Source organism: Urocitellus parryii, chromosome 11, assembly GCF_045843805.1.
Source record: "Urocitellus parryii isolate mUroPar1 chromosome 11, mUroPar1.hap1, whole genome shotgun sequence".
In the NCBI taxonomy this organism is placed as follows: Eukaryota; Metazoa; Chordata; class Mammalia; order Rodentia; family Sciuridae; genus Urocitellus; species Urocitellus parryii.
The window spans coordinates 91,632,298-91,704,386 of NC_135541.1; the positions used below are offsets into that span (position 1 = coordinate 91,632,298).

Genomic DNA, 72,089 nt, shown 5'->3' on the forward strand with positions numbered 1-72,089 from the left:
AAATAACTGAGCTGCCACAAAGCACTTGTATGTTCAAACAGGAAACTTTATTGCCCAAACTCCACCTGCACTCCATGCACACTCCCCGGAAACTCTCTCCCACTCCACCGGTCTGAGCACACTCACTCCCCAGAACTCTATGGGAACTCCAAAGTAGAGGACACGCCTAAGGCAACAAGAGCCGCCAGCCCTACTTCCTGACAGTAAAGGTCTAAGATACAGTTGAATACACAGCTTAACATAACCATCATCATCTCAACAGCTCCCTGGCATTACCTTTCAAACACTCCCTTCTGGCAAAATACCATGCAGTCATACCGACTGGGCTGTGGCCCTCAACAAGTATTCGACCATCTCAGGGAAGCTTCTGAGGGTAAGTGACTTTTAGATGAGAGTGGGGTTGGTGAGCAGTTTCCAGCCTATGCTGTATGTGCAGAGGCTCAGAGGAAGAGAACACATTGTAGAGGGAGCTGAAATTACTTCTGTCTGGCTGCAGCTTACACTGGGGGTGTGGTGATGGTTATACTTGGGAGCCACTGATGTTTTAAGGCAGAAGAAGGGCATCTTAGAAAGACCTCCAGCTGTAGTAAAATTGGAAGATGGGAGATAGTCTGTTACTCTTTTTTAGACTTATAGTTGAAAATTTTTGCTTATTAAATACCTGCTATGAATCAGGTTCAAAACAGACATCATACTCAAAGTGTACTCAAGAGGGAAGTTTAATGAAAGGAGCCTACAGAGTTGGAGGCAGGATCAAGAACTCACAGTTTAATGGGGAGTTGAAAGGAGGCAGAGAGAGATATCCTGATCTGTCTCAATTCCTATTTTCTCATCTTCTGCTCGATTCTCCCATGATCCCACCCAACCAAAGCCAGAAGGCAAAGGAGCTTGGAATATGCAGTTCATACAGGACAGCCTTAGGAGGCAGAGATTTTAAGGAAAGGTAGTGGTGAAATTATACAAAGCTACCAGTACACACTCGATACAGCCAGCATTTACTGTAGGAATCCACAACCACTGTAGATATTTCAAAACACAAGGGAATTTCATCTGGCATTTCAGTGCTTCTGGGGTCCTTAGAAGGGATGAAGGAGTAGAAATCCCCAGAAAAGTGAGTCCAAAGTCACATCAGTTATGATGAACATAACTAGTCTGGTCCTATTTCACTTCTTTTTAAAATTTTTTTTATTTGTTCTTTTTAGTTATACATGACAGTAGAGTGTATTTTGACATATAATATATGCATGGAGTATAACTTCCTATTCTTGTGGTTGTGGTGTTACACTGGTTGTATATTCATATATGAACATAGGAAAGTTATGTCTGATTCATTTCACTGTCTTTCCTATTCTCATTGCCCCTCTCTTCCCTTCATTCCCCTTTGTCTAATTCAAAGAACTTCTATTTTCCCTTCATGCCACTCCTTATTGTGTGTTAGCATCTGCATATCAGTACACTTGGCTTTTGATTTGGGGGGATTGACTTGTTTCACTTAGCATGATTGTGTACAGTTCCATGCATTTATTGGCAAATGCTACAATTTTATTCTTCTATTTGGCTGAGTAATAGTCCATTATTTATGTATACCACATTTTCTTTATCCATTTTTGAAAGAAACGTAATTTGGTTCATTAGTTTAGCTATGGTGAATAGAGCTGTTGTAAACATTGATGTGGCTGTGTCACTATAGTACACTGATTTTAAGTTTCTTGGGAATGTGCCGAGAAGTGGGATAACTAGGTCAAATGGTGGTTTCATTCAATGTTTTCTAAGTAATCTCCCTACTGCTTTCCTTAGTACTTGCACCAATTTGTAGTCCTATCAGCAATGTATGAAGGTACATTTTCACGCACATCTTCACCAACATTTACCGTTATTTGTATTCTTGATAATTGGCATTCTGACTGGAGTTAGATTACTTTGATACTTGCTATGGTTCACACTTTCACTAAAACCAAACTGTACCTCAGTGTAGTTTTAATTTGCATTTCTCTAATTGATAGAGATGTTGAACATTTTTTCATATACTTATTAACCAATTGTATTTCTTCTGTGATGTGTACATTCAGTTCCTTTGCCCATTTATTGATTGGGTTATTTATTTGATTTTGGTGTAAGTTTGTTTTTTATTTTTATTTATTTTTTGGTACCAGGATTGAACTCAGGGCATTCGACCAAAGCCACATCCCCACCAATATTTTGTATTTTATTTAGAGACAGGGTCTCACTGAGTTGCTAAGCACCTCACAATTGCTGAAGCTGGCTTTGAAGTCACAATTCTCTTGTCTCAGCCTCCCAAACTGCTGGGATTATTGGCATGCAGCACCATGCCCAGCTGGTGTTAAGTTTCTTGAGTTCTTTATATATCCTGGAGATTACTGCTCTATCTGAGATGCAGGTAGCAAAGATTTTTTCCCCCATTCTTGTAGGCTCTCTCTTCACATTCTTGCTTCCTTTTGTGTGACTCCTTTACTTCCAAATATGGAAGCTTACATTTCTAGGTCCACATGTAGATAGGACCATGTGACTAATTCTAGCCAATTATACCTGAGAGGAAGTAATGTGTCACTTCCAGGATGACACCATCACAAGCTGTGAGAACTCTCTAGACTTTCTCTTCCATGCCACAAAAGTCATGGAAGAAACCTGGGGTAATCTACTAGCTACAAAGTTGAAGCATCCTAGATTCTAAGAACATGGAGAGCAACTGTCCACATCTGCAGTAAATATTTTGGTGTGAGAAAAAATATTTTACTGCATTAGGCATCTCCTGCGTGTCCACTCTACCCTGGCTAAGGCAGTATAGGAATTACCACCATTCCCAGGTGGGGGGTGTCTCTCAACTGGAGGTGCTAGTTGCCTCTACCCTGGCTGCTGGGGTATATGAGCTCCACCTGACACCCAGGTGGGAGGGGTCTTCCGCCTGGAGGAAGGAGTCTCCTCTAACCTGGCTGCAGCTGTTAAGGAGCTCTACATGATACAGACGTTGGAGAGGTCTCCAGCCTAGAAGGGTGACTTCCCCCTACCCTGGCTGCAGGGGTTTACCAGCTTTCCCAGAGAACCAGATGGGAGGGGTATCCTGCTTGGAGGGGCGAGTCCCCTCTATTCTGGCTGCTGTGGTATAGGAGCTCCCCCCTCCAACCAAGATGGGAGGTGTCTCCTGCTGGAAGGGGTGAGTACCCTCTACTCTAGCTCTGTAGATACACAAGCTTCCCCACACACCCAGAGGGCAGTGGTCTCTTGCCTTGAGGGGCGAGAACATTCTACAATGGCTGCAGCAGGATAAGAGATCCCCCTGACAACCAGATGAAAGGGTTCTCCTGCCTAGAGGGGCGAGTCCCAGCTACCCTGGCTGCAGATGTATACCTGCCCCTGCCCAACACCCAGGTGGGAGGGGTCTCCCACTTGGAGGGCGAGTTCCCTCTACCCTGGCTAAGGCGGAATACAAGCTCGCCCTGGCACCAAGATGGGAGGGGTCTCTCACCTGGAGGAGTGTGTCCACTCTACCCTGGCTGCAGGGGTATAGGAGCTCCCCCTGACACCCAGGTGGGAGGGGTCTCCTCCTGGAACAATGAGTAGCCCCTCTACCCTGACTGTGGCCTTATACAAGCTCTCCCAGACACTCTGGTGGGAGGGGTCTGCCACCTGGAGGGACAAGTCTTCACTATCTTGGCTAAGGTGGTATACAAGCGCCCCCCTACACACAAGTGAAAGTGGTCTTCCGCATGGACAGGTGAGTCCCCTCTATCCTAGCTTTTACGTTATACAAGCTCCCCTGACACCCAGATGGAAGCGGTCTCCTGCCTGGAGGGGGAGAGTTCCCTCTACCCCGCCTGCAGTGGTATAGGAGCTCCCCAGCCACCCAGGTGGAAGGGGTCTCCCTCCTGAAGGGGAAAGTGCCCTCTACCATGGCTACGGTGGTATAAGATCTCCCCCTGATACCCAGGTGGGAGTGGTCTCCTGCCTTGAGGGGCAAGTCCCCACTACTCTGGCTGCAGGGGTATAAAAGCTTCACCCCCCCACACACAGGTGGCAGGGATCTCCCACCTGAAGGGGAGAGTCCCCTCTACGCTGGTTGCTGCGTATAGGAGTTCCCCTGACAACAGGTGTCAAGGGTCTCCAGCCTGGAGGGTAGAGTCCCCTGTACCCTGCCTGTGGCTGTATAGGTGCTCCCCCGGACACTCAGGTGGAAGGAGTCTCACGCCTGGAAGGGCGAGTCACCTCTACCCTGGCTGAGGCAGTATTAGAGCTTCCCTGACACCCACGTGGGAGGGGTCTTCCGCCTGAAGGGGCGAGTCCACTCTACTCCTGCTGTGGCAGTATACAAGCTACCCTGACACACAGGTAGAAGGGGTCTCTGGCCTTGACATGGGAGTCCCCTGTATCCTGGCTGTGGCGGTATACACAGGTAGAAGGGGTCTCCCACCTGGAAGGGCGAGAGTCCACTCTACTTTGGCTGGTGCCATATAAGAGATTCCAGGACACCCAGGTGGGAGAAGTCTCCAGCCTGGCAGGGCGAGTGTACTCTACCTTGGCTGCAGTGGTATATGAGCTCCCCTCTACACCCAAGTTGGAGGGGTCTTTGCCTGGAGTGGCAAATCCCCTCCAAACTGGCTGCAACTCAGGTGGGAGAGGTCTCCCTCCTGGGGGCACGAATCCCCAGTACCTTGGTTGGGACGGTGTATTAGCTCCTCTGACACCCAGTTGGGAGGAGTCTCCTGCCTGGAGAGGCAAGTCCCCTCTACTCTCCTTGAGGAGGTATATGAGTTCCCCCAGAAACCCAGGTGAAAGGGGTCTCCCGCCTAGAGTGGTGAGTACCTGTTACCCTGGCTGCAGCTCTATAGGAGCCCCCATACAAACCCAGGTGTGAGGGGTCTCTTGCCTAGGGGGGTGAGCCCTGCTACTCTGGCTGCACCTAGATAGGAGCTCCCCCTGACACCCAGGTGAAAGAGGTATCCCGCCTGGAGGGGCGAGTGCCTGCTACCCTGGCTGCAGCTGTACACAAGCCCCCTGCCACCACCACTGGGCACTCAGGTGGAAGGGTTTTCATGACTGTAGTGGTGAGTCCCCTCTAAATGGGCTGAGGCAGAATACAGGCTAGCCTGGACACCAAGGTGGGAGGGGTCTCTCCCCTGAAGGAGCAAGTCCTCTCTACCCAGGCTGCAGAGTTATAAGAGCTCCCACAGACAACCTAGCTACCTCTTTGCTTCATAATCACCTAGGGATCCAGGCTAATAGAGGCACTGTCCTCCAATATGTGATATCCTATGTTTCCCTTGATGTCAAAATCTGACCAGAAGATGCCAGAAATGAAGAGGATCAAATAAGGGCAGTCTCTATGGACCAGGCCTCATCACGTCTGTTCACATTGCACATTAATTTAAATGATATTTAAATAAAAGAGGAGTGTGCATCTTCTAGGAAGTGTTGTTGAAAGGAGGGAGCATACTTCCAAACATCTTCTTACTGACTAAAATTGAGAAATGGTGGCTGGAGCACAAGCAGCTATCTTCAACCATCTGGTCAAAACCACACATTAAAGATGATGGCATAACAGCACATGAGTTCCTGAGGGTCAAGGAGCTCCCATGGCAGAGCTCCAGACTGTTTACCTGCTGTCTTTAAGGAAACAATGAGCTGCTGTCATATTTAAGCCACTGTCATTTTGAGTTTTATTTACAGTTGAATCAACTTAACTAACAAGGTATTCTCTAATTGTTTGGTATGCTATTTTCTCTTCTGCCCACATCCACCCCCTTTATATTGGTGCCTTCTGCTATTTCCTTCTCATAGTCCAGAGTACTTTCAGAACTCTCAAATCCTTAGCAGCCAATAGTTTTAGCACATATTTTACATCTCTATTATTTCACCTGAGAAAGAAAAAAATTAGGATTGGTTCATAAATTCAGATTATTTCAAGAAATATTTTTTGACACCCACTAATGTCAGGTCCCAAACTGGATACAAAACATATAAACATAATTAGCAAAACTACCCCTGCATTTAAAGAACTTGCATTATGAGTACATTACCCCTTCCAATTCCACTCCACCATCCTGTTTGAAGAAATTGAAGAGCTAAAAATGACATATCTCAGATTCACTTCCCACTTGAGTTCCAGTTACAAATAAGGTCTGCCAAAGAGATATTCTTAGAAAAAAAATGTACAAGTAAATGAAGGTTACCTTCCTGCATTTGCAGGTCACTTGTGAAGTGTGATGACGTGTATGTGACATTCACACTCCCCTTGTGATCTTCAGGGTGTGAGAGTCAGTGCTGAAAGCAGCAATAGCAGTGTCTAATCCTAGGTACATTCCAGTCAGAATAAGCCAGGCTTATTAGTAACAAATGATGTAGGGGGCCTGGGGTTGTGGCTCAGTGGTAGAGCACTCCTCTAGCACTTGCAAACCATGGGTTCAATCCTCAGCACCATGTAAAAATAAATAAATAAAATAAAGGTACCCGGTTTAACTACAATTAAATATTAAAAATAAAATATTACAAAAAATAACAAATGATTCCCAAAACCTCAAACCTAATGCATCTTTTGACTCTAGGTTAATTTGTGCTGTGAGGGAGCACACAACTGTAGGATGTCATAACAAACAGGATCTGGTTTTTAAGGGTGGCAGGGTCAGGAAGTGGGGACTGGCTTTCACTCCTTGGCCACTGAAAGATACACAGTCCTTTGTGCACCTGTATCCAAAGACTCTACAGCCCTTTCTGGAACACTGGCCAATTTTACCTCCACAATTTAGAAAACCCAGAACCCATGATATTCTAGAGAAATGAGTGAACTTCATCAAAGCTAACTCAGGGAGCTTCGGACATTTCTCAGTGGTGGAGCACTTGCTAGCATGTGGAAGGGCCTGAGTTCCATCCAAGGCATCACAGAGATAAGTAAACATATAAATAAATACAAAAATGATGTGACCACATTGGGAAGGTTTAATTGGAAGAGAGCTGTCTCTCTGTTAGAAATATTAAAAAAAAAAAAAAAAGAACCAGAATCTACATAAAAAGTAAAGAATGCATTCTTTAATTGGTCTGGAGAGCTGGGTCAAATTGATGTCCTCAAAAATTCTCTTCCAAAAACAACTGGAAAAGCTGGCTTGGTGGTGCTCAGCTGTAGTTCCAGCAGCTCAGGGGGTGAGGCAGGAGGATGGTGAGTTCAAAGACAGCCTCAACAACTTAGTGAGGTTGTAAGCAAGTTTGTGAGACCCTGTTTCAAAATCGTACCTGGTGATGGGGCTCACTGGTGTGGCACCCTTGGGTTCACTGCCTGGTCCCCAAAACAATAACAAACAAGTATGAAAAGCCAGTTGCAGTGGCACATGCCTGGGATCCCAGGTACTCTAGAAGCTTTATGATTTTATTCCTTCTCCCAAATTTATTAACTGGGGCATGACCCATCTTTATTTTTTCCAGTCCCTTGAGATGCAATATTTAGCCATTTATTCGAGATCGATTTTCCTAATGAAGCTATTTCTTGCTGAGGACTTCCCAGTTAGAATTGCTTTTGCTGTATCCCCAGGTTTGAATATCTTGTGTGGCCCTTTTCATTGGTCTGCAGGCATTTTACACTTTCTTTTTTATTTTTATTTATTTTTCTTATTTCTTACATACATGACAATGTTTAGATTTCTTCAATGAACTATTGGTTGTTGGGGAACACGCTGAAGAATTCCCATGCTTTGGAACTGTCCAGGTGTTCCCCCTGCTATGGATTCCATTCTTATTAAATGTATGGAGATTTATTTTGAGAATAAATGGAGAATGTGCTGTGTGCTGTTGAGAAGGATATTTGCTCTAGTAGTTGGGTGGGATGGTCTGTAAATGTCTAAACTTTCACTTTTCCTTATCATTTATAATCCCTATTGTCTTACTAGTGTTTGCATACTGTGAAGCGTCCTTAGGGCTAGCTCTCCTTGTAATAGTGTCTAACACATATGGACTAGACTATGTTCAGAACCTAAATATACTTCAATGTTAAAAATTATTATACCTACAATTCTACTCTCCCCCCTTATATGATTCTCAAAACCCTCAATAATTGAATCAACCCCTCTATCCATAGTCTGATAATCAGCTTAATTGTGCTCCTTACATTAAATCAAGCAGCAAACACAGATCTAATTTTCTCACTAACTTTCTTCTCAGATCCCCTATCTTCCCTTTACTGATTTAACACCATGACTCCTTCCCCTTATAATTCTAGCAAGCCAAAACCACTTAGCCCGAGAGCCACTGATCTTAAAAAAAAACTTTATATTCTTATACTAATTTCCTTTCAATCATTTTTTTAAAGACACACACACACACACACACACACAGAGAGAGAGAGAGAGAGAGAGAGAGAGAGAGAGAGAGAGAGAGATTTTTAAAATATTTATTTTTTAGTTTTCTGCAGACACAACATCTTTATTTGTAAGTGGTGCGAGGATGGAACCCAGCATTGCACGTGCATGCCAGGCGAGCACGCTACCGTTTGAGCCACATCCCCAGCCCAATCACTTTTAATTATAACTTTTTCAGCCACCAAACTAATCATATTGTATATTCTATTCAAAGCCACCCTAATTCCCACATTAATTATTATTACTCGATGAGGAAAGCAAAGTGAGCGTCTAAATGCAGTACTGTACTTCCCATTTTATGCTCTGGTAGGCTCCCTTCCTCTTCTAGTAGCATTAGTCCATTCAAAAATCCACTGGGTCCATAAACTTTATTATCTGTATATACCAGTCATCTGTACTGTCTTCTTCCTGAACTAGTGATATCTTGTGACTGGCACGTATTATAGCCTTTATAGTAAAAATACACTTATATGGTCTCCACCTTTGACTCCCTAAAGCCCATATTGAAGCCTCTGTTGCTGGCTCCATGATCCTGGCAGCTATTCTACTCAAACTTGGCAGATCCGGAATAATCCAAATTTCAGCTCTACTCCACCCTATTGCAAGTAATATGGCATATCCCTTTATTATGTTATCGCTATGGGATATAATTATAACAAGCTCAATCTGCTTACAACAACAACAAAAAAAAAACCCTAAAATCATCATCACCTACTCATCAGTAAGTCATTAGCATTAGTTATTGTAGCAATTGTAATTCAAACACCCTGAAGGTTTATAGGAACCACAGCACTAATAATTGACCATGGATTAACATCCTCCATACTATTTTGTCTCCCAAACACTAATTATGAGCGAATTCATAGCGGAACTATAAAGGTTTCCCAAAGCTTACAATCCATTCTTCCCCTTACGGCAACATGATGAGTTCTGGCTAGTCTAACTAATCTAGCTCTTCCCCCACAATTAACTTGATTGGAGAACTATTTATTATCACATCATCATTCACCTGATCAAATATTACAATTACTTTTACTGGCCTTAATATATTAATCACTGCCCTTTACTCACTATATATATGAATCATAACACAACGGGGAAAATTTACATACCACACGTCTAACATTAATCCTTCTTTCACGTGAGAAAACACACTCATGTTACTTCACCTCTTCCCACTTATCATTCTATCAGCAAATCCTACTCTCATCCTGGGACTTTTATACTGTAAATATAGTTAAAATAAAACTTTAGCTTGTGAATCTAACAATAGAGAATCATAATCCCTTATTTTCCAATAAATTATGCAAGAACTGCTAATTCATGCTCTCCGTGATTACACCCATTACTTTCTTAACTTTTATAGGATAGAAGTAATCAGTTGGTCTTAGGAGCAAAAAATTGCTCCAAATAAAAGTAATTAATATATTTTCTTCACTCATCCTTATGTCACTTGTTACACTAACTTTCCCCATTCTCTTTACTATAACTGACTCCTATAAACACAGCAACTACCCAAACTATGTAAAAACATCTATTATCTGTGCATATTCATTTTGTATAATTCCAACACTAATACTTATCAATTCAAATTATAAACTTGTTATTTCAAACTGACACTGAATGACAATTCAAACTTTTACTCTCTGCTTAAGCTTCAAATTAGATTACTTCTCTATGCTATTCATGCCCATAGCACTATTTGTTAAATGATCAATCATAGAATTCTCAATATGATATATACACTCAGACTTCTTTATCAACTGCTTCTTCAAATATCTACTAATATTCCTCATTACCATGATAATCTTAGTCACATCCAACAACCTATTCCAACTGTTCATTGGCTGAGAGGGAGTAGGCATTATATCATTCTTACATATTGGTTGATGATATGATCTCACAGATGCTAATACAGCAGCTCTCCAAGCTATTGTATACAACCGAATTGGTGACATTGGATTTGTTTCAGCCATAGCATGATTTCTACTACACTCAAACTCATGATAATTAAATATCTATTCATAATAGATGTATCTCTACTTCTCCTCCTAGGCTTACTCTTAACAGCAACAGGAAAATCCGCCCAATTTGCCCAACACCCCTGATTGCCCTCTGCCATGGAAGGCCCTACTCCCTAATCAGCTCTAATCCACTCCAGCACTAGAGTAGTAGCAGGAGTATTTCTTCTTATTTGTTTTTATCCCCTAATAGAACATAGTAAGACTATCCAAACACTTACTCTCTGCCTGGGAGCCATTACCACCTTATTCACTGCCATCTGTGCCCTCACCCAAAATAATATTAAGAAAATTATCGAATTTTCTACCTCAAGCCAACTAGGATTAATAATAGTCACTATTGGAATTAACCAACCCCACTTAGCATTTCTCCACATCTGCACCCATGCATTCTTCAAAGCCATACTATTTATATGTTCTGGGACAATCAATTCATAACCTAAATGATGAACAAGATATTCAAAAAATAGGAGGCCTATTCAAAGCCCTTCCATTCACCCCATCCTCACTTATTATTGGAATCCTAGCACTAACAGGGACCCCTTATCAGACTGGATTTTATTTCAAAGCCCTAATTATTGAGTCTGCAAACACATAGTATACCACCAATGCCTGAGCCCTTACTATCACACTTCTTGCCACTTCCCTAACTGCTGTATATAGTACACAAATTATCTTCTATGCTCTTAAAGGACAGCCTTGATTTTCAACACTAAACTCTAGCAATGAAAACAACCCCCAGCTACTTAATTCAATTAAACACTTTCTAATCAGCAGTATCTTTGCAGGATTTATCCTTTCCTACAACATCCCGCCTATAAATGTTCCAGTACTAACCATGCCTATGTATCTAAAAATCTCAGCACTACTAATCACCATTCTAGAATTTATAATTGCTATGGAACTAAATTTAATAACCCTCTGTCTTAAAACTAAAATGTACTCAAGCACATCAAAGTTTTCCAAACTATTAGGCTATTTCCCTACTATTATTCACTGCTCAGTTCCCTACCTTAACCTCGTTATGAGTCAAAAACTCTCATCAACCCTGCTAGACCTAGTCTAATTAGAAAAATCCATGCTCAAACTAATGGCCAACCTTCATTCAATGGCCTCTGTTAAAACCTCAAACCAAAAGGGTCTCATCAAATTTTATTTCCTATCCTTCCTAATCTCAACACTACTAGCAATTATCACTGTACTCTATTTCCATGTGTAATTTCAATTGCAATAAAAATACTAACAAATAATGATCAACCTGCTACAACTATCAATCAACTCCCATAATTATACATAGCTGCCACCCCCATTAAATCCTCAGGAATGAACCCTAAGTCATCCCCCCTCAAATATCATTCAATTCTCAGAATTCTTAAATTCAATTACAATCTCTACCTCATCATACAATACCATAAACATAACAATCAAAAACTCCATTAAAAAATCGTAACAACAGTACACCCCAAATTACTACACTTCCATTGCTATAGCTGTAGTATAACCAAATACCACTAACATATCTCCTAAATAAATTAAAAATACTATCAAACCTAAAAAAAGACCCTCCTAAATATAATACAACCTCACACCCAATTCCTCCACTAACAATTAACACTAATCTACCATTAATAGGAGACGGCTTTGAGGAAAATCCTAGAAAACCTAAAACAAAAATTATGCTTAATAAATACATAACATATGTCATTATTTTTACATGGAATGTAACCATGAACAATGACATGAAAAATCATCATTGTTATTCAACTATAAAAACATTAATGATAAATTTCCTCAAAACTCATCCCTTAATTAAAATCGTCAACCACTCCTTTATAGACTTACCTGCACCCTCTAATATTTCCACATGATGAAACTTCGGTTCCCTTTTAGGTCTCTGCCTAGCTATCCAAATTCTTACAGGGCTATTTCTAGCAATACACTACACATCAGACATGGTAACAGCCTTCTCATCTGTCACTCACATTTGTGGAGACATTAATTATGGTTGACTCATTCATTATATACATGTGAACGGCGCCTCAATATTCCTTATCTGTCTCTTCCTTCACATAGGTCGAGGGTTGTATTATGTGTCTACACCTACTTTGAAACATGAAACATGAGTTATTCTTCTCTTCGCTGTAATAGCCACAACATTTATAGGCTGTGTTCTTCCCTGAGGCCAAATATCACTCTGAGAGGCAACCGTAATTACAAATCTTCTATCTGCTATCCCCACATTGGAACCACCCTCATCGAATGAATTTGAGGAGGGTTCTCAGTTGAAATAGCTACTTTAACACGATTCTTTGCATTTCATTTTGTACTATCATTTATTATCGAAGCACTAGTAATAATCACCTTCTTTTCCTCCAGGAGACACGGTCAAACAATCCCTCTGGCCTTATCTCTGACTCAGATAAAATCCCTTTTCACCCATACTGTACTATCAAAGACATCCTTGGGGGCCTTCTCCTTATCCTAGTCCTAATAGTCCTTGTCTTATTCTCACCAGACATCCTAGGAGACCCCAATTATTACACATCTGCTAACCCTTTAAACAACCCCTCACATTAAACCAGAATGATACTTTCTATTTGCCTATGCCATCCTCTGTTCTATTCCTAATAAACTAGGAGGCATATTGGCTTTAGTTTTTTCTATCCTAATTCTTATACTCTTTCCTATACTCCATATATCTAAACGAAGTAGCATGATGTTCCTACCATTGAGTCAGTGAATATTCTGAATTCTGGTAGCTGACCTATTTACACTAACCCATTCATTATTATTGGTCAACTAGCATCAGTCTTCTACTTCACCATCATCCTCCTTATCCTACCAACTGCCAGCTTAATTGAAAATAAACTCCTCAAGTGAAGTGCCCTAATAATATAAATATTACCTTGGTCTTGTAAACAAAAAATGAAGTAATAAACTTCTTAGAGCAAACAACTTCAACTCTCAAAGCTGATATTTCTTACTTAAACTATTCCTAGTAATTAGATGTAGCTGCAAGAAAATTTCAGTCAACAAAATGTGTGCAACTTCCAAGCCTGGATCATGAAGAACTCCTGGGTGTTATCCTGTCAATCTTCTTCCCATCTGATGGCTGCATATTAGTGTCAAGAATGACCTTTGAAGCCAGGTGTTGTAGATGGAAAAGGCTCTATCAGCCTGGTTCCCTATTAGAAGTCTATAAAATTTGTGGTGGGGGGGGTAATGAGAAAGAGAGAGAGAGAGAGAGAGAGATTTGATTTAAAAAACACATAGGACCTCAAAATAATTACATTCCTAGCCAAGAAAAAGTTTTTTTTTTTTTTTTGTTTAATTCCCTTCCTAGGTTGGAGTTGTCAATCAGTGACAGAGTGCTTGCCTAGCATGTGTGAAGCACTGGGTTCAATTCTTAGCACTGTATATAAATAAATGAATAAAATAAAGGTCCATCAACATCTAAAAAATATTTTTAAAAAGTTCACTTCTGAAGAAATGTGGTGGTAAACACACATTTTTCTTTGTTATTGTGGTTGAATAGATGTTATTGATCCCTGATAATCATCTTTAATACTAGTTTACCTGATTGAAGAATAAAGGCTTTCAAATATAGAACCTTTCTGAATTATCTTTTAATGCTAAAACTTGATCTCTTTCATCACTATTTCTTTTTGTTTGACCTATGTTCAAATTTCTATGGAAAGATGAAAAATTGCCTTTGTAGCTTTTAAAAACAAATATTAGATTGTAGAATTTTCTATCAGAAACTATAATGTTTAGCCAGATGTGGCAGTGCACACCTGTAATCCCAGCAACTTAGAAGGCTAAGGCAGGAGGATCACAAGTTAGAGGCCAGCCTGGAAAACCTAGTAAGGCCCTAATCAACTTAGGAGATCAAATAAAAAATAAAAAACGGTTGGGGATGTAGCTCCATGGTCAAGTGCCTCTGGGTTCAATTCCTAGAATAAAAAGCAAAACAAGATACCATGAATTTGTTGGGATGAACTCAACGACTGTGTATAAGTAGAAAGCTCAAATGAAAAAACAAAGAGAGAAAAAAACCGAGAATGCTTTTTCAAGAACTTTTTTTCTAGTTAGGACATAACTTGAGTGGATCAAGAGTGATCTTCAGCTGAGCAACTGTGAGAACTCTAAGTTCTCTCTAGGGGATAACCTGAAGGGGATCTCCAAATTCTTACTTGGTCCTTCCTTTCCTAGCCTTCTTGATAGTCTACTGTTAGGGAAGCCAGATAAATGATCAGGAATAGTGGCTTTGTCACTGTTATAGTTAAAGCTTTGTCCCAGGGTTTCATAAACTGACTTCCAGACCACTCACGAATAATCAAATCAACCCTTTATTGAAGCACACCGGTGGTGGCTGACCAGAACATAAAGCTGTTCCCCTGATCAGCCCTGAACAATTACAAGGGCTCTCCTTATAAGCCTGAAAATTGCAAAAGGGATGTTCAGGGGGTCTAGCCAATGCAACTAAGCCAGGTTACAGAAGCAGGACAGTGCAGTCAAGCGGAGGGAAGCCTAACCAATCACAGTTATCCCAGTCACCCAAGTTACAGAAACAGAGCCCCTTTACCTTAGTGACAGAAACAATGCCCCATTAGGTAGTTCTGTGTTCTTAAAGATTTCTATAGCAAAAGGAAAAGAACATTTTGCCCCAGTTATTACTCTTCTACTTGGCATGGTTGTTTTATAGGATGAAGTCATAAAACAAAATGGAGTCACATTTGCTCCTACTATCACATCACCTCTTTATAATTATTCCGGTCCTATCAGGCTGAACTGGATTTCTCTTTTTCCAGAGAACACTAAACACTAATTTCATAAACAAAGACATCATGGAAGTTGTAGAAAATGAGACTTTTTCTCTAAAGGCATTGAAAACACTGATGTTCCCTATTAAAGCAGAAAAAAAAAACTTTTCAAATACAAACCAACTTTGAATTTCAAGTCATAACAAACTGTATTCATTTTTTGTTTAAGATCCAGTCAATTTTTACAAATCAGTAAATCTAGGACTGCATTAAAAGAAAGCAATATAAAAAGCACCCTTTAAAATCAGAGCCTATTTTATGAATCAATTTTTCTAATTAAATTGGCACAAACCCATAATTTTTAAATTTTTTTTTGCTAAACACATTGAAAGCATTTTGAAAGTTAGCATCATTTTTTCCTCATACACCAGAAGTACAGAACTCCTAGATACATTTTGTACCTGCTATATATTTTTTATAAAACATGTGAATTTATAATTAAAATACAAATAACTTCTATAGCAATCATAAGTCAAAGACCATGTTTTTTTTTCTCTTTTTTTTATTATTGGTCTTTCAAAATATTACATAGTTCTTAATACATCATATTACACGGTTTGGTTCAAGTGAGTTATGAACTCCCAATTTTACCCCGTATACAGATTGCTGAATCACATCAGTTACCCTTCCATTGATTGACATATTGCCTTTCTAGTGTCTGATGTATTCTGCTGTCTGTCCTATTTTCTATTATCCCCCCTCCCCTCCCCTCCCCTCCCCTTTTCTCTCTCTACCCCTTCTACTGTAAATCATTTCTTCCATTTGTATTATCTTGTCTTACCCCTCCTTTCCTCTTATATGTCATTTTGTATAACCCTGGGGATCGCCTTCCATTTCCATGCGATTCCCCTTCTCACTCCCTTTCCCTCCCACCTCTCATCCCTGTTTAATGTAAATCTTCTTCTCAAGCTCTTCGTCCCTACCCTGTCCTTGTTTACTCCCCTTATATCAAAGGAGTCATTTGGTATTTGTTTTTTAAAGATTGACTAGCTTCACTTAGCATAATCTGATCTAATGCCATCCATTTCCCTCCAAATTCTATGATTTTGTCATTTTTTAATGCAGAGTAATACTCCATAGTGTATAAATGCCACATTTTTTTATCCATTCATCTATTGAAGGGCATCTAGGCTGATTCCACAGTCTTGCTATCGTGAATTGAGCTGCTATGAACATCGATGTAGCAGTGTCCCTGTAGCATGCTCTTATTAGGTCTTTAGGGAATAGACCGAGAAGGGGAATAGCTGGGTCAAATGGTGGTTCCATTCCCAGCTTTCCAAGAAATCTCCATACTGCTTTCCAAATTGGCTGCACCAATTTGCAGTCCCACCAGCAATGAACAAGAGTGCCCTTTTCCCCGCATCCTCTCCAGCACTTATTGTTGTTTGACTTCCTAATGGCTGCCAATCTTACTGGAGTGAGATGGTATCTTAGGGTGGTTTTGATTTGCATTTCTCTGACTGCTAGCGATGGTGAGCATTTTTTCATGTATTTATTGATTGATTGTATGTCCTCCTCTGAGAAGTGAAAGACCATGTTTTGTATAATACCACTGGAACTCTAAGTTAAGGTTACACATAATTGGAATTCTGCAATGAATCATCTATAACTTAACAACAATGGATTTGATTTAGGAGTTTCTAGTTTTACTCCCAGTTCTGCTCCTAATAGCTTGTTTTTGTGCAAGTGACAACTTCCCTGAGCTCATTCAGTTCTGCAAATTGGGGGAAATTGTCTAGACCAGCATTGGCCAATAGAATTTTCTACAATGAAGGGATTGTTCTCTGCTTATGTGGTAGTCACTAGCCACATATGATGACAGACATTTGAAATGAGGCTGGTGTTACAAAGGATAAATTTTAAATTTTATTTAATTCTAATTAATTAAATAGCCTCATGTAGCTAATGACTGCTTATTGGACAACAGAGGGCTACATGCACTCTCACACCATCACTCAGAAAGCTTTTGAGTGCCTACAATCCCCCAAGCAACAGGTGAACAGGTGAGGTGAAGGCAAGGACACTGGTCATTATAATGTCTTTGCCCTCAAGGAGGGAGAAAAACTAAATGTTTTTGCTAATACATATTCAAAACAACTATGTACTCATAAAGGGAGAGAAATAACTGGAATCATCTCTAAGGTCCTCTTGGCTCTAAAATTGCATGAATTAAACTTAGCAAGTATTTACTGTTATCTGTGGTGCTCTTTATTGGCTTTCTTTCTTAATACAGAGATAGTAGGAACCAAGCTCTTTATTGGCTCTATTTATTAATATGGAGATAGTAGGAAACAAGTACTATGTGCATGCTCATTTCATCCATTGATTATGTGGCTGATTAATTAATTAATTCATTCAATATTTAGTGAGGTATTGTTTTGTTTTGTTTTAATACCAGGACTTTGCTAGGCACACACAGAAAAAAAAATAAGAATAAATCTGATGATGTCTTAAGGTGATCTAAAAAGTTCATAGTGAAACAAAACTTTATTTTTCAGGAAATGGTTACTACCAGGTGCTGTGTTCACTTGGGACATATTTAGAATTGATGGTGTTTCAAATGTTATTTGAACAAGCTAGGGCCAAATCAGGATAGTTGCTTCATCCTAATAATAAAGAAAGTAGAATAGTTCTGCATATCTGTCTGTTAGGCAGTAGCTAGTGATGAGTAGTGAAATGCATGGCAATGTCACAAGTGTTCTTTAAACTACTTCCAAAGTAGATGAGAAAGCAAATCATGGTAGTTCATTTGTAGAAAATAAATAGAAGCAAAGATGCTAATGTGAACACATATCAAGAGAAAAGGATTAATGGGACTAACTCTTGACAGAGCCCATTAAGACTGGTGTGAGGCTAGAATTTATGGCTACAGGGGTTTCCATCGGTGTGGTAAAGAAGGCTCCTATAGTAGCTCAGGTGCACTAAAGTAACTTCTAACTGGCTATTGACTCCAGTACCCACATTAACATGGGATTGACTTGTAGATGACCGCCCCCCACCCCCGAAAAGGATGGTCACCATGACAGCTCCAGAGAGGACAGTTAAGATCAAAACTCCACTGCCTGAGGTGAAGGAGGGGTTGAACACCTGAGTGGCAAAGAGTGCAGAAGGCAGTCCCCAGTTCTCCTGGTAAACAGCACACAGTAATGAACCTGGAGACAGCATTGTCTCCTTTGTCATTCTCTGCTGGGAGACAGCCCATCCTCTCTCTTGACAGTGCTTTCTGCTTAAGCTTAATAAGATTTTACTTTACTTTCACCTCACTTTCTCTTTACATTTATTAATAATCAAGTTCTCTTGCATGGCTTTCATTGTCTGACTTTAAATTTTCTTTCATCAGAATGCAAGAACAGAGGTTTGGAGTTTTAGCTCCCTGCTTTCCTGTGAAATGTCCATTAAAAATTATGCACAAGGGCTGCAGTTGTGGCTCAATGGTAGAGTGCTAGCCTAGCACATGTGAGGCACTTGGTTCAATCCTCAGTAACACAAAAAAGTAAAAAAATAGAGAAAAGTATTCTGTACAGCTACAACTAAAAATGTTTTTAAAAATCTATGCACAAAATCCAGGCGCAGTGCTGGGTTTGTAATTCAGTGGTAGAGTGCTCGCCTCACACTTGGGAGGCCTTGGGTTCCATCCTCAGCTTCACATAAAAATAAATAAACAAATAAAGGTATTATGTCCATCTACAACTAAAAACAAAACAACAACAACAGCAACAACAACAACAACAACAACAAAAAAAACAGCTGTGCTTGGTGGTACACACCTGTAATCCCAGCAGCTTGGGAGGCAGAGACAGGAGGATCAAAGCGAGCCTCAGCAACAGAGAGATGTTAATCAACTCCATGAAACTTCTGTCTTTACATAAAAAATATACAAAATAGGACTGGGGATGTGGCTCAGTGGTCGATGGTAGATCATAGTCATATTCTGGTTTTAAATGCTAGAGAGGGGCATCTAAGTTTTGTTTTGTAGTTTGTAAGACATTTGAGAAGGGAATGAAAAATCATAGTTGTTTGTTAAAAGATTGATTTGAGAGAACTATTTGCCTTGAGATAAGGAGAGGCTAAATACAGGGAGAAATTTTAGGAGTAGTTATCACAGCAGGGCAGGTAATCTCTCATGTTCGGGGATTGGAGAGGAGGGCACTCGAGAGGTTATTGCAAAGCTTGAACCAATAGAACCTGGCAACTGAGTGCATATGGTGATGAAATAAGGGAAGAATTTTAAAAAATGACTTTGGTATTAAAAGTCTCCCTGATAAATAGGATGGTGGTACTTCAAGAAAATTTAAGAAATGTAGGAGGGAAATCAGATTTAGGTTGACATTAGAAAATATACTCTTGTAAGGAAGCAACATATTCAAACTACATTTTAGAAAAAAAATACATAATTTTTAGGCATCTATATCCATCTATTCATCTCTCTCTCTCTCTCTCTCTCTCTCTCTCTATATATATATATATATATATATATATATATATATATATATATATATATATATATCTGATGCCAATGATGAAAATGAGAAAGGCACTGGAGACATCTTGAATTTTTGCACTGAGGTAATGAGTGTCCAGGTTACTTGTATTTAATACTATTTCCTTTATTACTTAACTGTATTTATTCTCTCAGACTGAGGGTTGTAAAAATGCTTCTTGTAACTTTAAGCTGACCTTCATGGTTAGCCAAGTGTCTGAGGTCTATAGATTTTCTTACTGCATTCAAAATCTTTAGCCAAGGGAATTCTTAAAATAGCACAAAAGATCTTTATTGTACCAACAACAAAAAGTGTCCATCCTTGGAAAGACTTGATTTAAGCTTTTAGGGCACATGCTCTTTGAACACTTAAAATGAAGAACTTTCTAGATTAAATCTGATATGCTTAATAAATTTAAAATAAATAGCCCATAGACAATTGCTGTCATGAAATGAAATACAATTTCTCAGTTGGCAATCTCTCTGAGAAAGAGTATTTAGATTTCCAAATTGGTTAAGATATAATAATAATAATAATAATAATAATAATAATAATAATAATAATTGCTTAACCAATTGCTTCACAAGGTACTAAATAGAGAGGAAAGATCTGTTATCACAAGTGAGTCATTTTTTTATTTTTATTTTTTATTTTTTGAGTTATTTTATAACACAAAATGTCCTAAACAATACTTTATTCCATATCTATGGCTTTGCATTTTCAATCTGAAATCACAGTAGGAATATGAGGTAGGCTCAACTAGAATGGTATTTATAGTGCAATAGTTAACTTCACTGATTTTTAATTCTCCCTTGAATCTTAAGAACTGTCTTTATGAGAAGCTCTTCTTTTGTCTGGCTGTTGGGAGGGACAGGAGGGCTGAGGCTCAAGGTATGTTCATACACCAAGCACAATTTCCTTTCATTGGCATATTTTGAAATTGTAAGAAAAGGTGGGAGGTTGTTTTGTGGGAACAGAAGAATGCTACATGCTTGGCAAGTCAGTTTGGCCAAAGGAGAGTACAGCAGAATCCTGATGGTTTTAATACAAAGTAAAAACACCAGAACAATGCAGATAATCACAGCAAAAAAGATAGGAAAAAAAAAAAAACATTTTTTCCCTAATTACATGTAGAAAAAGAAACTGAGATAAATGCATAAGCAACTGGCTTAAATCAAATTTTATAAAAAAATCCATATTTTTGCTTCAATTTTTGGCTTATTTTTAGTGCAGAATTGATAGTTAACACTTAGCTAATCAATCACCTTCATTTGTAGAACCCTTTTTGTGGGTGAAGTTTATTGGCTTTGCACTAATGTGATAAGTCTGGGCTGGAGCAAAAATTATGTTGCTTCCTCCAGATCAAAGCTGTTAGTAAAGAGGGACATGGTGCTTATGTGGTGTAGAAACACAAAGATAGTGGGAAAGGATTCCACCTTCTTTGCTTAGATTGTGGCATTTAGTTTTAAAGATACATATGTGCTTTAATATATACTGCAATTGTTATCCTGCAAAGTTGTATATAAACTAAATTTTTGCTTGTTAATCAAATTTGAATGGCTCCATCATAGTTTCAGACTTCCTTTGTCTTTATTGCTGATTTTTATTTTATTTGTTTTTATACTGGGGATTGATCTCAGGGACAGTTGACCACTGAGCCACATCCCCAGCTCTTTTTTTGTATTTTATTTAGGGACAGGGTCTCACTGAGTTGCTCAGCACATTGCTTTTCCTGAGGCTGGCTTTGAACTTGAGGTGCTTCTGCCTCAGCCTCCTAAACTGCTGTGATTACAGGCATGTGCCACCACACCCAGCTGCTGATTTAGTTTTAATTGGCAGAAGTTTCTAAGACTTTCATTTCAAGTTTCTCTACTATTTTTAACTTCTGCTTTGTAAATCCTAATACACATTCATTTGTTATGATTTTCAAATGTCCTTTATAATGTGAAAAATGGCCCTTTCTTCTACCTCCTTAATTTAAACTTTGAAAGTCTAGATTTCTGTAACAATAACAATATCAGGAGGCTGGATATAGCTCAGTTCATAGGGTGCTTGCCTCACATGCAAGAGGCCCTGGGTTCAATTCAAGCACCACCGGAAAATAAATAAATAAATAAACAAAACCCAAAATATCAGCAAGCACTAATAGAATACTTATTATTATTAAGTATTATTACATAATAAGCACTTCCTGTATTCATTGATTCAAACCTCATATTTAATGAAATAGGTGACATTTTCTTAGATTTCACAGATGAAGAAATTGAGGCACAGGGATATTAAACAACTCTCCTAAGATTACCCAATCAGTAAGAAATATATAGGGTTTGCTAAATTAGATTCACAACTCTAATTGAGTGAAACAGGAACATTTGTTTAGAATCCATTAATACATTTGTTCATATATATATATATATATATATATATATATATATATATTGCATTCCTATGCATTGAGAACACTTCTTCTATGCACCGAAGAAACAGCAGTGGACAAGGCACACAAAATTCCTGTGCTCATGAACTTCCTCAGGCTCTAAATGGACATATAACAAGCAAGTGAATATGTAATATCAAGTAGTAATAGGACAATGGAAAAGAGTAAACAGGGGAAGGAGATGGTGGAAGTGGGTGGTGGCCATGGGAAGAAGCAAGATGCTATTTTGGGAGGATTATCAGGGATTGAACCCAGGGTTGCTTAACCACTGAGCTACATCCCCAGCCCCTTTTGTCTTTTATTTTTTATTATGAGACAAGTCTTGCTAAGTTGCAGAGGCTGACTTTGAACTTTAGATTCTCATGCCTCAGCTTCGCAAACTTCGAGGATTACAAATGGGCACCTCTGTGCCTGGCTAAGGTGCTATTTTTTGATAGATTGTCCAGAAAGCCTTCTCTAGGATTTCTGAATGATGTGAGTGACAAAGCCATGAGCACACGTGGTAGAAGAGTATACCAGGCAGAAGAAGAGCAGATACAAAGGCCCAGAGACAGGAAGGAGCTATTGCCTTCAAGGAACAATCACAAAAGTAGAGAAGAGTAAAGAATCAGGAGAGTGGTATAAAGTTAAGTCAGAGAGGTATCCAGGAAGGAAGAGGCCATGAAAAAAATGTTTGAATTTTACTGAGTGTGAAAGGAGAATGTATGAGGATTCTGCACAAGTGTGTGGCATTATCTGATTTGTGTTTTTTTTTTCATTTATAAATACACTATTTTATTTGCCATTTTCTGGAGAAACTTAGGCATTAAATGGTAAGCTGATAAAATATGGATACTGAAAAAAGTAAAAAAGTATAAATATCACCTTAGAATAAATTTTAATGAATTAAGTCTTAATATCTTTAAGTTAAAAAAATAAAAAAAACAATCCACAAGCCTACCTATTATGTCAATGTCAAAATCAAAAAATGCTAAGTACCCAGCAGCTATCCAGGGCCAACAGGGACACCTTCCCTTGGAGTTCTGCTGGGGGAGGACCAGTTCAGCCAGTGAATAAATCTGCCCTATAGAAAAGTTTTTATAAATTGTTTAAGCTGAACTTTTAACAACATATAAGAGGCCTTACAAAAGGAGGAGGTAAATCCTAGATGCTGGAAAACTTGGTTAATCAGGTTATTGGCAAAGAAGAAAAAAAAGAGGACCTAGGCAAGAAGTTTCTGGAAGCATTGACATTGGACAGCATCAGAGCCTCTGACCTCACAGAGGCTACTCCAGTTGTCAGTCTGCACAGCTCCACTGGGAAACAGAGTTCAAGAGGCAGAGCTTGCTCACTGGGGCCAGGCCCCCAGCCCCCAATCAAGAGTCTTAGAGCCTGCAGGGGGCAGCCTCTACAGTAACCCCAGCAGCATGGATGGTACGCTGGCTGGGTCATGTAAGTTGTGTCAAGTCTCAAATGCTCCAGGAGTATTAGAAAGAAGAACTGCATAGTTTTACAGAGAAAACAGAGCCAGAGTGGAAGAGACACATGATGCACTAAAAATATCCCGACTCTTCAATGTGACTCGGAGTGTCAGCTCCAGAAGCTAGGGCACAGGCCTCCACCTAGCCTCCATCCCAGGTGTGACAAAGGCACTGGTTGGCACCAGCTCCCCCATGAGCCCTCAGGTGGAACCCATGAGGCAAAACTTCTACTTCCCTTTTAACTATTTGACAGATCCATCTAAAACATAGCAACACTTTTAGGCATTTCTAAAGAGTATAAACATTGGGTAATCTATCCACACTTAAAAAAAAAAAAAAGGATACAAAAATTTCTTGCCTGGAAAATACAAATCAAGAAGCCTTGACTGTCCTGGCTGTGCAGGCTGGAATAAGAGCCTGGCTCTGAAGGAGGCCGGTCCTCAGGGTAGGTGCCCAGAAAGTAGTGATGATGTGGAGTCCACCATTGTCAGGGGTCTTCGCCGAGTTTGAGAAACTGTCAAATGATCACACTGAAGGCAGAGCATCCTCCCTGACCTGAGGATGATGTTCAGGTGCTTAAGCAGTGATCACCCAGGCATCTGGACCTGAGCCACAGTGTGCTGGACAATCCACATGGCTGCTGCTCCTTCCTCCTGGTGAGGCCTGAACTGCTATCACAGACTGTGAATATAGCACCAAGGGCCCTGCCCTTTAGATGGTCTTAAGGACTGTGCAGGCTAGTTGGGAGCACCCTGCCTCAGTCCCATGCAGCATTGGGAAAGAACAGAGCAGGCTCCCAGAGAGCCCCCTTGGCTCCTGTGCCTCCTGTCTATGGGGATGCCTGGCCTTTGACAGCTGGGCTGTCTCTCACCAGCCATCTCTGAGGCAAAAAAGGATGCAGACCCGGATCTCTAGAGAAATGATCAAAAGCAGTTGTCTTCTCACAGACATACTTCCTGGACATGGCAGTTCACTGAATCTTGGATAAAAATATATCATTTCTTCGGCTGTCAGTGCCGCATCTCACATCCTTGAGCCCCGTTCTTGCAAAATCTTGGCCTCCTCACTGGGCTCACTGGTTGTGCCATATGAGGTGTTGGGCAGCTCCTTGGAAACCACACGGAGGAGCTCGGCCTGGTCTTCTTTCCTATAGTTGTAAGAGGAGCCGATACTGACCAGCTACTCAAATTTCCAGCCATCAGGCCTGGTGAACACCATCTGTGTGAACCCCTCCTCCTGACACTGAACACAGGGTATACATGCTTCACAGGCAACTGTGATGTTTTGCTGTCTCGTTCTGTAATTTTGTCCTTTACAAGTTTTATGAGTGAGGTGATGTTGCAAAATTCTGCTTCTTCCCACACTCCTTCCTCAGCGAGGTCTTTGTTAAGGACCAGCTTCCCATATCTCAAGTGGTTCAACACAGCTCCAAGGTCCCTGGGATCCTGTCAAATAAATAGGCACCACTTTCACCCCAGGGCCAGAGTCCAGGGAGAAAAAGTAGGTCTGCAGCCAAGTCAGGGACCTGGGGGACCTCCTCCTCTACTACTGGAGGCCGGAGGCACGGGCAAAGGGCGCCCCTGGCACAGCGACAGGGGTCCCTGTGACAGCAGTGGGCGCCAGGGTGCAGTGCTGTCCTGTGGCCCAGGTGCGGGGCTGCACAGCCCTCACCTTGTCTGAGTCCAGGTCTGAGTCAGCCTACCACAAGAGGCACAGGAAGGACTTCAGTCCTGGAACAGTGTCTGCTGGGGGGTGGGGAAGTAAGTGACACTAACATTGAGCCCATTGAGCAGGACCCCCTGGGACACCCTGCCAGTGCGCTGAGCCAGGGCGCCCACTGAGCCCTGCTCTTCAGCTGCAGCATAGGCCACCTCCCAGTCTGGCCCCATGGCCTCCTAGGGCTGCTGGCAGAAGCTCTGAGAGATTTTCCACCAGGATCTCAGCAAGCCCTGCTACAGCGCTGATTTGTGTTTTCGAAAAGGTAACTGGCTCTGGATGTTGTGTGAAGAACTTCCTAGAGGGGGCCCCTTAGAAGATTGTCACTGGGTGATAGATGATAGTGGCCTACACTCATCTACTCAGATGGGGAAGACATGTTATGCTTTAGATTCCTTGTAAGCAGCCAAGTAGAGACTTTGAGAAGGTGATCAAAATAGAAATCTAGAACTTTGCTGGATTGTTAGAGAAGGAGATATAATTTTGGAAGTTATCAATGTATAGATGTATTAGAAACCTGGGATTGATTATGATCTGGAAGTGAATGTAAATAGAAAAGAGAGCCCTAGAACTCAATGAAGGGTTCTTAGTATTCTGTGAATAATCTCAAAGATCCCTCTTTCCATCAACAATAACAGTCATTGATGATCATTGTCTAGATTCATTAATTCATTAGTGTTTAAAATGGTGGTAATCTAATTCTATCATTCTTTCTTCAATTTATTAACTAGAATCTTCTATAAGAAGAAAACTCCTGTGGGTGCCCTGGTGCTTACCTTTAATTCCAGGGACATGGGAGGCTGAGGCAGGAGGCATGAGAGTTCAAGGCCAGTGTCAGCAATCTAGCAAGACCTTCAGCAACTTAGTGAGATTCTGTCTCAGAAAAAAAAAAAGGGGGTTTGGGATGTGGCTTAGCAGTAAAGTGCCCGAGTTCAAAGTCCAGTTGAGAGAGAGAGAACTCAAAAGACTAATCCAGTAAAAACTTGCTTTTGGTTAGGGAATGGTCCAACCAGGCTGCTGCTGATGTCTTTAGGATCCTGGACTCTCTCCATAAGCACTTACCTACTTCTCCTTTGCAGTTCTATATTCCTCTGGGTCTTTAAATCTTATGTATGGTGAATGGAAAAAGAGAATGGAGGATTACATGTGGCAGAACTCTGCAGGCTAGACCCGGAAGCTACTTTTTGCTGCCTATATTCCCTTGGCTATAACAGTCATCTGGCTGCAGCTAACTTCAAGTGAGATCAGGAAATGAAGGTCAGTTATATGAGGAAAGTGGAAATACTTTTGCAAATAGTTACAATTTAGGATTATAACCTGTGATAGAAGCCGTAAATTAAAATAATATGTTCAGATGAGAATAACAGGGTGGGTGAAGGGAGCGATTTTAGGAAAATTTTTTTGTTATGAGGTAAACAAAAAAAAAAAAAAAAACTCTTGGTCTTAATGCATACCTGGGATCATGCTTAAGAGGCCTAAAAACTAAGAAATCAAGAAGCAGTAGGAGAGGTGAATGAGGTGGCTCAGGCCTATAATCCTAGCAGTGGGGGAAGCTGAGGCAGGAGGATCGCAAGTTCAAGGCCAGCCTCAGCATCTTAGTGAGATCCTGTCTCAAAATAAAAAAAAATAAATAAAAAGAACTGAGGATGTAGCTCAGTGTTAGAGTGCCCCTGGTTTCAATCCCCAGTACTTGGAGGGGGGGACTTTTTAAAAAGTACTCTAAAAGGAAGTTCCCTTTCTAACCCATTGCCCCACTATTTTGGAGAATTGGGGGAGCAGTAGGTAATTAGGTGATAATAGGGGTTTTCCTTCAAGAAGCAAGAATGATCTTTAAGGACAATCAATCCTTGAGTAATATTATTGTCAGAAAAAAATGGAATGATATTAATAATTCTAAATTGAATGTCATATTCGATACATTCTCCCAATTTTTATTTTACTTAAATTGTATCTTTTGATGCTGGGGACTAATTCTAGGGCCTTATACATTCTAATCATGCACTCTAACGACATGTTACTCTGGAAACACCCACTTCCAAAATGTAATTGTTAGATGTCTTATAAACTTAATAAACTACACAATAAATTTACCTGTGTGGACTGTAATATACCCTTCAGGCCTTTGTTCTCAAAAGTTCACACATAAATGCACAGGTAAAGTTTTTGGGCCCTGTTATCTTAAACACCTTAAATGGCTTTTCTCCCACATACCCCACCCCTTATCTCCCCTTTTCATTTTCTCTTTGAGACAGGGCCCCACTAAGTTGCTGAGGTTGGTCTCCAACTTGAGAGGCTGCCTCAGCCTCTCTATTCACTGGGATTACAGGCATGTGGCACCACAGGCCAGTTTGGATTGGCACTTACCTATGTTGTAGTCAATTGATCTTCCTAATCAGGGCAACATACTCATTCCCATGCTAAAGATCTGCTGAGGAGATACAGGAACCTTTTGTTATTTTTTTCCCTTCCTGCCTGGGATAAAATCAGGGGTAGAGAACCAGAATTTCACTTTTGCTTGTAGTCTGGACAAAACTGTGTTTATTATCTCCCCCAGCCAGCTAGGGTTTGGAAGAGCATTTGCATCAGATGCCAAGGCTGACCCATGAATAAGCAGCAGAAGCCACTTTTAGTCTTAGCCCTTGAGTTGTATAGAAACTATAGAAGTGACTCAAAGAACTCTTTGTAGACCTGCCTATTGTTTCTTCATCAGAATTTCCTCCCTGTTCTCTTTCTGGACATTGCTTGACAAGGAGAGGCTGGGCCCTCCAGGGCTCTGTGAGCATGGGGAGAATCTGGCTGCTCCCTGAGACCTTGAAGTCCAGCCACACCATTCACCAAGGTTGGGTCCTCATCTTGGCTTAATGACTACAGTGTTCGTGATGTAGAAAACACTCTTTTAGATAAGACCAATAAATGTCCTGCTGCCTAGTGACAGATGTTTGGCTTGGCATGTTACACTTGCATTTGTCCAAGCCAACCATGTGATCCAGAGGGAGAAAAATAAGATTAAATGCTAAAATATTGGACCAGTTCCCCAGCAGCTGACAGGTGAATAAGAGAAGAGGCCCTGATGTTCATATAGTGACTATATTGTTAAGAGAGGAACATTTTGAAATCCTTGCAGGTTGATATCAAGAAGTTAAAATGCTTAAAACCAAATGTTTCATGTTATCTTATTTTATTAGTGAGCAGCTGGTAGTACTTTGAAAATTTCCAAATCTAGCATCATCTCAGTTGTGATGGTACTTTGGGGTTCTAGTGTACATTTTTGTGTGTGTGCTAGACTGAACCAAGAACTATTTATTCTTTTTCTTTTTTAAAATTGATTTTCTTTAATTTTCATCAAGGTAAAAATAAAATACTATGGAGAGTTTTTATAGAAAAACAAGTGTTTTGTCTTTTTTTAGTCCCACTTGCCACAGGCAAATATTCTCCACTTTTTGGCAGGTTAAAAAGACTAAAAGTTTTAATACTGATTTTTATCCCTGTATTCCTTTCAACTGATCCCTGAAAAGTTACATCTGCAAGTAATCTGGTGCATATCTTTCAAGAATTCATTTCTCAGCTCATCACAAACATACATATGGTCATGCATTGCCTATGGTTGTGCTATGTCCCGAAAAATGTATCTTTAGGCAATTTGTCATTGTATGAACACCACAGTATGTACTTATACAAACTGGAACAATTACCATGTCAATAACCACTAGATATCACGTTATAGGACAACCATTCTGTTTGTGGACTGCTGTGTTATTCAGCACATGACTGTACATATGTAGAAACAGCAGCCACTTTTTAATTGCCAGTACTGCGAAAATATTTATTTTTTATTTTTAGTATTCTGGTAATGACCTCCAGACATTCAATTATATGCTTTTGCTGATATTTCTTTATTTCTCAATTTAAAAGTTACTGTTTTCTGAGTACAGTGGTTCATACCTGTAATCCCATCTATTCAGGAGGTTGAGGCAGGAGGATTGCATGTTTGGGACCAGACTGGCTAATGTAGGGAGACTGAGTCTCAAAATAAAAATAGAAAAGGGCTAGGGGTATAGCTCAGTGGTAAAGTACTTGCCTAGCATGCAGGAGGCCCTGGGTTCTATCCCTAGGAACACAAAACAAAACCATGAAAGATACTATCTATTCACTTTCTGTATTCCATGTGAATATCTTTGGAAGAAAGTTCCAGACAGGGCAACAGCAAAAGTCTCAAAGCAGGAGTGTGAGATGGTGGAGGGCCACATGGATCAATTTAGGGATTTTTTTTAAACTCTAAGTTCAATGGGAAACCACTGCCAGGTTTTGAGCAGAGAAGTGACATGGTCTGACATGTGTGTTTAGAAGGCTGTGTGTGTCTTCCCTGTTGATAGGTGCAGGAAGACATTAGTGGAAGCAGGGGACTAACGATGCAGCTCTTCAATAACCCAGAAAGATGAGATTTCTTCTGAGTAGGCAGTGCTCTTAAAGTTAGTGAAGTAGCCCATTCTGGATATACTTTTTTTGTAAGGTATATTTTTGCATATTTAATTGCTATTTTGAAATTTTAATGTATTTTTTTTTGCTAATCACTTGTTTAAAAACTGAAACACATGTAAATAAAAAGCAAGTTTTGAAAATACTTAATGTTAGAGTGTGTGCATTTCAATTCAGAATAGTTGCCTGGATAGCAAGACTTGGAAATACAAAGGGAAAGGTTCTGCTCAAGCAGAGGAGGTAGGTGCTGATGCCTTTAGCCACTTCTGTAACAGGCCATAGTGTGAGAATGCTAGGCTTCAAATGGAGATTACAGTGGAAGTCCAGGCCTTACCAACTACCTAGGCTTCAATTATACAGGCACATGTTGACAGTCTCCAACTGTGAACTCAGGGTGGCCTGAAGTAGCAGGACTGGGCTTTTTTCCTGTTCAGCCCACATGACCCCAAGGATTCACCCCCAAACCAACCCTTTTGCTATATATCCCAGACCTGAAAGTATTTGTCTTGAAGAGAAAAAGTGCTGGTCCAAAGTCCTCTAAGCCAGTGCTACTCCTCACTCCTCATTAGGACATCCGTAGCTTAGCTTCAGTACCATGGCTTCAGGAAAACTTGTTGTGAGGCCATCTATGACCATGTAGTTGAATCTGGACAGCCTCATCCATTCTCCACCAGGTGCCTGAAGACTTACAATCGGTCTGAGCCACTGGACCCTATGAATAGCTTGTTTTGTCTCTTATTCCTTCACTGCCCATTGCATTACTATTATTTTTCTCATGCTGTTGGAATTCACAAAATTCCTTGCTTTTCCCATCTGCATGAACATTATCCAGCTCTGTATCTCTGACTTAAAAACTCAGCTGCCTATTTGACAGTCCAAAATCAAGCATAGGTGTCCTTACTGCCCTCATCTCCCTACACCCAGCCACCTCCTACCACATACCAGCCACCCTCCTCCATATATTTTTCTCTGCACCATAGCCCCAGCCCACATGCTGCTTCTACTGGGGGTAAGATAAGGTAAGACACTCAGGCCACTAGATGGAAAGCAGACTAGGACAACCACTGAGAGCAGACAGGGTGTTGGCCATGGTGACCACCCTGAGTGCACCTTATGGGCTAAAGGTCATGAGATGGCAGGAAGCTTGAATGAGGATGTGCACATCTGCAGGGATAGCTTGGAGGTCTACAGGTGGAGAGGAAACAGCATCTAGGGCTTGAGTTCAAGGTCCATATCTGGGTGGGGTGCTACCTTGAGGAGATCCAGGATTGTGGTGATGGCTTGAGGAGATCCAGGATTGTGTCTGAGAACTGACACCATCTGTCATCAGAGAATAAGCTGGCAAATATGAAAATATCCCACAAGGCAGAAAAGCAAGAAGAGCCTGCTAAGAACTGACACAGCTAAGATCCTGAAATACCCATTAAATTTGTAACTTGAGGTTCACTGGTGGCCTATAAAGAACACTCTCATGGAATGACAGGGTGGGCTGAACACAAGGTAGAAAGTGAGGAAAAACAGCTTCTCAAGAGAGGAGCAGTGGATTAGAGGAAGGCCAGCGAGATATTCACAGCTCCTGCTCTGGGTCCACACAGATCTGGGCTTGATTCCATTTCTGCCCGTTTGCAGCTGTGTGACCTTGGTTATATTTGTACTTCTGGGCTTCAATTTCCTTCTAGGCTAGACTGTAGGAATAGCCAGGGCTGAAAAGACTGCCCATGTGGAGCACTGTCATAACCTCCTGTGCTCCATGAGATGGAAGTTCACGGGAATAATCTGCCCAGTGGAGCAGGAAAGTCAAGGGCACAGGAGCTGAGAAATCCCTACCTCTAGTCCCAATACAAGTGGGTGGATGGTGGTGGTGTTTTTGGAAGCAAGGAGAAAGTGCAGCCAACAAGCAGACAACTGAGAGTGGAAGGCCTAGAGATGAGTGGCTGCAATAATGGTGGACTGCCATCCCAGCAACATCCCTCTTACTCTGCTGCAGGAGGACCCAACCCAGCTGGACCCACCCTCTAGATGTGTCAAGGCACATGCATAAAGGCACGTGTTCCTTGGGGAAAAGGCTATGGAATGCCCTGCATGCAGCTGGCTCTCTGCTGCCATCACACAGCAAACACCCAATCTACTCACCCCTCTCTTCCACCACAGAAAGAAACTGAGCTACATGTAGAGATCACAGAACAGGGAAGATCTTAAGATCTTCCTTCTGGTTACAAGGCTGCTTTATAACAGGCCTTTCCTTGCCTTCAACTGTGATTCCCACATCACTTGGTACATTAGATATAAAAGCTGCACTGTCTCCAAGGGGAATGATTCTTAACTTATTCTGCACAGCAGAAAGAAAAGGTCCAGCCCTTAGCAAGACACTCAAGTAGCCTGAAACCTATGAGCATGAGAGGCTCCCAGAATTCCTCAGCAGACATTTCAAATCCTCCTTTGCTACTCAGCCTGAAAGGATACTCTCTACATGGCTCCTTGAAGAGTTGTCAATTCCAGAGGCTCTGTGGTGTCACACTGCCAGCCTCTGCTTTTTCCACTAGCTCATCCACTTTGGTCAGGTCATTATGCCCCTTACCCTAGGGAATTCTGCCAGCAGTTTTCTCCTTCCATATGGATTTTCCCAATTTAGAGAAGTAACACAAGAGCTGCCCTTCTAAAAGTTGCTTTTTCAGTTTCAGGAACAGAATTAACACACCCAATTATGTTTGCAGATGCTTAAAATAAACTATTTTTCAATATGTACACACAAAGGCTAAATGCAAACCAGAGTAATGCACAGGTGATCTCTAAGGCTGTACAGAGAAAACACTGACTAGATTATCACACACAGAAGCCTGTCCTGCACACAGCTAGTTAAATCAGGATGCACAACCACAGCCAGCTCAAGGCAGGACAGCTCTTCCAAGGTGTCTGCAGTGAGTTATGCTGAGATTTCCAAAAACACCACAGGTGTAACAGCACTACTCTGAAGGGCACCTTAAACACAGCAATCCTCATGCTGCCTGAACATGGTCCACTTGTTTTTTAATGCTTCTTTCCTTACTGGTTGCTAGACTAGACTGAAATTTTTTAAGGATTTATCTTGATGACTTAGAAAAATACATGTAATTTCTCAACTTGATTCAGGTAGTACACGATCATAAAACTGAGTAAGTCTTTTAAAAAACAAAACTCCACAGACCCCATTGTAGAAATTTCAGGATACACTCCCAGGTAACAATCAGGGAATCTTCAACAGTTCCAGGAGTGCTCCAACAGCTCCAAAATAACCCTCATATTCTGAAAAAAGTGCTTTCAACTGTCTCTTGGACCAATAATCCAAAGCATATGCCAAAGCTGCATGGCGATGATGTTAATTCTCAAAAAATTTCCAACAAATACCACCTGGTTAATGTTCTCGAAGCTACAGCCCAGCCTGACAATCCATACCTCTCATAATCTTCTCCATAAATATCTCACACTAGTTTATCCACTTTGGTGCTACCTCCACAAGATACCATTTCAAGAGCTTCTTCAAAAGTGGTACAGCCAGTAAGAAGACAGCAGAGACCAAAAAAATTTCCTCCTCTAAGACTTGTGCCTGTGACCCTCTTATAATTATCTTTGGAGTACCCTGCTAAAATGCTAACCCCTGAGCCAATGTTCACCAGAAGCAGAGGATGTGGGTTTTTCAACTCAAATGGTAACTTCTGACATTTTTCAGAATCAGCAGGATTTTCAAAGTAATAGCACTGTGGTAGTCCATTGAAACCAACTAAGTCAATACATAAAATTCCTTGGATTATGCAGTCTAATTCATGCAGTTTGCAAAGCTGAAGACCACCTATCTTTGCATCCACACAGAGTCAGGGCCTTCAGCTCCAGGCGCACATCCCTAATGCCCCTGGACCCATAAGCCACATTGGAGGTCAAGTACTTTCAAATGCTTTGAAGACTCTGCACTTCTTCCTCTTCTTCTTCAGCAGTGATGTCTTTGGGTTCAAAATAAACCAGCCTGACAAAGGGTTCCACCAATATCCAAGCCAAACCATGGAAAAAGCGGCTGCTTTTTCTGGAGGCTTTCGACCTGTGAACCAGAGACCCAGGCAGGGCCGCTGTAGGAGTTGAGCCCATGGGGCCTCACACCATCTGTTGACGCCCAACAGCAGGCGCTGACAGGCTGCTCGCCAGAGGCCACAGTGACCCCTGCCTCTGCCCTTCGGAGCCTGTGGGCCCTGGCTCCCAGCCCAAGAGGGTGAGGTGGAGGCTGCCCTGACATGGCGCTCCAGGGGCAAGTCGATCTGGCCGGCCCCCTTTGGCAGCCCCCACCTCTGCCCCGCCACCAGCCAGCCCCCCTAGGGTGGCAATCCTCCTGCCTCCTCAGAGGCAGTCCTGCCTGAGCCTCTGGATATGCTTTGGTGAGGCAATTGGACCTTTTCTCCTTTCTTCCATCTTCCACATGCTTGTACCTGAACCCTCACATATTCTGTCATCTGTATTTTTGTTTTTGCATTTCAAGGTCAATGCCAAATTCATTCTTTTCCTGAGAACCATCTTTCATATGTTGCTTATAGTTTGATCCTCAAAATTGAAAATTAGTGCTTTCCCTAATTTATATTATTGTGTCTTTTTAACTATCATTTACTGCATAGTCAAATAATGTGCAACAATTACATTTCTTTTTATAGGTTTAAGGTTATGATCTCTAGACTCCTTGGAGAAGAATGTTCTAGTGCCCAAATGAAATAAATTCTCTTTTATCATTTCAGATATAAGTTAAGATGATGCTGTATTTTAATGGGATTTGTTTTTGTATCATGACTTATTTTACACAATTTTTGTTGTTTGTGTTTTCTGAAATTTCTATTTGTCTTTCTTTTACTTTTACTGAGAGAACATTTCTTTACTACATCATGGATATCACACATTTCCATAATTATTCTATCTTTAATGTAGACCACATTTCATTTTTGTTCTTGAAGACATTGTATTTGGGGGTCAACTGGCTTCCTATTCTGATTTAGATTGTTTAGGAAACTCCATGCACAAGTCTCAACCTGGAATTGTTTTTTTTTTTTATTAATCTTCACTCCTAGTTCCACTCCCTCATATTCTACATCATTATTGGTTTGTATCTCACTTCTCTGGAATATATCCAAAGGCATATTGAACAGAAACAAACAAACACATAGAAGGGAGATGAAATTTCTGAGCACTTGCAATTTTGAAAATGTATTTCATATGCCTTTATGTTGATTTATAGTTTGGTATAGCACAATGTTGAGAGTCACAACCAAGTCAAGATGGCACCTGGCACTTTGCCAGGGGGAGTGGTTTGAGAAGTAATGCCAGCAAGCCATTAAGATGACACAGATTTCTTAATGACTGACTGCTGTATCTAATGATGTTAATTAAGTTAAGCTGTGTATAATCATTAAGATGATGAGGATTCCTTATTAGTTGACTGCTGTATCTAGTTGATGTTAATTAAGTTAAGCTGTGTGTAATTATTTGGGTAAATATACTTCTCTGACTCATAATAAAGTGGCTCCTGCTGTATCAACCTTCACAAGTTTCTTGTAACCATCCACCCCCCACCCCCACCCCCACCCCCTTTATTTTGCCCAGCCAGACTTTGACAGATGGTGGCCTGTATGGGGAGCCCCAGGACACTCGGGGGTAAGTGAAAAGGAAAAGCTGCTCATCCGTAGAGATAGGACGGGAGCAAATCTGCTCATCCCTAGAAGTAGATAGGACAAGAGGAAGCATGGACATTTTGAGAAAATGGAGAGGATTAATACAGTATGTTTGTGTCTTGTTTTGTCTTGGTTTGTTGTATTGTCTTTGTTACGAAAATCTGGAAGGGGTGTTAAGTAAATTGCTAAGGGAAGGAGCCACCCTAGTGGAACCAAGAACAGTTAGGGCAGCACAAAATTGTATATTCAAAGTTTTTTCCTCCTCAGAATGGTGAAGACATTGTTTCATTCTCTTCTAGCACAGAGTGTTCCTAATAAGAAGTTTGATGCCAGTTTATTATTGTTTCTTGGTAAGTGACCTCTTTTTCCTCTTTTTCTCTAGAGACTTTAAAAAACATCTACTTTTCCTATGTTTATTGCAGCACTATGCACAATAGACTAGATATGAAATCAACCTAAATGTCCATCAGGAGGTGAATGGATCAAGAAAATGTGGTATGTACACAATGGAAATTCTATTCAGCCATAAAAAAGAAGAAAATCCTGCCATTTGCAGCGACAGAGATGAGCATATAGGGCATTATGCTCACTGAAATGAGTTTATGACAAAAGGACATATTCTGCAATATTCCACTTCCAAGAGATTCCTAAAATAGTCAAATTTGTAAAAGCAGAAATATAATGGTGGCTGCCAGGTACTGGGGGAGGGGGAATGGGCAGTTTCTGTTCCATGCTAGAAAGTTTCAGTGAACCAGGATAAGTAAGTTCTAGAGATCTGCTGTACAACACTGTGCTTGCAGTTACCACACTGTCCCACAAACTTAAAATGTAGTAAAAAAGGTAGACCTCATCTTATATGTTCTTACTACAGTAAAATATAAAAATAAAAATAAAAATAAAATCCTTTCTCTAATCATTTGGCGTTCTAAAATTTCATGGTAACGTGACATGGTCTTTTTTTTTTTTTCCCTTGGTACACATTTATCCCCTTTATTAAGAATAGTTATGTCCTTAACTTTGAGGAGATCTCTCTATAATTTTTACCATTTTATTCTTCCTTATTTTTATTTTTCTCTATTCTTTTAATTTTTTTTAAGTATTGATTATTTTTTATTTGTATTTGGACACATTATCTTTATTTCATTCTTATGTGGTGCTGAGGATCGAATCCAGGGCCTCACACATGCACCTCAGACATGCTAGGCGAGCGCTCTACTGCTGAGCCACAACCCCAGGCCCAACATTTTTTGTGTGTGTTTTTGTGTGTGTGTTTGTGTGTGTGTGTGTGTGTGTGTGTGTGTGTGTGTGTGTGTGTGTGTGTGAGTGATGCTGGGGATTGAAGCCAGGGCCTTGTGCATGTGAGGCAAGCACTCTACCAACTGAGCTATATCCCCAGCTATTTTTCTTCTCTATTCTATTTGCTGGATGTTGGAACTTAAGGATTTATTTTCTTTGTTTCACCTTCTCTGAAGCTCTCTTTTTCTAATCTTTTGATTTATGTTCTAGAAGGGGTCCTAGTCTTTGTCTTTCAACACTTCAATTTTATTTGGGGGGTTACTGGGGATTGCACCTAGGGGTACTTTACCACTAAATTACCTACCCAGTCCTATTTATGTTTTTATTTTAAGACATGGTCTTACTAAGTTGCTGGAGCTGGTCTGAAACTTGTGATCCTCCTGTCTGAGCCTCCTGAGTCCCTGGGATTACAGGTATGTGCCACAAAAACTGGCACACTGACTCATGAACTTTCAATGGATTTTTGAAATTTTAGCAATCATATGCTTAGTTTACAAGACTTTCCTTTTGTATTTAATTTTGATGTGTGTGTGGGGGGCACGGTGAGGAGTAGGATTATCTAGGGCTAATTTTGTGGAAGTAATTAATATATTTTCAAATTTCTCTAAGAATACAAATTCAAATATTTTAGGTTTTTTTCCTATTTTATAAGCCTACAATCTCTGTTCTTCTTTCTGGAGTAGTAAATCTTATATTTGCTTGTTTATTCTGCTTATTTTCTTTGTCTTTCAACACTTCAATTTTATTCAGGGAGTTACTGGAAATTGAACCTAGGGGCACTTTACCACTAAAGTGGATCTTTAGTTGTCCATCATATTTAAGAATGAGACTTTCCTAGAGAGCTTTTCGGACTTTCTTACTATTGAATATATAGGTCTTTCCTCCTACAAGTTAAGTGTCTGTGCTGGGAGCTTCATGTACATGGGAAGGATAATTAATTATGGTAATGCTGGTTACCAAAATAAGCCTCAAAACTTCATTGGTTTTCTATGATATTTGCTTGTTTCTCAACTGCAGCATAGTTCAGATGTTCCTGATTCATGGGTGGCTTTTCCTCATGTAGTGACTCAGAGACCCAGGCTCCTTCAACTGATGCTACAGCCGTCTTTGACCTTCATGGCTTCTGCTTCTGGCTGGCACAGGGTTAGTGAGAATGTGAAAAGGCACTTTTTCTTTCTTTATTCCTTCCTTTCTTTCCCACTTCCTCCCCACCACCCCATCATCCACTGGGTACAGAACCCATGGCCTCACAAATGTTTAGCATGTGCTGTACCATTGTGCTACATCCCAGCTCCACAGTTGCTTTCTTAAAAGCCCTGGCCTGAATGTGACACACACCACTTCTACTCACATTCTGTGTACTTAAATAGCTACATTTGGATATAAGGGAGGCCAGAAAATGAAATGCCCAGTCTGGTAGTCCCTTCCCAGAAAAGCATCAGGTTAAGGAATGAGGAAGTCAAGTTCTTGTTACATAGCTAAACACAGCTTTTTAATATATATATTTAAATTGTGGATGGACAAATACCTTTATTTAATTAATTAATTTTTTGATTTTTATGTGGTACTGAGGATCAAACCTAGTGCCTCACACATGCCTGACAAGTGCGCTACCACTGAGCCATAACCCTAGCCCCAGCTAACCACAGTGACAATAAACAGATTTACCCTAGTTGCCTTAATCTTGGGGTTAGAATGTTGATGACTTTTAGTTTTGCAGGGAGAGGTTTGGAATTCCAAAGAAGAAGGCAGAGGGCTTTACTGAGGACATTGATGTCCATCCTCAGCATACCTAATTCTCCTCAGTTTATTCTGTTTTTCAGAAGAAGAAAACTTATTTTATTTTTCCCAGAGGTGAAATGCTAGTTGGTATTTCATGTATTTAAAAATGGCAGAGGAAGGCAGGAAGTATATGCAGATAATGGGTGCCACATATGCTAGACCCACTTTCAAACAATCCTTCCATTTTAGCCTCTTAGCTCCCTGCCCTTAAAGGCACCTGAAAACTGAGCCTGAAGCTTCTTTGGGTCTCTGACATGGAGACTTATCTCTCCTACACTAAAATCACTTCCTGCATATTCCATCCTGCACTGGCAATTCTCCTCCTGCTTTCCTTGGTGTTCTGAATTAATTCCCATTTATCATTAGGCCTTAGAAAGGTAGGGAAGAAGAAGTCTTGTGCTGGGTCTTGAAACCCCAGAAGTTTCCTTGCAGGAATGTTTCATGTATTCAACCAGAGTTTGATTTGGTTATATTATCTTTAAAAGGTCACTTCTCTGTCTGCTCAATTGTTTTAAATCATGTTCAGAACTAGCAGCTCAGACTACTAATTTTGGGTTTTCATCAGGGAGCATGGCTCATAGAGTCTGTCATCCTCTGCCTACCAAAAGGCCAGAAGGAGGATGATATTTGAAGTGTGTTTAGAGGACATTTGTTTCAATTCTTTAACCTCTATTCTTCAAATAAGTTGGAACAATCATTGGCCTAGTCTTAGCCATAACTACCTTGAATGAGTTGTGGTTTAGCTTTATGACCTTCATTTTAACAAAACAACATAGTACCCTTATTAAGCCTGTTATTGTGATCATTTTAGGAATTTTTAAGAGACATTATCTGCTATCTTTATCTTTCAGAAAGATTTTTTCAAACAACTCTTTGCTACAAAAACTTGACTTTTTTCAAAACCCAGATGCATTCCCTCCTTTCTGATAATGAGAATTGTACAATTCATTTTAGAGTCATGTGCTGAATGCAGATGCTTTGATCAACAAGACAAACCATATACGTGGTAGCTAGAAGATACAGCTTAGTGTGTAGTGGTGCTATGCCACCTATGTTTGTGTATGTGCACTCTGGTTTTCACTCAATAATATTGTCTAAGGATTTGTTTTTTAAAATACATCCCTGTCATTAAGCAACATGATGGCATTTCCCTTTATCATTTTTTTAAAGTTCTTTAGTCTTGATTTTATTCTCTGAACACTCTAAAAGTGTCTCTAAAATCATGTGAATTCAGGGCTGTGGTTATAGCTCAGTGGTAGAGAACTTACCTGGCACATGTGAGGCACTGGGTTTGATCCTCAGCACCATATAGAAATAAATAAATAAATAAATAAAGGTATTGTGTCCATCTACAACTAAAAAAAAAAAGGAAAAAAGAAGAAGATAATATAAATTGAGGTAGAACTGGGTTGGTAATTGGTTTCATACTTTACCTGGCTGCAATTCTCAAATGGGGACAGGCTAAAGGTGTGCAGGGTGAAGAGTGCTCTGTGATTATTTAAGGCTTTTTAAATTTAATATATGGTACAATTTTAACATAATTTGTTTCTTATACATTTTATAAATGTTAACATAAATTAAAATACACATTAACTGGAAATCTACTTGAGAAATTTGTGGTTTTTTTTTAACCTTGCAATAATGTGACCATAATTCTTACATAATAGAACTTTTGGGACTCTACTTATAGTAAGATTTTACTATATCTTTCTTTATTTATTAATTCTACAGGGTTAATTAAGTGTACACACTATTTGTTGACAATGATCAGCATACTGATATGTTATACATATTTTATATTGAATGGGTTATTTTATTATATACTTCAAAACTCCTGTACAAGATAACATAAATAACATGAATATGAAAATAAAGTAAATTAATAAATTTAGTTGAGTACATTTTGGTATGTATCTATTTTGAATATAATATTTTTGGTACTCATTTCCATAAAGAAAATACTTTTCTTCCTTTTAAAGATTTCTTTGAAGACATACAAAATAGCCTTACTATTTGTAGTGGATTGAAGAAGGAATCTGCAAAATTCATGTCCATTGGAACCTCAGAATATGATCTTGTTTAGAAATAAGGTCTTTGCAAATATAATTAGTTAAGATGAGGCCATACAGGATTAGGATGGGCCCCCAAATCCAATGATTGGTGATCTCATAAGAAGGTCATGGGAAGACACAGAGACACGTATAGGGTGAATACCTCTTATGACAAAGGCAGAGATTAAAGTGATGCAGCTAAAAGTTAAAGAAAACCAAGGATTGCTGGCAACCACCAGAAGTTAGAAAAGGGGCTAGAAACAGAATCTCCTCTGAGCCTTTAGAAGGAACCCACTCTTCCAACACCTTTATGATTTATCTTCTGCCTCCTGAATTAGGACAGAGTAATTTTCTATTGTCTTAAGTCATGGGGTTTCTGGAAATTTGTTACAGAAATCCTAGGAAACTGCCCTAGCTCAAATTTAAAACATCTCCTTCTGTGAATACTTATAAGTTGAGCATTTACTGGAGCTCCACAAATAACTGCTAGCTGATAACTTTCCAAATGAGAGTTAGCCTACTCACTGGTACCTAGAGGAGTATTTCCACAGTAATCTTAAACAGAACATTATGATAAATAAAAGCCATTTTTCCCCTTCGTTTTCATAGAAAACACACTGAGGATTAATATAAAATGCTTTAGTGTAATTTCAAAAGCTTTGATCACATGAATATTTTTATATGAATTATTATATATATATATATAATTTATATATAAATTCCACAGGAATAAATTAAAAGTATTATTTTTAAAAATTATCTTTTAGTTGCCAATGAACTTTTATTTTATTTATTTAGCCTCATTCCTGCTAGGCATGTGCTCTACCACTGAGCTACAACCCCAGCCCCACAAAATTGTTATTTTTGTCAAGTCATGAGTGTATTTTATTCAGAATGAGTTTGCACAATTTGTATATTCATAGTTAAACGTGTCATTGAGTCTGGGGAAAAAATAAAAAAAAAAAACACTTGGTTGAATAAATTACTTTTATAGAAAAAGGCCTACAACATGGTCCACAGAGGCTTACTCAAGCTGTCATTTTGATGTTCTGTTGCCCTCTACTGCTCAGAGAGACAAATTACAGTTAGCCCTTTTCTCTACCAAAGTTGACTTATTTTCTACGGGTAAAAATTAATAATAATAATAAAAAAATTGTTCATTTGCTTAATCAACTACTTAAGTTCAGAAATAAATAGATAATACTGGAAATTAGAATACATAAATTCATCTGTTTATGTCTCTGTAAACTCCTCAATGGTAGGGACTCCTTGTTTTATCTTCATATTCCTGGCAGCCAAAATACTGTTTAGCATGGTTGTGTACTCAATAAATGTTAGGTAAAGAAAATGCTGAGGCAATCTGTGCAATTATTCATGTATTCATTTATCATTTTTATGAAATTCCTTATTATAAATATTACCCTATATTTATAAAATTAGTAAAATTTTTTCTAATATATTAATTCTATAAAGAATTAAAGTTATTTTAACATCAATATTACTCACCATTTCAAACTCTTTATTTGTAGACATTTTGACTGTGGTTTTACATGGGTACTTTTGTGGCTATGTTATACTTTTTAGTTAATTGGAGATTTTTTGCTGGTTAGTTAGGATCAACTGTGGGAGGCAGAAAACATGAAAATACTAGTGACTTAAAATCTGAGTTTGTTTCTGTTACACACAAATCTATGTATATCAGGTCTGACATGAAGTTTCCATTGTCCACAGGATCCTGACTCCTTCTGTCTTATAGCTCTGTCATGTATCAGCCATGTGTACTAAGTGTTACGAAGAGTAGCTCTGTCATGTATCAGCCATGTGTACTAAGTGTTACGAAGAGACACAGAGCCTCTGTGAAAGTGCATTAGGACGTCTGTATGCCACATCAGAGTGGAGATTGGCAAATGGGTATTCTGACAGAAGATGTGACGTAATGGTCCATTACAACTGTATAAGATTGGTGTGCCCAATGCTTTTTTATTTTTTATTTATAGACAGAGTCTTCATAATTTGCTTTAAGACCTCACTATGCAGAGTCTAGCTTTGAACTTGTGATTCTTCTGCTTCAGCCTCCCAAGCTGCTGGGATTATAGGCATGTGTCAAGGCTGGTGTGCTCAATTCTGAGCTACATGATGCCCAATAAATTTCAGAAATTGATATCCTATAAATTCATAGCCCCAAATTGGTACTCATAGGGCCCAAATATCTTTTTTTTTTTGTTGTTGTTGTTGTTGTTACATAGCCTTCTCATTCTTCACAGTAATGATTTTGAATCTCTTATTTCCTCAAATTTCTGGTCCTCACATTCTGTCCTTCTGATACTTTCTGCTTCACATTCTTACATCCTCATTTTTGCCATAGTTCTTCATTTTTTATTTAAGAAATGGAAGCTACTGAATGGGCCCTTTCTCCGCAAGGTCATCTTTTTTTCTACTGTCATATCTCCAAACTCTCAATAGAGTTTGCAGCTATTTTGTTTTCTTTTTTTGCATTGAAGGAGGAGTATCTACAGCCGAAGTCAGCTACAGGTGTGAATACAGAGAATTGGATTTTCTCAAGAACAGGGTTTTGAAATGAGTAAGAGAAATGGATTATAGAGCAGGGAATAAAGGGATATGTAAGATACTGATTAAGATGATGGATCTTGGAATCTAAGTGGGACTAAAGAGATAAATGAGGACATGATGAAGCGAGGACTGGGACAATATGGCAACATTAATAGATTGTAGGTCCCATGAGGTCCTTTTCTTTGACTATTATTTGTCGTCTTATTGATTTATACAATTCCTTGTGTGTTCTGAGCACCATCTTTTGTTGGTTTTAAGATTTGTATTTTCATTCTATCTGGGGGTTTCCCCCCAAAAATTTATGATATATTTTGATGCACAGATGTTTTAAACTTTACCAAATTTATATTTTATGATTTGTTTTTTATGTTTGAATTTAGAATTCCTTTTCCATACTGAAATTATTAAAGGTTTAATTTAAATCTAGGAGATTAAAATTCTCCTAGAATTTAAAGGTTCACCTTTTTACATTTAGATCTTCACCTGAAATGTATTTTTATTTCTAGTCCTTAATGCTCATTAACTGATTTCTGCCCCATCAATTAATTAAAAGACCCTTAAAAAAATGCTGATGCTTTTTTTTTGCCAAATTCAGAAGACACAATTGAGGAAGGGCTCCAAATTTCCTTGTTCAGCTACTCTGAATGTGTGAACATATATTTATATATTGTATACATTTGAATTTGTCAATTCATGTTACATATCAGATGCACACACACATGCACACACACATACACACACACACACACACTAGGATTTTGTTTAGATACATACACATGCATATATATTCATATATATGCTCTCCTCAAGGGCATCCCAGCTTGGAAACTGGGGCCTGCCACCCTGCAGAGGAGTTGCTCCCAAGGCCCCATCCCTGGGCAAGTGCTCAACAGGGAGGAGGAGCATGTCTTGGGCTTTCCCATGTGCAGTCGCCTTTTGGCTGATGCAGGGAGGGGACAGTAATTACAACCACAGATTTTCAGTTCAACCATATACTAAAGACATATCTATACTATAATTCTGTACACTATAGTATAGAATTGTCTTAAACAAATGACAGTATAATTACTATTGTATTTTCAGAGTCTCTTCATTTCTATAGCTGTGCATTTAACCAGTTGACCCAATAAAGTAAAAAAACAAACAAACAAACAAAAAAACAAACAAAAAAAAACAGACTTTGTTTTACTTTAAGCTCCTGTAAGAGACTACATGGCCCAATGGGCAGTGTGGGAGAGGTTGTGGGGATGCAAATATGTTTAAAATAGGACTGTGACTCCAGATTTTGTAGAAATATTGTTTCAAGATAAGAAACAGAATTAAATTCAGAAAGAGAAAAGAAATAATGTTTAGTAAACATTATTTCTTCTCTCTGGAAGACTTGAATTAAATGATGGATGTGAAGGCAAGGGTCTCTGAATCCAGAAAAAAACATGTTAGCATAGTAAGAGTCAACATTAACTGTATTATTCTTAGGATTTACAAAGTGCATGCTAGAGAAAATGAGATAACTATGTAGTATGAATAATGCTATATCACATTTTACTTATGGAAATTGATGGTTTGTTCCCTAAGGCCTATCAAACCACAGAGATGGCAGTGTTAATAATAGTATGCATTGGTTACACTGGATTCTGGAAGGCCACGTTTTCTTTCTAGTTTTTCTGCATTCACCTTTCATTATACAAATCAAAACAAACAAATAACAACAGCAACACCCTCCCCAGTGGTTATATCATTCTTCCCGACTGAATTTAGCCCTAGAATCTAACAATAACATTTATCTTTTCAGCAAGAGCTGGATACTCTCCTCTTCTTCATCAGGCTGTCTAAAGTTAGTGCTGTCTTCTGTACCTCCACCTCAGGGATGACTTTGTTCCCCAGGGACATTGGCATTGTTTTTGAACATTTTTAAGATCCTGACTGTGTGTGTGTGTGCATGCACATGTGTGTGCAAAGGGCCAGGAATATTGCTAAACATGTCATAGTGCACAAGACAACAAAGAATTACCTGAACCCAAATGTCAATAATATTGACATTGAGGTACCCTGACTTATTTCAACTGCAAATTCCTAGTACACCTTGCTCCTCCCTTCCAATAGATGAACATACCAATTAATTCACTGGCTACACGGAGGTGGCCTGAACAAACCTCTTCAGACTTTCGGTACTCTCATAGTTTACTCAGTTGTAAAATGGGGACAATAATGGTACTTACCTCTTAGGATTATTTTGATGGTTAATGAGCAAACATATGGAAAATGCTTAAAATTGCTTGCTGAGATTTAAGTAGTTAATTAGCTTATATATTAAATATGTCAAGTATTAGTTTACCTTTATTTATGCCTGTGCTTGATTTCTTTTCTTTAGTCTCAGGGAGTGAAGTGTTTCTTCTCCTTTTCAACTTTGGTACTTCTTGGCCTCATGTCCTCTTATCTCCTTTAAAAGAGGAAAGGTAAAACTTTCTTTTGTTTTGTTTTTCAATGCTTTGGTGTGTTTTTGTTTTTTTCAACAGTGCTGAGTATTATACCCAGGGGCTCTCTACCTCTGAAATATATTCCCAGTTCTTTACATTTCTTTCTTTCTTTTTTTCTTTTTTTGAGAGAGGGTCTTGCTAGGTTGTCCAGGCTGACCTCAAACTTCTGATTTTTCTGCATCAGTCTCCTGAGTTGCTGAGATTATAGGAATGTTCCATGGTTCCTAGCCAACTTTCTTTTCTTTATCCTATATTTTCAAATTCTTCCTGTCTCATAACAATGATCCTCTCTTGACTCTGGCTCTCCCATCTTTCCCTTTTCCCCTCTCTGATCCACTTTCAGTCAAGGTCTTTGACAGAGCAAGGTCTACACTTTCTGTCTCATTTCCCTTACTCCATTTGTCTGTTTCCTTGGTCCCAGGCTTGATCACCACCAGGTTCTGACTCAATCTGTGCACGCTTTGCATTTCATCACACTAGAAGCACATCAGAGTAGGTACCCTGAGCGCACTGCTTACACAAGACATCTTAATTCTCTGTGCCTTTCTTGTGCACACCCCAGCCCACAGGACACCTTGTATGGGGGGGGGTGCACAGGTACCATTAGACTAGAACATGCCAAGTGGGCAAGTTCATTCTCGGTCAGTCAAGGCAGCACAAGGTAATTTCTCAACTATTGGCCTTGGGCATGGCTGACTACAGTCATAGCATCTCTCCACGCCATTTTCATGCCTGGTAAAGGTCCCTGGAGGACAACTGCTGTAAACTCACAGGCTTGTGTTGGTACAATGCTCAGAGACATAGGTTCCTACTGGACACTTGTCACAGGTAAGTACCTGGCCAGTGGCACAGTCAACATGGTGGTATGTGCCAGTGAGACTTGGAGCCTTGGGTTCTGGCTGAGCCATGGTGGTGGTGCTAATGAATCTCAGTAGGAGAAAAGAGCCAGTGATCATAGTGGCTCCAATTCCACATGCGATGCAATGCGATGCAGCTGCATTAGGCGAGGGTGGTGCTGCTGCTCGCAGAGGTACCCAAGGCTGGGGGGGGGTCGTTCTCAGGGATGCCCGGGGCGGCGCTTGTGGCTCCATGGTAGCTGGAATCCGTGGCTGCTATTGCCCAGCGCCATATCCACGGCCGCCTCCTGGGACGGGAGCCCATCTACCTCCAACACCCCTTGTGCACTACGGCAGCCAGGCAGCCAAGCAGAGGAGGAAGGTGGCAAGGTAGGCACTCAGCACCTGCCAAGTGGCATGGCTGGATGGGCTGGAAGAAACAGCCTTGGCTGCAGCCTGGGCCTCCAGGTGCACTCCTCAGACAGCGGCTGAGGAGAACCAGGGAGGAGGGCTGGCCCAGAGAGAGCAAAAGGACAACTTCCCATAGCAAAGCCTTCAGCCACTACCAAACACCATCCTCCGCTGCCCAGACCCGCAGGCGAGGGACTGTCCTTTCTTCTTTAAGTTAAATATTTCTGGTATTTTGTCACTTTGAACGGAAGCTAATTAACACAATATCTTTATAATCACTTTAGAATTAAGGTTCTGTTTTACTTTCTTAATCTTCATTAGCATCAATCCTATTCTTGGTCCTTTGCTCTTATTATCTTATATATTTTCATAAATTCTATATAAATTTTAGAACCAGCCTATTTAGTTACATACACATAAGCATACACACACATATAAACCCTTTTTGGATTTTGATTATAATTTGTTAAATGTGTAGCTTGATTTGCTGGTGAATTGGCAAATTTATAATATTAAATTTTCTCTCATAAACATTACATCTTCATTTATTTAGATCTTTTTTCTTTTTTTTTTAACATGCGCACTTATTTATTGTAAAAGAAAAAAGCAATGACAGTTCCAGGGGATGAGTGGCTACCATCCTCCTAGCACACAGCAGCACAGTCGCAGGGGAATCAGACTCTTGAGTTCTGGAGACATGGGGATGCACCAGGGACAGCCGAGGCAAACCACTTTCTAGATGTTCACCGGATCTTATACTTGTCCCACTTCTTTTCAGGGTCATAGGGCTCCCAGCAGATGGCAGGGAAGATGTGCTTGTTCTTCTCATACCAGCTCCTCAGCACCACATTTCCTGCATGAGACTCATACTTTTCCACAGTGGCATCGCTGAGTAGCCACCCATCATCATGAAGATCAAAGTTAAAGAGTGGCCAATTCTTCCCACTTACCTTGGTAACGATGAAGTCACAGAAACTGTGATGATGGGGAATGATTAGTCCTCCTTGATGTACATGAACTGCTTCACCCCTGCTGACCTGAGCTCACTGGAGTCTTCACGCAGGATCTCAAGTGCCTTCTGGAGGAACTGCTGCATTGTATTGCCCCTTTTCATTTTGACTGTCTGCTGGTGTCCACAACCAGCCCAGTAACTGAAGGTGATTTCAATCTCTTCACTCTTAATCTTCTCCTGCTTGGCTTCCCACTCCTGCTACAGCTCTTCCAGGAGACGATTTTCTGCCTCCTCCCTGTCTTGGTCATGCAAGAAGCCAGTGTCCCCATCTGGGTTCTTCCCCAATTTCCTTCTCTTTGTGGTGATCTCTTCCCTTTCCAGCTTCTCCTCATGCATGGTCACCTCCTCCTCCTTTTCACCTCCCTCCTCTTCTTTCTCCAAGGTGAAGGGCAGGCTAGAGATCTTCTTCTTGGCCTCCTTCTTGTGCTCTTTTCTCGCAGCTTCTCCAGCTTTAGCTGTAGCTCCTTTGACTCCTCCCTCTTGGCCAGCTGCTTTTCCTGCTCCTTCACCAGTGCTTCCTGTTAGGCTTTCATGTCATTCAGGGTCACAAGGCCGATGGTGCTGGACTTGAGCTCTGCCTTCACAGCATCATAGTGTGCAGAGAACTTCTTGTCAATGTTGGATTTCATTATGTTGTTTTCTGTGACCCGCTGCTTCCTTTGCTCCATCTGCTCCTGCTGCTCTTCCCATTTCTTCATCAGATTTTTGGCGTGCTGCCTCGCTTGGGATGCCCTTGTAATGAGCCTTGGTGGCGGCAGAGGTGTGAGCAGTGGCAACAACTGTGACAGCAGCCCTGCTAAATCCTAGATTTTTTTTTAACAGAAGGGAATCAATACTGAAAAATGTCCATTGGGAGATTTCTCAGTGAAAGCAGTTTCAGCAGTGTGACAAAGGGCTACATCAGACTGCAGAGGGCTATTGAATGAAAGGGAGGTGAGGAGATGAGGTCTGTTATTGTGTTTTATTGATTTAGAAATATTGAGATAAAGAAAAAGAACAAATGAGGAAGTCTAAATATTATTTATTTTTTTTAAGGATAGGTGAGCTTTGAGGAAGAATATCTGTCAGAGAAGGACATGTTGTACATGATGCAGAGAGAGGAGGTGGCTTATAGCCAACTGGGAGGGGTTGGAACGAACATCTCAAGATGTGTGTGTGTGTATGTGTGTGTGTGTGTGTGTGTGTGTGTGTGTGTGTGTTGAGGTGGAAACTACAGTTTACACATGGTAAATAGTGAAGATCTTGAAGGTGACATTTGAGTAGATCTGAAGGAAGTGACATGGAAAACTTGATGAATCCTGGGGGAGAGCTTTCCAGACAAAGATAATAGGAAGAGATTGGGGCTGAAGGGGGTTTGTAATAGAGTAATGAGAAAGAGGTTGCTAGGAGGTGTGTGATTGAAGAGGTAACAGGCCATATCACATGAAGACTTGTAGGAAATTGTTAGGACTTGGACTTTTACTGATATATTATTGAATGGTTTTAAACAAGTGTGTGACATGATCTAACTTAAGTTGTAACACCCTCACTCTGTTGGTGTACTGAGAGTAGCTAGTGTAAGGATGAAATCAAGGACAGCAATTAGGATAGTTTTACAGCACAGACAAAATTTGAGGGTGGCTTGTACTAGGATGGAAGAAGTAAGAACTGTTTGGATTATTGATATATTTTGAAATGGTGACAGGATTTACTTCTGGGTCATGTGTATGATACAAAAGAGGGTAGTCAGGAGTTTTGATATGAGCACTTAGAAGACTGGGGCTGCCATGTAGTGGGATGGACAAGATTGTGAGATAAACTGGGTTAGGACAGAGTGAATATCAGAATCTAGTTTTGTTTTTGTTAAGTTTCAGATGCTAATCTGACATCTAAATAAAAATGTCAAGTAGGAAACTTGAACTAGTAATCCGGAGTTCAAAGAAACACCCTAGCTATAGATTTGTGAGTTGTTACTTTCAGAAAGTCTTTAAAGCCATGAGACTGGGAGAGATGACCAGGGAGAGAATACAGTATACTGAGTCCTAATATTTTCCAATGTTAAGAGACAGGGGAGATTGGCAGAATCAGACAAAGTGACCCAGAAAGAGCAACTAGAGAGAAAAGGGGAAACCAGTAGAATACTCTGTTCTGGAAGCCAAATACAGATGACAGTTTGGGAGGAGATAGTTCTTTCTGTCAAATGACTCTGATAAGCTAAGACAAGGACAGGGGATAGACCACTGGATTTAGCCCTGTGGAAGCCATTGGTGGAGTAATGGTGGTAAGATCTTAGTGGGTTCAAAAATGGCAAGGAGAGATTGGAGACAAGGTAGATAACTATTGATGAAGTGTTGCTGCAAGGGCAGAGACAGTAACAGAGTGATAGTGGGGAAGGTGGGGACAAGAGTCTTTTTGTTTTTATTTATTTATGATTAAACTGCTTTAGCACTCATGTTTTGGGAAGAATTGGGATGACTTGGGGCCTGAGAATGAGTGTTAGGAATTGAACTGGTGGCTTGAGGAGATGCTTTAGGATTAGCAATAATCCCTGAAAAAAATGAGGACAGAAGTTGGCTGAGACAAAAATTTGAAACCAAAATTAGTAAAGCAATGTATCTCGCTGTCTTTTTTCAAATTCTTAATTTCATTTAGTAATTTGAGAAATTCTTTGATGCAATTTTTTTTTCTTCTGAGGTATAGATGATTGAACCTAGGGGTGCTTAACCATTGAACTATATTTTCAGCCATTTTTTTTTGTTATATTTAGAGACAAGGTCTCTCTGAGGCTGACTTTGAACTGGCGATCCCTCTGCCTCAGCCTTCCAATCCACTGGGATTATGGGTTTGTGCCATTGTGCTGGCTCTGATGGCAGTTTTTAAAATTCATAAAATGGGCTTGAACAGTATCATCTCAATGTGAATTATAATTACATGGCTATTCAGATTTTTTTGACATTTTGTATATTAGATATTTCAGTTCCATAAAAATGGAACTTGTCTTTTAAGTTCTGCAACCACAAAGGGTATTTGTCAGCATGACTCTATTTCTAGAGAGATTATCAATGAAAAGAAGTTATAAAATTCCGGCTCCCGGAACTGCTCTGGCCCAGGGCTAAAGAACTTGTGGAAACTGCTCCTTGGAGCCTGCTCTTATCAGAACATACACCGAGCCCGGAGCGGCTGAATTCTGGCTCCCTGAACTGCTCTGGCCCAGGGCCAAAGAACCCGTGGAAACTGCTTCTCGGTCCGGGTCCTGCTGAATACTGTGGAGGTAAATACCAACCAAGCCTTCATAGGCAGTGGCAACAGGATTGAGATGAGGCTTATTAGGGCCGGTCAGGACTCACCTTTTGCTTTGGTCACCCGGCAAAGGGAACAAAATGCTACCATTTGCATGGGATACCAACATGGCATAGATCTGAGGTCATCAGAAAGCGGCGGAGGAGATAACTTCATCGATACCATCAGCGACAGAAACAGTTGGTCTCCTGGTAAAGAAAGTGAGTCACATACACCCAAGTCTCTCTCACTTTGTCATCAGGCCAGAGAGGCAGAGCAGAGCCGCTGCCCGCCCCCAGAACAGGCCCAGCGACCCGCAGGCGTGGTAGTCACATCACTCCAATTGGAGTAGGGGCAGAGCAGAGTGGCCACCCGTGCCCGCAAGTTAGGCAGACCTGCCACTGACCAGCAGAACAGGCCCAGCAGTCCTCTGGCGTGGTAGACATGTCACACCAATTGGAGGAGGGGCAGAGCAGAGCCACCGACCGTGCCTACAAGGTAGGCAGACCTGCGACCAACAGGCGGATCAGGCCCACCGGCCTGCCGATGTGGTAGACACGTCACCCCAATTGGAGTAAGGGCAGACCAGAGTCGCCGCCCGCGCCCGCAAGGTAAGCACACCTGCAACCGACCTGCAGAATAGGCCTAGGGGTCCGAGGGCGTCGTAGACATGTCACACCAATTGGAGGAGGGGCAGAGCAGAGCCGCTGCCCGCGCCTGCAAGGTAGGCAGACCTGCGATCGACCAGCAGAACAGACACAGCGGCCTGCCAGTGTGGTAGACAGATCACCCCAATTGGAGGAGGAGCACAGCCGTCCCCTGCCCCTGCAAGGGAGACTTATCAACTATACAAGAGCAATATAAATATATAGGGAGAAAATTTCAAAAACACAAGAGTTTCACCAAGCAGAAAGAAATGCCAGCAGTATGAAAAGACAAGGAAAGAAATGACCACAAGCAATGCAGGTCAACTCAACTTTAGAAGAGGTAATAGCTGCAGCAGATGAAATGTCAGATAAAGAATTCAGCATATACATGCTTCAGATGATCTGGAGTCTCAAGGAAGACATTAGACAGCAATATCAGAAAATGAAAGATCACTTCGACAATGAATTACATAAACAAATCCAAGAAGCAAAAGATCAACTATACAGGGAGATAGAGGTAATAACAAACAAACAAACAAACAGAAATCCTATAAATGCAGGAAGCAATAAACCAACTTAAAAACTCAATTGAGAATACAACCAGAAGAGTAGAACACTTAGAAGATAGAACATCAGACAACAAAGATCAAGTATTTCAACTTGAAAAGAACATAGACAGCTCAGCAAGACTGTTAAGAAACCATGAGCAGAACACCCAAGAAATATGGGATAACATAAAGAGAGCAAACTTAAGAGTCATTGGGATACAGGAAGGTATAGAGCTCCAAACCAAAGGATTGAGCAATCAATCCAATGAAATAATACGAGAAAACTATCCAGAATTGAAGAATGAGACATAATCCCAAATCCTAGAAGCCTACAGGACGCCGAATGTGCAAAAGCATAAGAGATCCACACCTAGACACATTATAATGAAGATGCCCAACATAGAGAATAAGGAGAGAATTTTAAAAGCTACAAGAGAAAGGAAGCAGATTACATTTAGGGGTAAACCAATCAGGATAACAGCTGATCTTTCAACACAGACTCTGAAAGTTAGAAGATCCTGGAACAACATATTTCAAACACTGAAAGAAAATGGGTTCCAACCAAGAATCATGTATCCAGCGAAATTAAGCTTCAGGATGGAAGATGAAATTAAAACCTTCCACGATAAACAAAAGTTAAAAGAATTTGTAGCTAGAAAACCATCTATTCAAAACATCCTCGGCAAAACATTACAGGAAGGGGAAATGAAAAATAACAATGAAAACCAACAGTGGGAGGTAGGAGAGTAAAGGGGGGAAAAATCAAAGAGGAAAATAAACCATGTTTAGTAACATAAATAAACAAATATGGCTGGAAGAACAAACTATATCTCAATAATAACCCTAAATGTAAAAGGCTTAAACTCACCAATTAAGAGACACAGGCTAGTAGAATGGATCACAAAACAAGACCCAAGAATATGCTGCCTACAGGAGACGCATTTGATAGGAAGAGACATACATAGACTGAAGGTGAAAGGTTGGGAAAAATCATATCACTCATATGGACTTCGGAAACAAGCAGGAGTGTCCATACTCATATCAAATAAAATAGATTTCAAGCCAAAGTTAATCAAAAGGGATAAAGAGGGACACTACATACTGCTCAAGGGAACCATACACATACAAGACATAACAATTTTAAATATATATGCCCCAAACAATGGTGCAGCTATGTTCATCAAGCAAACTCTTCTCAAGTTCAAGAGTCTAATAGACCACCATACAAAAATTATGGGAGACTTCAAAACACCTCTCTCACCACTGGACAGATCTTCCAAACAAAAGTTGAATAAGGAAACTATAGAAATCAATAACACAATAATAAGCTAGACTTAATTGACATATATAGAATATACCACCCAACATCAAGCAGTTACACTTTTTTCTCAGCAGCACATGGATCCTTCTCAAAAATAGATCATATATTATGTCACAGGGCAACTCTTAGACCATATAAAAAAGTAGAGATAATACCATGCATCTTATCTGACCATAATGGAATGAAACTGAAAATCAAGGATAAAAGAAGGAAGAAAAAGTCATGCATCACTTGGAGAATAAAGTATAGGTTACTGAATGGTCAATGGGTTATAGAAGACATCAAGGAGGAAATTAAAAAATTCTTAGAGATAAATGAAAACACAGACACAACATATCGGAATCTATGGGACACATTAAAAGCAGTTCTAAGAGGAAAATTCATTGCTTGGAGTTCATTCCTTAAAAAAAGAAAAAAAATAACAAATAAATGATCTCATAGTTCATCTAAAAATCCTAGAATAAGGAGAGCAAAACAACAGCAAAAGAAGTAGAAGGCAAGAAATAATTAAAATCAGAGCTGAAATTAATGAAATCAAAACTAAAGTAACAATTGAAAAAATTGACAAAACTAAAAGTTGGTTCTTTGAAAAAATAAATAAAATCGACAGACCCTTAGCCATGCCAATGAAGAGAAGAAGAGAGAGAACTCAAATTACTAGCATACGGGATGAAAAAGGCAATATCACAACAGACACTTCAGAAATACAGAAGATAACCAGAAATTATTTTGAATCCTTATGCTCCCAGAAAATAGAAGATAGTGAAGGCATCGATAAATTTCTTAAGTCATATGATCTGCCAAGATTGAGTCAGGAGGATATAGACAACCTAAACAGACCAATATCAATTGAGGAAATAGAAGAAACCATCAAAAGACTACCAACTAAGAAAAGCCCAGGACCGGATGGGTATACAGCAGAGTTTTACAAAACCTTTAAAGAGGAACTAATCCCAATACTTTTTAAGCTATTTCAGGAAATAGAAAAAGAGGGAGAACTTCCAAATTCATTCTACGAGGCCAACATAACCCTGATTCCTAAACCAGACAAAGACACTTCAAAAAAAGAAAACTACAGACCAATGACTCTAATGAACCTAGATGCAAAAATTCTCAATAAAATTCTGGCGAATTGGGTTCAAAAACATATCAAAAAAATTGTGCACCAAGATCAAGTAGGATTCATCCCTGGGATGTAAGGCTGGTTCAATATACGAAAATCATCAATAGACTTAAAAATAAGAACCATATGATCATCTCGATAGATGCAGAAAAAGCATTCGACAAAGTACAGCATCCCTTTATGTTCAAAACTCTAGAAAAACTAGGGATAACAGGAACACACCTCAATATTGTAAAAGCAATCTATGCTAAACTTCAGGCTACCATCATTCTGAATGGAGAAAAATTGAAGGCATTCCCTCTAAAATCTGGAACAAGACAGGGATACCCTCTCTCACCACTTCTGTTCAACATAGTTCTCAAAACACTGGCCAGAGCAATTAGACGAAATAAATTAAAGGTATAAAAATAGGAAAAGAAGAACTCAAATTATCTCTATTTGCAGATGACATTATTCTATACCTAGCAGACACAAAAGGGTCTACAAAGAAACTACTAGAGCTAATAAATGAATTCAGCAAAGTGGCAGGATATAAAATCAACATGCATAAATCAAAGGCATTCCTGTATATCAGTGACAAATCCTCTGAAATGGAAATGAGGACAACCACTCCATTCACAATATCCTTAAAAAAATAAAATACTTGGGAATCAACCTAACAAAAGAGGTGAAAGACTTATACAATGAAAACTACAGAACCCTAAAGAGAGAAATAGAAGAAGATCTTAGAAGGTGGAAAAATATACCCTGTTCATGGATAGGCAGAACTAACATCATCAAAATGGCGATATTACCAAAAGTTCTCTATAGGTTTAATGCAATGCCAATCAAAATACCAATGGCATTTCTTGTAGAAATAGAGAAAGAAGTCATGAAATTCATCTGGAAAAATAAAAGACCCAGAATAGCAAAAACAATGCTAAGCAGGAAGTGTGAATCAGGCGGTATAGCGATACCAGACTTCAAACTATACTAGAGAGCAATAGTAACAAAAACAGCATGGTACTGGTACCAAAACAGGCGGGTGGACCAATGGTACAGAATAGAGGACACAGAAACCAATCCACAAAACTACAACTATCTTATATTTGATAAAGGGGCTAGAAGCCTGCAATGGAGGAAGGATAGCATCTTTAACAAATGATGCTGGGAAAACTGGAAATGCATATGCAACAAAATGAAACTGAATCCCTTTCTCTCGCCATGCACAAAAGTTAACTCAAAATGGATCAAGGAGCTTGATAACAAATCAGAGAAACGGAATCTGACAGAAGAAAAGTTGGCTACGATCTACATACTGTGGGGTCTGGCTCCAAATTCCTCAATAGGACACCCATAGCCCATGAGTTAATAACTATAATCAACAAATGGGACTTACTCAAACTAAAAAGTTTTTTCTCAGCAAAAGAAACAATAAGAGAGGTAAATAGGGAGCCTACATCATGGGAACAAATCTTTACTCCTCACACTTCACATAGAGCCCTAATATCCAGAGTATACAAAGAGCTCAAAAAATTAGACAATAACATAACAAATAACCCAATCAACAAATGGGCCAAGGACCTAAACAGACACTTCTCAGAGGAGGACATACAATCAATCAACAAGTACATGAAAAAATGCTCACCATCTCTAGCAGTCAGAGAAATGCAAATCAAAACCACCCTAAGATACCATCTCACTCCAGTAAGATTGGCAGCCATTAGGAAGTCAAACAACAACAACTGCTGGCGAGGATGTGGGGAAAGAGTACACTTGTACATTGCTGGTGGGACTGCATATTGGTGCAGCCAATTGGGAAAGCAGTATGGAGATTCCTTGGAAAGCTGGGAATGGAGTCACCATTTGACCCAGCTATTCCCCTTCTCGGTCTATTCCCTAAAGACCTAAAAAGAGCATGCTACAGGGACACTGCTACATCGATGTTCATAGCAGCACAATTCACAATAGCAAGACTGTGGAACCAACCTAGATGCCCTTCAATAGATGAATGGCTAAAAAAATGTGGCATTTATACACAATGGAGTATTACTCTGCATTAAAAAATGACAAAATCATTGAATTTGGTGGGAAATGGATGGCATTAGAGCAGATTATGCTAAGTGAAGCTAGCCAATCCCTAAAAAACAAATGCCAAATGTCTTCTTTGATATAAGGAGAGTAACTAAGAACAGAGTAGGGAAGAAGAGCATGAGAAGAAGATTAACATTAAGCAGGGATGAGAGGAGGGAGGGAAAGGGAGAGAGAAGGGAAATTGCATGGAAATGGAAGGAGTCCCTCAGGGTTATACAAAATTACATACAAGAAGAAGTGAGGGGAAAGGGAAAAATAATACAAGGGGAAGAAATGAATTACAGTAGAGGGGGTAGAGAGAGAAGAGGGGAGGGGAGGGGAGGGCAGGGGGCATAGTAGTGGATAGGAAAGGCAACAGAATACAACAGACACTAGTACAGCAAAATATAAATCAATGGAAGTGTAACTGATGTGATTCTGCAATTTGTATATGGGCAAAAAATGGGAGTTCATAACCCACTTGAGTCAAAGTGTGAAATATGATATATCAAGAACTATGTAATGTTTTGAACAACCAATAATTAAAAAAATAAAAAATGAAAAAAAAGAAAAAATGGTTTCATAAACAATTAAAAAAAGAAGTTATAAAATGAGTTTATAAGCAGAAAGAAGGAGAAATGTTGAAGAAATAGCACTAGCAGATTGGGATGTAATAATACAGACTTAAAGTTCTGCAGTTCTTTATAATTATGGTGACAATATATATATCACCTCATTTAATACTCTGAATAGTTCCTTATTGTAGAAATTATTCTCACATAAATTGGAGTTCAGTGCTGTTAGGTGGCCTCCACATCACAACAGTAACAATGGACAGAGCTCTACTATAATCCAGATTTTCTGACTTGATGTCATTTTTTTGTTTTTGAAACTTATGAATCACAATTTCTATTTGAGCACATTTCTATTTTCTTAAAAAAATGTACAGCACAGATCTTGATGGGCCAATGACAGTGGACTGGGATGAATGGAAGAAGCATTTCCTATTGAAGCCTGTCAGAAATGTTGAGGAAATTGTTTATTACTGGAATCATTTTACCGTAAGTAATCTCTTCTTACTATTTGTTTATTTTATGTCATGGGCATAAAAATGTAACACAGTAGAGTAGATCTATGCATTCAAAGCTAATCTCTTCTAGAAATACCCTCATAGAGACACATGTAAAACCAACTACAGGGCATCACTTAGCCAAGTCAAGTGGGCACATAAAATTAAACATCACACTTTCTATGCATTTTATTTTTTAAAATATTTTGTATTACAATGTAATTTTACTCAACATTTTTTGGAAATTTCCTCAATCATATTTTTTAACTCTTCTGTCAAACTTATTATTTTAGCAATCAGTACTTTGATGGTTCCTATTTTGTTTTTTGTTTTTTGGGGTTTTTTTGGTACTTGCCATTGAACTCAAGTGTTCTTAACCACTGAACCACATCCCTAGCCTTTTTTATTCAATTTTTAAATTTTTGAGACAGGGTCTCAAAAAGTGAGGCAGGTCTCACTAAGTTTCTTAGGATCTCACTAAGTTGCTGAGGGGGTTGAATTTTTGAACTTGCATTCTTCCTGTTTTAGCCTCATGACCTTCTGGGATTACCAGTGTGTGCCACCACACCTGGCTTTTATAGTTATACTTTCTTTTCTTCTTCTTCTTCTTTTTTTTTAATTGAGAGCGGATTTTGCTTTGTTGCTCAGACTGGTCTTGAACTGAACTCAAATGTTCTTCCTACTAAAGCAATCACATAAGTTCTAGTAAATTTTTCCAAGACCTGCTGTATTTATTGGCAAAACAAAGTATTTTGTTCTATGAGTAGAAAGTAAATGTATCTGTTAGTTGTTTTAAGCACTTACCCTACTCCATTTTAACTCTGAGCTGTTGTTCCTTCCTCCACACTTAATTCTATCCCTTTGGACACTGTCAGATCTGTTTCCTGAAACACTGTGCCCATCATATTTAATTATTCAACAATGGTACCAATATTTACTGAGCAACATTCACCTTTCACAAAAGTTTTAGGACATATGCAGAATGTTATTTTATACTGTCTTGCCTTCCAGATTTTTTTGTATTTAAGGTTTATTTCCCAAATTTTCTTTCCCTTGAAGGAAAACTTTATCTTAAGTTTGTTTATTTCTCAGAATATACCATATACACATTTCATGGATTCATTAAATTCTAACTAAATTTAGTTGATATCACTGAAACCAAAGTAACATTTTTAATAAGATGGGAATTATTAATTTTTAATTTTTATTTTTATTGCTTCTTTTTAGTTATACATGACAGCAGAGTACATTTGATATAATTATAAAAGCAGGGAATGTATTTTATTCTAATTAGGACATCATTCTTATGAATGTACACCTTGGTGGAATTCACAGTGGGGTATTTATACATGTACATAAAAAAATATGTAAGATTAATTCCACTACCTTTTCTTTTTCTATTCCCCCTCCCTTCCCTCCATTCCCCTTTGTCTAATCTGAACTTCTGTTTTCTCACCACCCTGCCTTATTGTGGGTTAGCTTCCACATATCAGTGAAAACTTTTGGTTTTTGAGGATTGGCTTATTTCCCTTAGCATGATAGTCTTGAGGTCCATCATTTACTGGCAGATGTCATAAAGGCTGAGCAATACTCCATTGTGTTTATATACCACATTTTTTTTATCCATTCATCTTTTGAAGCGCACTGAGATTCATTTCACTCAAGTGAGAATGGCAATTATCAAGAATCCAAGTAACAATAATAAATGTTAGGAAGGATATAGGGAAAAAGGTACTCTTATACATTGTTGGTGGGACTACAAATTGGTGCAACCACTCTGGAATACAGTATGGAGGGAGATTTCTTAGAAAACTAGGAAAGGAACCACCATGTGACCCAGCTGTCCCACTCCTTAGCATATATCCAAAAAATTTGAAATCACATAACACAGTCATGCAGGCACATTATAGCAGAATTATTCACAGTAGCTAAGCTATTATTATCTTGTTGAATGATAAAATAAATGCAATTGTTCTTTCATTGAAATAACAGACTCATCTATGTACACATAGACATTCTAATGCATCTATTTGAGAATTTTGCCTAATAATCAATAATTTTGACTAATTGAGAATTTGCCTAATATCTCACTTTGATAATTTGCTTAATTTGAAGTGCCTCCTCAGAGTCCCTCTAAAGCAAGCTTTATTCTTCTTATCACCATATGTATTCCTTCTTTCTCTAAGACCAGTTTTGTGATTTTCTTAAATCTTGCCTGAATAATAACAAATCTACCACTTTTTAACATGGAAAGATACAGGATTATCAATTGTTTTTTCTCCTTTATGCCTTAAGGCAAATATAAAAATGCCAATTGACTTTGAATATTATAACATTAAAAAAAAAGTAGACCAGTGCCACAAGTTATAACTTTGGGGAAGCTTTGTATGAATTGTTGCAGTAGTCTCATTCAACACACCTTTGCATCCTGGTTCCAGTCCATACGGCCACACTTTCTTCCTACTAGGCTGAGTGCCATAGTAGGACTAAGTGGCCATTTTGTCTGCTTCTCTGTTCATGTCAAATCATCAAGGACTAGCCATAACTCAACTATGGGTATATTTTGACTCTACCAGTAATGCAGCATGGCATATCTGAATTTTCAGGGCTAATGTCTGTATTGCCAGAAAAAAGACCAAAGAATGACTTGGGGCATCCTTTTTGTGAAAATTTGAGATCTGGAGATAGGATGATCGATTATGTCAGTGGCCAGCTTATTTCACCATCAGGAAATATTGCTGAAGTAAGTATTAAATAATTAAGCTATGTTCTAGTACAAAATAAGCAAAGGCACCATAAGAATTATATATATATATATATATATATATATATATATATATATATATAATATTTAGTTGTTTTCCTCCCTTCTTTGTGTTTCTAGTTCTAATACATGGAAATTTGATTCATGAATTATTGGATAGCACAGTTCCATGTTGTGATTTATCTCTTAAAATATGCATAGCCTGTGAACACACCAAATTAACTTTTTAAATTATTCTTACAACAGTTTGGTAAATGGTTGCAGGCTATGTTCTTCTCTTTGAAGCAGATCCCACGATACCTTATCCCATGTTACTTTGATGCTATATTAATTGGTGCATACACCACTATTCTGGATGCAGCATGGAAGCAGATGTCAAGGTATATCCAACAAAGCTTACATAAATAGGTGTGTTTGCATAGAAACTATACACAGAGTCACTTTACACATGCACTTAAAAGACCAAAGCATGAATTTTGGAGACTCAGGGCTGGAAAAGTTTTTAAGTGTAGAGTAAATTTATTAACATCCTTTAGTCTGTAACACACAAAAACAAACCCATACAAATTCTGTTCTATATAAAATATGTTTGGGGAAAATAACTTGTTTTATGTTATTTGTTTCTATTTATTTATTCATTGATTTGTTAAATTTAATTGATATAATGTTTAGAATATGTACATATAGTTCTTTCTCTAATTTTCATCGATTAAAAGGAAAATATTCTGGTACTATTATGACTGAAATCTGCCTTTTACAATGAGATTTTCTAAAATGAAACTACAAATGGAAATAAACTATGAGAGCCAGCAAGTTGATTTGGGAATGTTTTCAGATATTTCAGAAATAAAAAGCACTTCAATTCTGCCATTTGTGTTACAACAAGGCCTGGACTAAAGCTGGCTAAAATAATGGATGCCATGAAAGCAGTTTTGAAATCTAATCAAATTGAACATTTTTTTCCTACTATATTACTATTTATATACATTTGTGTGGAAAAATCATTTGAGGGGGGGAAACAGAATAAAACTGCTAAAAAGTTTTATATTTTTACAGATTATATTTTAAACCCTATCACTTTTATTACAGCTTTGTTCAGAATGGTTCAAGCTTTGTGAAACACCTTTCACTGGGTTCAGTCCAAGTGTGTGGAGTAGGAAAATTCCCTACTCTGCCACTTCTTTCACCTTCCCTTCTGGATGTACCATATAGTTTGAATGAGATCAGAAAGGAAAAGCAGCAGTGTTGTTCTTCTTTAACTGCAGGTAAGGAAGTTTGTAGAAGGTTAAAATATATAAGTCAATAGTATTCAAAAGGAAAACTTACAGGAAAAAGACTTTTTAAAAAAATTCATGAAGTTATCCAAGACTGTATGTTATTGCTTAGTAAAATTTCTGAGATACTCATAAAATACTAACCATGGTATTATTTAGTTATAATTGTGTATGAGGCATTTATGTGTGTTTTTATTGTGTTGGTTAATTCTTTTCTTCTAACTCATGGTATTACTTTAAATAATATTTAAAATATATGTTATAAATCATTATTTTACTACCCATTTTCCTATATCTCTTCCCAGTTTTTAAAATAAACTTATCTAAAGATCATTTACAGGTGTCCTATAAGTTACAAAACACAAAACTGATATTAAATAATTATTATTGGGGATATTCCATGGTGGAATGCTTGCCTAGCATGTGTGAGACACTGAATTCAATTATCAGCATTACATATAAATAAATGAATAAAATAAGGTCCATCAACATCTAATAAAAGTTTTTTTTTTAAATATCTTTTCAGTTGTTGATATACCTTTATTTTATCTATTTATACGTGATGCTGAGAATCTAACCCAGTGCCTCACACATGCCAGGCAAGTGCACTCCCACTGAGCCATAGCCCCAGCCATAAGTAATAAATGTTTTAAGAAATTATTATTATTATGCATCCAGATGCTGTAAATTGAACATAAAATACTTCCTGCCATGTTTATTGGTATCTGTTCCTGAAAGTAGATTAAAAAATTCAATCAAATAACAAGTATTAGTAAGCAAAATAGGTAAAGAACAGGCTTTCCTTTTAAATAAATTTCCATCATATTTCTAGAAAATATTTAATACTTGAGGTCACTGAAGTTGAGAATTCTCAAAACTAACCTGAAATATGTGAAATTGTAGAAAGTATTATATATCTTCATGGCTCTCTCTGTTAAATTTTTATTTCTTTAAATTTGTATCTGCTCAGATCAAATGAAAAAGCTTCATGGTACCTAACAACTATAATAAAAATTACCTTTTCATTTAGAATGATCATAAAAAAATCATAAAACTCTTTTTTGGGAGTGGAGATGTAGTTCAAGTATGTGTGAGGCCCTAGGATCAATCCCTATCACCACAAAAATAAAAAATAAAACAATTTTATAAAAGAATGAAATTAAAACTCTGCTTTAGTTTTATAATTATTTCATATTTTCACTTGACTGTTTGATCTTCTATTGCCTGTCATTTCCCAATGAATCCATGCAAATACTCATGAAACTGAACTGAGCCATTGTGGGGAAAAAACATGCTGATATGAAGAATTTTAGGTTTTAGCCTATTTTATAGAAGCCTATTATATCAAATAGTAATCTCAGTCTTTTGATTATATGCTGTTGCTGTTAAATACCCCTAATACATGCATTTATTTATAAATTGTATACCAATATATGTTAATGGTACCTGATACACTTACCTACCAAGTATAGTATAGTAAGTAAGTAGAAATTCTGGTATTTTCTTCTAGTATGGAATGTTTTGCCTAGTGCTTACTGGAAAAATTAGAATAAACTCAGATTTGCAGGTAGATTTTTTGGAGGTGCATTTTAAAATGGCTGGGAATTCATTTCTTTGGTGATAGTATTTCAAAACATGTTATAATTATAAACTTTTATAATAATTGATAAAGCAGAAATTATTCCAAAGATGTATGATCTATAAGTTGTATACTTTCAGAGATGAAAAGGTTAATATGGGTGTGTGGGGAGGGAAGAATAGAAGTTTGTTCATTGGATTAGACACAGGGGAGTGAACAGAAGCAGGGATGGGAATAGGAAGCCCATAGAATGAATTGGGCAGTAACTTTCCTGTGTACATTATGAACACATGACCAGTGTGTTATATGGGAAGTTATATTCCATGTATGTATAATATGTCCAAATATACTTTACTCACATGTATATATATAAAAACGAACAAATAAAAAAGTTAATTAAATATTTCCACATATCAGTGATACAGATTTTATAGTCTTTCCTTTTTAACAAAGACAGACTGTATATATTTTAGGATATACAAATTTAAAGTCACCTTTAAATCTCTCTATCCAGGTTTCATACAAAATGTTGAATGGGTTAAACTATAGGAATGCTGTCTGACACAGACTGCTACATATATGTTAGCTGCTGTCATTGTCATCATCATCAAAGTTTGTAGCCATCAATCATGTATATCAACCATTATTAAAAAATATACAGTGTGGGCTGGGAATGTGCCTAGCAAGAGTGAGGAACTGGGTTCAATTCTCAGCACCGCATGTAAATAAACAAAGTCCATTGACAAGTAAAAAACATATTTAAAAAACACACAGTGTGTTTAGGGAAACTCTGTACCATCATTTTGGAGGTAGCATAGAAAAAATGTCTAATGTTGCCTTTTGTTCTAATATTTCTTTTTTTCTTCTTCCTCTTTCTCTCTCTCTCTCTCTCTCTCTCTCTCTCTTGGCACTGGGGATTGAACCTAGGGTGCTTAACCACTGAGCCACATCTCCACCCCTTTTTAATTTTTACTTTGAGACAGGGTCTCACTAAATTGCTTAGGGCCTCACTAAGTTGCTGAGGCTGGCTTCAAACTTGTGATCCTCCTGCCTCTATCGCCTGAATTGCTGGGATTATAGGCCTGTGCCACTGTACCTGGCTGCTTCACCGTTTTTTGACAATTTTTTTTTAGTACAAAAAACAGATAACAATCATATTTCTTCAAATGTTTTATAAAAAAACAACTGGACTGGGAGTGTAAATCAGTGATAGAGCACTTGCTTAACATGTACAAGGACCTTAAATCCCCTGAATCACAGGGGGGAAAAAAAAAGAAAGAAACTCAAATCAGTCTAAAAGTAAAATTTTAGATTTTTTTCTATTACATTTCCTATTTTTATCTTATAATAAAAGTTGTAATTACCAGAAATGTTCATTGTTTAGCATACAAAATCCCATTTTCATCTGCAAAAATTTTTATGAAAGTATAACACTTTTTAAAAATTCATTTATTTTTACTTTTCATCTTTTGAGGGGACAGGTCTGAAGGTTGAAATTAGGATTGCTTTATAACTGAGCTACATCCTAGCCCTCTTTTATTTTATTTTATTTTTTTATTTTGAGCCAGGATCTCAGTAAGTTGCTTAGGGCTTTGCTACATTGTTGAGAATGGCTCAAATTTGTGAACTTCATGCTTCAGCCTGCCAGATTGTTGGGATTACAGGCTTGTGCCACAACACCCAGCCAAAATATATTTATTTTCAGTTGACAACCATTATATTTATTCATTGTATACAAAGTGTAACAGTATTAATTTATTTTAAATTAATAGGAAATTTGGTAATATGTTTAACTTTAGAATAATAGAGTATTATATGTATTTAATTGGTTATCATTCAGGTAATCATTTCATATTTAGATTTATTTATTATCCTTAAAGGAAGAGTAGAATCTTTAAAGCATATATTTATCATATTATATTACTTTATTTGTTAAATATTTGATTTTTTGTTTTTAATTCATTAAAATAAAGTTTTTTGTCTGTTTAAAGATATCTTAAAACCAATTGTCTAGCACTTGTTCTTGGGGCAGAGGATGTAACTCAGTAGTAAAGTGCTGGCCTAGCATATAGGAGTTCCTGGGTACTATCCCCATAACCTCAAAAAAAAAAATCTAGCACTGTTTTCTAATCTCCTTTGGGTCTTTTAAAAATCTGGTAAATCATATGTGGTGGTACACACTATATTCCGAGCATTGGAAGCTGAAACTGGAGAATGCCTGCACAACACAGAAAGAATCTATCTCCAACAAACAAGCAAAAAAAAAAATAACCTGATAAGAATACAGAATTGGGGCTGGGGTTGTGGCTCAGCAGTAGAGCACTTGCCTGCCATGTGCAGGGCCCTGGGTTTGATCCTCAGCACCACATATAAATCAATAAAATAAAGGTATGTGTCCAACTACAACAAAAAACTAAATATTAAAAAAAAGAAGAATTGCTCTGGGGGTGGTCGCACCTGCCTATAATCCTATTGACTCAGGAGGTGGAGGCAGGAGGATCATGAGTTTAAAATTAACCTCAGGAATTAAGGCATGACCCTAAGGAATGTAGGGAGACCCTGTCTCGAAATTTTTTAAAAAAAAAAAAGCTTGGAAATTTGGCTCAGTGGTTAAGTACCCCTGGGTTCAATCCCCAATACAAAAAACAAAATATATATATATATATATATATATATATATATATATATATATTTCATTCAATAAAAGTTGACATAACAGACATCCATTTTGCAGATAAATTTTAGACAGATTGCAGATACATTGTAACTTACTCTTCTACCCCATGTTTAGAGTAACTATTGTGCAATAATATAATTCATGGATTTGTATTTATTTTTATGATTGACATATATGATTTTTATGATTGACATATGTGATCATCATATATTTATATTGACATGTATTTATCTTTTCTGTTAGGCTTACCTCATTTTTTTTCTGGTCTTTTCTGCTGCTGGGGAAGGGATACTTTTATTGCACTTAAAGGTTTACTGCTGGTTACTAGAACATATTTAGAAGCCAGGTAAGAGATCGTCTAAAGATTTATAATGTAAGTTTATGTCTTAATGTTTTCTATATGTTCTTCAAACATTTCTTCTGATCCATCTAGTCTCAACATTTGAGAGGTATGTTTTCCATAAATTTTTCAATGATATTTTTATAAATGTTCATTGAAAACTATAATAAAAATTTAAAGGAAGGAAAAATCGTTGAATATACCAAGTTCTACTCATTCATATTATAGGTTAGGTTACGTTCAGAATTTGTAAGTTTATTTTTATAAGATAAAATTTTTGATCATTTTATGTCTTTTATAATGAAGTTACTGCTGACTTGTTGAGTCTTACAGAAAAAAAAAAGATAGCAAGTTTCTTTCTGTTTGTTTCAAGCTTGCAAGCTCCAGTTTCCAGATTCAAATTGATCTTTTCTTCTGTCTCACAATAATATAAATGAATTTATTGGAGGTTGAAAAGAAAGTTCTGCAGCAGTGTGATTCAGAATGTTTCACAAACCAGTACTAACTTCATCATTTGAGAACTTGTTAGAAATATCTATTCTTTGTGCCTATGGCAGACCCCCTGAATCTTAACTTGGAGATGGAGAGGGCAAGGTTGGTAGGAAAAACTGTATTCACAACATTTAGGTAGCAATCACCAACTGGAAGTCTGGATAGGAAATGCAAAATGGAACAACTATTTTGACTATCTATACCAAGGAAGTGGTTTTCCTTTCTCCCTTTGTAGAGGTATTCATGGATCAGAAATCTTTTTATTCAGTTTTCATGTGTTTGACATTTTTCTGGATGGTCAAGATTGCTAGAATTCTTACCTTTTATTAATTGGGAACGTCATTTGCCTATGGACCCTTTTGTATTTTAGAAAACAAAACTTTCCTATTGTACTATTACTGGACAAACATTAAACTGAAACATAGAATTAATAAAATTTCTGAATGTTTTAGTTAAAAAAGCATTAAAGTCTAGACATTGTTAAATGACTTATTCCAAGGTCATACAGGTGGCAAAGCTAGGATTTAGAACTCAGCCATCTTATTTCTTAATTTTATGATCTTTCCAGAACACAACTCCATCTTACAAATGAGATACACCAAATCTTCCGTCTAATTTGGTGTATGAGAGTAGAATTCTATTTTTAAATTTTAAATACCAATTTTTAAAAATTGAGTGTTTTATTTAAAGTCAGCTTTTAGTCATCGGTTTTCTTATATATTTGCTTTGCTTTTGGTATGTTATAAAATAAAAGTTTATGCCTAATAATTACTTAGATTTTGAAATACTATGTATTTCAAAAGTAGAATCTAGAGCTATAAGGAACTTTAAAAATTACCCAGCCCTATCCCTGGCTGCACAGATGAAAAACTGTTCCAAAAAGAGAAAGTCACAAATTGTTAGAGAAAAAACCAGAGCTTCAACCAAAATCTCTTACTTTTAATTCAGTTCTTGTTTATCATATTATGACTGCTTTCTAAAAATATATACAAAAATAAATAAGGACAGGGGAGAAAATACTTCCATGACACAGTCACCAAAAGTGACCATGTTTGTCTTCAGTTTTTAAGAGTATGTTTTCATTTAAAATGATCCACTCAATTGTGTTCTTTAGGAATATTATTTTAGCATTTGCTGGTACCCTGAGGCATGGTCTCATTCCTCATCTTCTCAGTGAAGGAACTTATGCCAGATACAATTGCCTGGGATGCTGTGTGGTGGTGTCTGCAGTGTATTCAAGATTACTGTAAAATGGTTCCAAATGGTGTAGTGTTGCAGTAATTCACTTGCAGGTCAGCATGGGAAAACAAAGAAAAAGAAGAAGCAGAGCAAGCAAAGCAGCAGCAGAAAAAAAGTCCTTTTTTTGTGTACAAGCAATCTTTTTATAGTATTGTGAACAAAGAAGGCAGCCTTCCAACATCAATAAATCAGGTCTTTCAGCTAATTAAACATAGCGCACAGAAGTTTTACTTTCTAATCAGAAGTGACCCGCTTCTCATGGCTAATCTACTTTCGGCCTGGAGCATGCTGAGCTCTGCTCTTTGTTTAGAACAGATAAAAAAATTTTCTCAGCGCCCTCCTAGCCCACTTGGCAGAACATCCCGTTTGCAGGCAAGTTCTCCCAAGGTCAGCAGACACCTCACTTTCAAGCATGTCTGTTGTTACCTATCTAAACCTTGAAGAAGCCTCTCGTTTGCGAGCAGACTCTCCCAGGGACAGCAAACATCTCGTTTTCAAGCATGTCCGCTGCTACTTACCTATACCTTGACAGAATATCCCGTTTGCAGGCAGACTCCATCAAGGACAGTAATAGTAACACAGTCACATCTGATTCTCTACAGTGTAGACATTCTCAAGTGCCCAGTTTCCAGAATGTATCCAACAGATGATTCTGCTCCTTTGCCTGCTGGCACACTGGTAAAGAGAATTTATTAAAACTTATTTGCTAATACACAGACAACATAAAAGTGCTCCTTGCTTAAAGAGCTTGTAACATGGTAGAAGAGATGGTGTGTCCACATAAACATGGTCATTGCAAAGATGTACAAGTAGTACTATGCAATCTCATACAAGGGAGAGAGGAGTAGTAGGTGGGACTCAGGGAGGAGGACTTATAAAGTAACTAAAATTTCACCTAAATGCACTCTGAAAATGTGAGTAGAATTTTAGGAGAGTTTGTGGGGGAATATGGGAAAACTTGAAAGATGAAAGGTACAGTGAAGCATATTGAGTTAAAGCACAGTTTAGGACATACTGCTCAGCCTAGTTTTAATTTCTGTGTAGCACACCCTAGAATAGTGAGAGAATATCGGAAGGGTGAACCAGGTGTAGAGGGCCTTGGCAACCAATCCAGGTAGTTCAGAGTTCATCTTATGAACAATGTTGAACTGATAAACATTTTTGAGTGTTTTTCCCCAATAGGGAATGTACAATAATATTACATTTTTGTCACTTCTGATCTGCTTTTGTTATCATGTGTTCGGTATAAGACTTCAGGGGTGGTGAAAACTGCTTAAGGGCTAGCATGTTTGTGTCCCCAAGATGTTTATATTTATCATGAAATACTCAAAAAACATATGTCTAAAATAATTATTTATCTATGTTCCATTGTCCTACATGGGTTAATGTTATCAAGTAGGTATTTATTTTAGACCTATTTATTTTCTCACAATTTGGTAAATGTTGCACAATATTTTCATGTGCTTCATACATTTTATAACTATATCAAGAATTTTTATATGATAGATTCAGATTTATTCACAGGATTTTTAAAAAATAAAGTATTATCAAATATATAAGACTCTAAATTTCATTTTTAGTTTACATGCTTCACTTATTTTTAAAAACATACAATTATATATCTCCCTATATGTCATCCTAAGTATTACTTTATAATTAATATGGACAAAGAAAATTATCTGTGGACTCTTTACATTCATTGGGGATATTTCCTGAAGTCATCATAGATTCCCATGTTTGAGAGTACCACTTTTGCACATAATTTAATCACTATTACCTATGTATGCAGAGGAGTAAGAATATTTAGGTGCTAAATGACAAGCTAAACTAATTTATTGTTTATTGTTCTGAGAGAAACTATTCAAGCTCATCATTTCACCTATCTGCAAAATTACAAATTATTTTGTCACAGGCCTGAATAGTTAAAACTACTAATGTTAAATATTCATATGACATATTGTATTATTTTGTGTAGTAGGAGCTGCTGCTTTTCCCTGGGCCTACTCCAATCCTTATTTCTCCCTCTGAAGAAATTTATGTGTTTTCACATTACTTAAGTTGTGGGATTTAGGAGAAGATCAGTATGTAGTTTCTAATAAAGATCATATCCATTCTGTCTCAAACAGGATCAACCATTGTTTGAAGTAATACAGGAAGCCATGCAAAGACACATTCAGGGCATGCAGTTCTGAGAAAGGAATGCTGGACCACTGATAGATAGAAACATGAAGGATGAAGGTATGGAACTTTAACTCCATAGTGAATATTCACTGATGCAGAGAAATTAAACCTTGTAATCATTCTATCACTTTGTAGTAATGGATACAATACCCTAAGATATAACAATGAGAAAGATAACACTGTTTCTGATCTCATCAAATTTTTGGTTTCTAGAGAAAATATGAAATTTCATATCATTCTAGTCAGCCAATATTAATGATAATATTGATGATTACAATTTATAATGATAACATCAATATTAATTGCCATGAATTGATTCATTTTCTGGTAGGCATTGTGCTAACTACTTAACCTATGTTGTTCCAATTTAATGCTCCAAAGAACATTTGGAACAAGTTATTTTGTTTTCATTTTTTCTAAATGAGAAAATTTTTAAAAGTAGCCTGCCCAGAACTAAAGAGCTACTAAATGGCAAACTAGGATTTTTTCCCTGGTTTCTCTCTTTGGCTTAGACCGCTGTGAAACAGTTTTTACAAAAAAGATATATGTATATCAAGTTAAAAGTGATAAACTTTTAACTTCTTATTTCTTATTTTATGGCACACAATCATTATCAGACAATGCAAGGCTAATTGTTTCATTTTCCCCCTATTTCTCATTAGAATCATTCTAATGCATTTATTGTATATTTAGTTTTTCATAAAGCATGTATCATCTTATTTATATGTCATTTTAATGTTTTATTAGTGCATTATAATTATATATATAATTTTGGGTTCATTTTGAGATAATCACACAAGCATTTGCTCCACTTCAGTCCCTAGTACTTCTTCTTTTCTTCCCCTCTTTCCCCCACCCATGTTCACCTCACCATATTCCCTTTCCTCTACTCTACTGGTATTTTATTTACTTATACATTTTTAATTTTAAACACCATTTTAATTGGTGTTTAATAGATGCACATAAATGTGAAAATCACCATGGTATATTCATCTGTATACATAGCATAATTTGGTCAATTGCATTTTATCCTTCCTCTCTTTTCCCATTCTGTCTCCCTCCCCCTCTTCTCCACTGATTTTCATGGGATCTATACCCCTTTCTTTTTTCCTTGTTTCTGGCTTCTGGATATGAAAGAAAACAGTATACCCTTGACTTTCTGGATCTGTCTTATTTCACTTAGATGCTGTTTCCCAGTTCTATTCATCTAATAGCAAATACCATGCATATCAATTTTTTAACTTTATAGTTTAGAAAGAATTTCAGATTCATAAAAGTTTGCAAAAACGTGATACATGAAGAACCATGAACCATTAACCTACTTTCCCTCAGCTTCTCCCAATGGGGGTGTCTTATATAACTGAAGTATGGTATCATTAGGAAATTGACATTAGTGTGATATTGTTAACTAGCCTATAGAACTGATTTGGTTTCTAGTTTTTACATTATCTCATCTGTGTGTGTGTTTGTACATACATGCTTACACTTGCATGTATGTGTGCATGTAGTTCTGTGAAATGTGACTCCATGCATAACTTCATGTAACAATTACAACAATCAAGGTACTGAACTAATCCATCACCACAAAGGTCTTTGTGTCTGCCTTTATAGTTAACACCTACCCAGTCTACTGCCACACT

The 72,089-nt window shown here is 38.5% G+C and overlaps 3 pseudogenes; all 3 read right to left on the reverse strand.

Moving 5' to 3' along the window:
• Positions 1 to 24,602: 24,602 nt before the first annotated feature.
• On the reverse strand, positions 24,603 to 29,782 carry LOC113178531 (BTB/POZ domain-containing protein KCTD5 pseudogene; annotated as a pseudogene).
• A 3,212-nt stretch (positions 29,783 to 32,994) lies between these two features.
• LOC144249326 (pantothenate kinase 2, mitochondrial pseudogene) lies at positions 32,995 to 46,534 on the reverse strand (annotated as a pseudogene).
• Positions 46,535 to 47,616: 1,082 nt separating this feature from the next.
• On the reverse strand, positions 47,617 to 51,329 carry LOC144249327 (protein FAM50A pseudogene; annotated as a pseudogene).
• Positions 51,330 to 72,089: the final 20,760 nt, after the last annotated feature.